Source organism: Nelumbo lutea, chromosome 1, assembly GCF_056320005.1.
Source record: "Nelumbo lutea isolate HS-2025 chromosome 1, American lotus-T2T, whole genome shotgun sequence".
Lineage (NCBI taxonomy): Eukaryota > Viridiplantae > Streptophyta > Magnoliopsida > Proteales > Nelumbonaceae > Nelumbo > Nelumbo lutea.
In genome coordinates, this window is record NC_142684.1 from 90,870,238 (window position 1) to 90,942,326 (window position 72,089).

The 72,089-nt window shown below is 37.4% G+C and overlaps 2 protein-coding genes across 6 annotated transcripts; both read right to left on the reverse strand.

Moving 5' to 3' along the window:
• Positions 1-11,059: 11,059 nt before the first annotated feature.
• Positions 11,060-30,869, reverse strand: LOC148876089 (Ssu72-like family protein). 5 transcript variants are annotated; one of them, XM_088966408.1, is made up of 9 exons: positions 30,412-30,855; positions 27,565-27,661; positions 27,311-27,469; positions 27,092-27,168; positions 26,933-27,006; positions 24,970-25,238; positions 24,183-24,328; positions 11,494-11,612; positions 11,060-11,407 (listed from the first exon to the last, which is right to left on the reverse strand). In XM_088966408.1, exons 6-9 carry the CDS (start codon positions 25,182-25,184, stop codon positions 11,306-11,308), a joined length of 582 nt encoding a protein of 193 aa, XP_088822534.1. In that variant the 5' UTR covers positions 25,185-25,238; positions 26,933-27,006; positions 27,092-27,168; positions 27,311-27,469; positions 27,565-27,661; positions 30,412-30,855; the 3' UTR covers positions 11,060-11,305. The 5 variants fall into 5 exon arrangements, with proteins under 5 accessions (XP_088822534.1, XP_088822535.1, XP_088822536.1 ...); XM_088966409.1 differs by having other exon boundaries at positions 27,556-27,661; XM_088966410.1 differs by lacking the exons at positions 26,933-27,006; positions 27,092-27,168.
• LOC148876090 (uncharacterized) lies at positions 27,466-28,431 on the reverse strand. Its single transcript, XM_088966299.1, has one exon. It carries the CDS (start codon positions 28,429-28,431, stop codon positions 27,466-27,468), a length of 966 nt encoding a protein of 321 aa, XP_088822425.1.
• Positions 30,870-72,089: the final 41,220 nt, after the last annotated feature.

Genomic DNA, 72,089 nt, shown 5'->3' on the forward strand with positions numbered 1-72,089 from the left:
GGATACTACTGGCCAGCGATGAAGGCAGAAGCTGTCGAGCTCGTCAGAAAATGCGACAAGTGTCAGAAGCACGCCAATATTCACCATCAGCCTGCTTCCAACCTCAAATACCTCGCCAGCCTGTGGCCCTTTGCACAATGGGGCATCGACGTCCTGGGGCCATTCCCGCTAGCAACAGGTGGAAGAAAATTCTTAGTTGTTGCAGTAGATTACTTCATGAAGTTGATAGAAGCCGAACCTCTGGCAACTGTTACGGCCCGAAACATACAGAACTTCTTTTGGAAGAACATAATATGTCGTTTCGGGTTACCTCGTATACTAATTTCCGAAAACGGCAAGCAGTTCAAGGATATCAAGTTCCAAGAGTGGTGTCAGAACATGGGGATTCGGCAAAACTTCACATCAGTCGCGCATCCGCAGGCAAATGGTTAGACGGAAGTAATGAACAGAGCCATCCTGCGCGGACTGAAAGCACGTCTGGATCGTGCTAAGGGACTATGGGCTGAAGAGCTACCAAGTGTCTTGTGGGCTCACCGAACTACAGAAAAAACCGCCACGGGAGAAACCCCCTTCAACCTCACCTACGACACTGAAGCAGTTATCCTGGTGGAAATCGAAGTACCAACATTGCGACTAGAAACATACGGCGATCGGACAAATGGAGATAAGTTACGTACCAACCTTGACCTACTGGATGAGGTAAGGGACCTCGCGCACATCCGGACAGTGGCCTACCAGCAGTAGGTAGCTTGCTACTACAATGCTAGAGTAAAGCAACGAAGCTTCCGAGTCGGCGACCTGGTCCTTCGTAAGATTATGGTGCCCGAACCCGGCGTGGGCAAACTTGGACCAAACTGGGAATGGCCCTATAAAGTAAAGAGAGCGCTCGGGGGGGCATACGAGCCCGAAACCTTGGAAGGCAAACTAGTACCTCGAGCGTGGAACATCGTGAACTTAAGGCGATACTACCTATAAACCGCCAAGCGAAGTGGACGAAATCGCTATAAGGTCCTATGGGCCACGATGCGGAGCCAAGAGGAACCTCGGCGTAAACAAGCAAAGAAAAGTCGGGCATATTATCAGCTCAGTAAAAAACCAGTTCGCTACAAAAGCCTTTGCGGCAAAACAGGTCGCAGAAGTACAATAACCCAAACAAATGACATATTATTAGTTCGACAAAGAATCAGTTCGGGAAAAAGGAACATGGGCAAAAAGATTTATCTATTCCATTGCAAGAAACAGGAGTACATTGGCCATCAAAAGGTACTTCAAAAAAAAAAAGATTTATCTTTACATGCCTAGAGCTACTTCTTCGCCATCAGAAGGCACTTCAACAACACCCGAAAGCCCTGCCTCTCCTTCAGAGTCCGGCTCGCCATCGGCAGCATTGGCCATCTCCTGAGTTATACGCGAAGTGGATATGGCACTAACATCGAGGTCGGGGTACGTGTTCCGGATCATCCACCGGCTCAGCGTGAACCCCCTTCTGTAAGAATCTACCATCAGATTGTCAAAACGCGAAGAGGCAATATAGTCTTCAACAGCCTTCTTCTTGGCGTCCTCAATACCTTGGAAAAAAATCTGCGTCTTCTCCCTAATGTTCTCCTGGAGATATTTGACTTGATGCTGCAAGTCCAACTTCAAATCCGCCATGTGTTTGACGACTACCCCCATGGCCTCGACATCACGCTGAGACATCACCTGCCTGGCCATGGCAACGTGAGCAACTTCTTCGGCAGCATAAGCGGCCGCCTCAGCGGCTCAGGTATTCGCCTCGGCGGCACGGAAAGCCTCTTCAGCAGCATGGGCGGCAGCCTCAGCAGCTCGCGCCTGTCGCGAGCTCCTCTCCACTTGGGTCGCTAAGGCGTGAATTGAAGAATTCACCTACCAAAACAAACAAGTGAGCAACAGCAGCAAAAGCGATAAAAAGTGAAGGCAGACGAAATCTGACTTACCACCATAGCGTGTGTTACGGCGCAGCAGGCGACCTGATTCAAAGGAAGATCGGTCCATGCCGCGATCTCCTCTGGGAAAGTAGCCTCCCTACTCTTCTGAAGAGCATAGTTCGGTGTCAACACACTCCTGAACTCCCCTTGAGCTCCCGAGCCCGAGGTCCCAACTCGCGTACGAGCGGACCCAGAGTGAGCAAGAGCACTAGAGCATGCAGGAGCACCCGTATGAGTAATCTCAGCGTAAGGCACCCCGGTAGTTTCATACATTGGCGGAGTCACCTCGGGCTCCCTCGGCAGATCCTCCGGCATGTGGCCTAGAACTTGAGGCTCCTCATCCGGGGGCAGCTCGGTACGAGTTCGCTTGGCGACCCACTTCCTCCTCTTCATGCCCTGGAACAAGCGCCCCCCACGAGTTCTCTCCGCATCCATCACAACTGTAGAAACGAGTTCGACATCAGAAAAAATGAAGGAAAAAAGCAAGCAAGAAATCGCAGAACTAGAAACCTACCCAAACTCAAACCGGCCGCAATAAGCTTGGCCTCCGTCAAGTACTCATGACACTTTAAACCTTGCCGTGCCCATTGTCGGAGGCCCTTCACCGTCTCTTTGTCGAGAGTGACACCAAAATCAGGAGCGGCCTCACCCCACCTAGTCTGAAAGGGCCATCCTTGCACACTTCGCACACCGAAGTAGTCCCGCTTCCATGTCGGGACCTTATTAGGAAGATCGCGCAGAAGTTTAAAGCCCGGGTGAGGAGAAAGGTAATACGCCCGTCTTCCCCCAGGAAGAGAACTCGTTTGTCTCTTAAGCATCAAGATGGAGGAGAATATCTCCAAGTCTAAAGGGAAATTCTACTCGCAGAAAAGGGAGACTGTCCGCACTAGGTTCCGAATAGAGTTCGGGTGAAGCTGGCCAATGGTAACGCCAAAGTGGTTTATGGCTTCGACTAAAAGGGGTGGAAAGGCAGTCGCAGCCCCGCGACAAGCTGCTCTCGAAAAATCATGATCTCGTCAGGACCGTGTTCCCAAGGAAAACTACACGAGGGAATGAAATATGTATACCCCCAGGCATATTGTAAGACATGAGTATAGATTGGAGCCCCTCGGGCGTCATGGTTGAGGGACCAAACCAATCTAGCATCCGACCTCGGCAAGAGGTAGATGCCAAACTACTCGAAGCTGCTCGGCCTACGGGTTCATAGTCATCCTCAAGTTCCACCTCGGGATCACTAAGGCAGTCGGGGGATACGGCTCGGTTTGTAGAACCTACATCAGTCCTACTTGAAGAGTTGTCTGAGCTATCAAAGCTAGACATCGAGGAAAACAGGTGGATTCAGGAAGGTACTCACTGAAAGAAAGTTTTGAAGGCTCTGGAGATGGGAACAAGCCAAAAAACCTTGGAGGCTAAGTAACCAGCCTAGACGTGAGCTGAAAAACTTGGACGCGAGCTGAAAAGTTGGACTCGAACTCAATAGGCAAACCGCAAAAGTGACAAATCAACTGGGGTCCCCCACTATTTATAGCTACAGTAACCAAGAACCAACCGTGTAGATCAAAGGCGATTCGGTGGCCCACATTCGCGCTGACAGCACGTCCCCTGAGGTCGAGACGTGATTGGCGCACGTCTTTCCGAAAAGAGCAAAACGTCAGCACACATCTTTTGAAACCGATGTCGCACCGGTGCACGTCTTTCTGAAACTGACAAAAACCGCCAGCGCACGTCCCTTCAAAATGACAGAGGCGCGCTTTCTTCAAATTTAAATGACCCACTGTCACGTCCCAGCAGCGTGAATTTTTTAAATTTAAAACGCACGCTGTCACGACCATCAACATTTATGAGCACTAGGCATGTCTCCCGCCTTCTTGGACACTCCAAAAAACCAAAGAACCCTGTCAAACGCAACTCGCGCAGTCAAGATTCGAAGAACGGGACAAATCCACCTACTACCTCGCGAAACTCCCCGCACTAGAGCAAGACCCTTGGCGGGAGAAGTGGGGGGCACTTGATGAAGGATGATTTGGCCCGACCTCACAGTTATGTGACACGTGGCAAAAGCAACAACTTGGCACAAAAGCAAGCCTAAGGCGTTTTCACCAAGAGGAGAAACCAACGGACCGAACTCCCTACTAGGGGTCCGAACTCACCCTTGGCCCCAAACCGGAAAGTAATCCACTGGCCTGCCTTGCAACAGTTCGGGACATACCTCGCCAAACTGACCTGCCTTGCAACAGTTTGGGACATACCTCGCCGAACTTACCTGATAACAGCTCGGGATACACCTCGACGAACTGACCTGCCCTATACATACCTCCGAACTCAAGACTTCGCCTCGCTCACCACTCCACACCTTCAGGGCACCAAAACCAAACAAACCGTACTATGCCTGACACTGAGGAAGTCTGTTCCCAAGGGCGCCACACCTGACTGGCTTGGGATCTGACGCTTGACAGCCGTACTCTAAACGACCACCTGCCACCGCCACCTGACACCACCATCTCCAGTTAGAGAGACGGTTAGGTAGTGACGGTTCTGTCCCAGCAGAAAGGACGACGACCGAACTGACAGACATAAGGGTAATCATACCCGACCTGACAAGGGCCTCGGAGTGAGTGCGCGAAGTGATTATAAGAGCCCCCTGCCCCCAACGAACAAGGTATGTGAACTTTGCGCCATCTGGTCTACACTTTGCCTTTGAGAGATTACTGACTTGAGCTTCAGAGTTATCACACCGGGTTCCCTCCGGAGTTCTCTCATTTTTCCCGTTTCAGGCTCCCCGACGCTCAAGCTCAGAGGCGAATTCGTCGACAGCTAAGACCGACCGGATTGCGCTCCATCATCTCCCATGAGCAGATAGAATCGGATCATGAAAAACACCAACATTTCTACCATCCCTTATTTGCCAAATGAAATTAAATTTCAACTTTTTGGTTGTGGCCAATATCTGTTTCCACCATAGGGAATCATTTTGCTTTGCTTGCATGGTGAAAATGGAGCCTTTCTACAAATATTTCTCCTTTATAACCCTTACTCATAATCTCTTAGGTTCTATTAGAAACCTCCAAATTTGTTTAGCAAACAAAGCCTCATTCATCTCACTTAACTTTCTGAATCCAAATTCCCCTTTCTTCTTTGATCTTCACATTTTCTCCCAATTTAGTGTATGTAAAGTTTTGTTATTAAAGTTTCCTTTCCACCAAAAGAATCTTTGAAGTTTTTCCATTTCAGAAGTAATCTTTTTGGGAATGATGATAGAAGACATCAAGTATATGGGGAGAGACTGGGTTACTAACTTGATCTTTGTAATCTTGCCCGCTTGTGAAAGAAGAGATGCTTTCCATAGAGACATTCTTTGCTTAACTTTGTTCAGTAAGTCTTTGTATGCCTCAATTTTGCTTCTTCCTATCCACAATCTTGTGCCCAAATATTTATTGTTCATGCACATTTGTTTAATACCCAACATTTGAGTGATGAATCTTCGTTTCCTTCTATGTATATTGCCACTGAATAAGATTGAACTTTTATGTAAGTTCACTTTCTCTCTTGAGAATTCTTCAAACTTAGTTATAATCTCTTGTAGGTTTTGTAGCATTTTTACTTAAGCCCTACAAAAAATTAGATAGTCATCTGCAAATTGTAGATGATTTATTTGGGGGAACTGTCATGTAAGCTTAATTCCCTTTAAAGTGCCTTGGTTTTCTACTTGAAATAGAAGAGAGGATAGGACTTGCATATCCAAGATAAAGAGATATAGTGACAAAGGGTCACCCTATCTAATGTCTGCCTTGAGTTGGAAAAATTCTGAGATAACTCCATTCGCCTTAACTGAGAAAGAAGGAGAGAAGATATACTATTGTACTAGTTTACACCAGTATTCTGGGAAACCCATGAGTTGAAGAATTTTTATAATGAAATGTCTATTCAACCTATCATAGGCATTTGACATATCCAATTTAATTTCTACCCATCCAACTCCTTTTTTATGCCTTTTCATTTTGGTAATCAACTCACGAGACAAGATAATATTATCCAGGCCTTGTCTACCCTTTATAAAAGCAGCTTGATTTTCTGCTACCAAATTTTGTAATTTGTTCTGTAGTTGATTTACAAGGCATTTTGTAATTATCTTGTAAACCACATTACAATAGCTAATAGGCCCGAATTGATGTATAGTGATTGTAGGGTTGTTTCTTTTTCTTGTTGCCACCTTGTTCTTGCTCTATTTCTAGGTGGGTTTTATTTTTTTGATTGATAACATCTTAATTAAAACACTTTAGTTGATTGTAAAGAGTATATAAATAAAAGTGTAAATGCTAAAAAGTCATTGAGAAGCAAGAACTCTTATCTCTCCCCACACCCAAGTTCCTGATTTGCAACTGTTCCCAGAACGATGTTTCTCTTCCCACACCTTATTTGGCTAAAGCATCAACTACAGAATTAGCACACCGCTTTGTTCAATTGAAAGAGATTTCCATTTCTCTTGTCAAAGACCTAAATTTCTTCTTTTCATTACTATAATTCCACAACTTCATCTCTTTACTTTGTATCCAGCTCACTATCAATTTCGGATCTCCTTCAATAATCAGTTTTTTAATGTCCAATTCTTTCACCCTTTGCACACCCTCCACCAAGGCTAAAACTTCTGCTCTAGGTGGGTTTTTCCCGTATACTCTTTGTATACCATCAAAATAAGTGTAGTGGTTGTTGTATAGGATTTTTTTTTTTAAATGTTAAGACTGATTTCTTTTGGTTTTATTGTCATTGAGTCAATCTATCAAGTGAACTCATTATCTGCAATCTTAATTCTTCGAATAAAGTGAGAAAGTGCCAATGTAATAGCATATCCTTTCACGCTTCATAAATAACAAAGTGGAAAGGATATTTCTCCTAATTGAAGGTCCTCACACGAGGAGACCAACCCAAACTTCCACTATTGAGATGAAAATTGGATACCACAACAACCTCAATGTCATGGACATTGATCATAGAAGAATTAGAAAAAAGATCTCTGCAGCCATTTGACACTAGGAATAAGGCTGTCAACAGGTTGGTTCTGGGTTAGAACTAGGTAGAATCGGTCCCGGAACCGATAAGATAATCCAGGGACCTGAAAACTACCCATACTCTATAGGGTCTGTAATTTTGGACTCAGAAGCCAAAACCGAACCAATTGGTTCTTAGAACAATTAGGTCCAACCCAATGGACCCGATTATGCTATGCATGCTAATGGCATTCAAAATCAAGATTGGATGAGATTCACCACTCACGAGAAAGTTGATCCTTCAAAAGCCAAAAGAATCTAACTTCCCAGTACTCGGTTGGGTATGCACACCAAATATTTGATAAAGTTCTGGGATCAGCTTGGCTCTGAATTTATTAAGTGATAGTAAAACACTATGCAAGTCAACAATTCGCAAAAATTCAAATGACACCCATTTTCAGATTGATCAACAACAGTGTAATTCTATATAAAATAAGCATAGACTAAGAATACCAAAGCCGATTCATCGATCCAACAATCTGAAATTTGAAGAACACAAACTGACCAACAAAAATTTAAGAAGCGCCCAGTTAAGGATTTGGAGAGATTTCAAAAATCGAGAAACATGAAAATGCTAGAACGACCAAATGAATTGAACCCAAATCTGAGATTTTTCACTAGTAATTTGAGCTTTAGAGAAGCTACTAGGTCAGGCTCTGCCAGTGGAGGGTCAAGCACCGGTCCTTCGTAAAGGATCGTACTCTGAATTAGAGTTCCCTTCAAATGGTCTGACTTCTGAAGTGGGGAAGTTGTTAAAGTGTGTGGTTGAGAAGGAAAGAGTCTCAGAGGTTGACTATGTTGTGTGATGCAGCGATGGCTGATGTGCTTACAACCGACGGCCTTGAGCCTCCACTATCCAAAAAGACAAAAACGAACCAATCTTCAGTTCATCCTTCAGAAAAACAGTTCTCAAACGAAAGGGAGAATGATGGTTCAACCAGAGTTAGAATTCTTATGCCCAAAGTACAGTTGGGTAGGTGCTAGCTCGGAATTGAGAAGGGTTAGCCAGTTAGGGGGCAACATTTTGGTAGGGTTTTGAAAGAAACCCCACTAAAATGACATATTTAGCCTCATCTTATTTAAATATGACATATGATTCATATATATACATAGGGTCGGGTCAGGTCCAAATCAATTCGGGACAAGGTGGACCCGGTTCCAACCCGATAGTAATCGGAATTTTCTTAAAGACCTATAACCAATCCATCGGGACAAGTTCTGGACCCAGAACTAATCCAATCGGTCTGGGGCCAACAGGTCTATGAGTCTAACCCAACCCATTGACAGCCCTAACTAGGAAGGGTCTTTTCTTCTTTGGATGCTATAGCAAACAACATAATTCTTATTTTTTATGAGTGCATATATGCATTTCGGTTATCTTGGTATCCCAACCATTTAATTAGAACTATGAACTCAACTCAAGAAAGCCTAACCCCACTCCATCAAGGCCATAAATACTGATGAAACTGAAAAAGAGCTTGAATGCTTCCAGCACAATATGGGAGGACCATGCTTACTATGCTACAACATCCTATATTTTTACCTAGGATTTGAGCAGCTTGTGACCATCATCATCACTCTAGGATAATATTCGAGTCCATATAGATGCATTCTATTCAGTCAATTGAGAACTAAAAAGATAGCTTGGACTCAAAAACGATATGTCATTGGTCATCTTATTACTTTGAGATTTAGTAATTTCAATTTCAACAAGCAGCACAAGGGTGAATTCAAACCCATCCCACCTTATTGCAACATCCCATTTCTTGATTTTCTTCAATTTCTTCTAACGGAAGCTATTTTTATATCTTTTCTGATAGTACAGTGTCATGAATATTGAAGCACCCAGAGATAAGTTAAGTCTTATCTTATCCAGTATATGGACTCCTCCTCCTAGTGGCTTCATCAAATTGAACTTTGATGGCCTTTAGGAATTGGGGGCGGGGTATTAAGTAATGAGCATGGGAATGTAATAGCTCTTTTCTTAGACCCAGTTGGAGAAGGTGATTCTCTTAGGGTTGAGATTCTAGTAGCTGTGAAAGGAGTAAAAAGAGCTAAAGACTAATATCAACAAGCTGATCATAAAAGGAGATTCTAAGATTGTAGTGAGCTAGTTAAAGGAAGACAAAAATGATCTATGGCATTATAGAAATGAAAAGAGAAAGTTTAAATGGCTAAGGATATAGATGTAAAATGGGTGAAGAGATTCAGAAGTATGAGAACTTGGATGTAAAATGTACTTGACTAAGTTAAAACATATGCTTTTGATGTCATAGATTGAAGAACAATACCACAAAATACCGATACTATACTTTTTGTGTTTGCTCATTTTAGATCTATAATTTTGTTTGTTTGTGATGGACTAAATCAATGTTTTAAAACATGGAGGCATGACGCGAGGCATTCCACTATCTAGAGGCATGAGGCATATTTCAAAATGTAAGAGGCATAAGACTCCTTCGGGGGAGGGGGGGAATGGGGAAGAAGAAAATGAAGGAGTATCTCATTTTTCTTTTTCTCTTTTTTTCTTCTCTTTCTTTCTTTTTCTTTTAGTTCCCTTTCTTTTCCTTTCCTTTTTTCCTTTCTTTTCCTTCATTTTTCTGTCTTTTTACATAAGGTGTACATGAGGAGCATGAAGCGTATGCCTCTAGCACACCTTGTGATGCCTTATATATATTTTGAGGATAGAGGACCCATAGACAGGTTTGTAATGTACTTTCTATATATGCCATTTCTATATAGACTTGCCCCACTTATGTATTTTTCTTGTTTTAATGAACAATCTCTTTTTCATAGTGGACGAAAATTTTATGAATAAACAGAATTATAGTATTTCTTTTGTTATGCAAACAGAAATATAGAATCTGACAGAACATAATTATGTAATGTACTTTTGTACTTTTCTGTAGTGTTCAAAATTTTTTTAGTTCATAGTGCCTAACCTAAAATAAAGAATGAACATAATCTACCAAATGTTACCAACATAACATAACAGACAGAACCAATATACCAATAACCAGATATCAAAAACAAAAGCCTAGATGATTTTGAAAAGAATCTAACAGCATAGAAAAGAATCTAACAAAACAGACACCCGTAATCTTCAATGGCAGAAAAACCCTAAATAGATTAAAGGTGGGTGAGGTCAGTTGTACTTCAACTGTGTCTATCTCCCTACACCATTAATGCCCTAAAATGACAAAAAACCATGGTTTTCAAAATTGAACCAGACCAGATGGTCGGATCGAAAAAACTGGGAACCGGTCATGTGACCAATTCCTTTTTACCCCAAAACTGTTATTTTGCCAAAAAAAAATCGTTGATTTGGTCAGCAAACCACAGACCAAACAGTCAAACTGTTCAAAACATCCAACGGTTTTGGCCATTTTAACTTTTTTTTATTTTTTTATTTTTTTATTTTTTTGTCAAAACAGTCCATCCATTCGATGGACCCAACTTTCATGCTGGAATATACATATATTTTTTCTATGGACCCAACTTTCATTCTGAAAAAAGAAAGAATCCCATGGAAAGAAATTGTTATCCAAACACCCTCATGTCATTAAGTTTCAAAATACACCCCGATACACCAAAAGGGGTGTATTGATGCTTTGAACAGATTTTTTTTAGTTGTTTTCAAGTTTTCAGAGAGGGCCTCAGTTTTGTTATTTTATTATAAAACAAAAGTTTTTTCTTAAAAACCCTTAAAATAGGCACATCCTAAAAAAATGGTAAATTCTTTTCCAGGTAAACCCATTTCTTCTTAGCTTTGTTTTCTACCCACCAAAACAGCAAGATAGGCAAGGGGTTGCCCAGTCTGATCCAGTGAAAAGCACCACCACTCACCGGATGAGTAGCAACTAACAACTAATCTGGAGCATTCAAAAGATTGAGCATCTCCTGAAGTAAGTCACTTGAAGCAACTAATTTCAGCTGTCAAGTCATATGAAACAAGTACCCTCCTTCATAAAGAGTTTCCTAGATGAAATCAAATTAAAGGGTGATGTTTGATATCGTTGAGCATTCGTCTAAAGGCTGCTCCAAGACGTGTAGCAACTAACAACAATCTTAGTAGTTAAGCCTGCTAATTTGATTCAAAATAAGCCTACTGCTAAATAATGTATTATGATACATTGAACAAACAAATAGTTCCATGAAACATCAGTGTAAGCACATAGTAAGGCTATAATCCAGGTAAACCATGGGATTTGTTACAGTAAAAAGAACAAATGCAAAGATATAAAGTCAAGCAATATGGGCCTCAAAATTTAGAGGCCATCTTTCTCCCCGTGCACCCATGAATCCATGACACATTTAATAGAAGCAGATGCTGTACAATAGCTTCCTCCTATGCTGCCTTTCAAATGAAGTTACAACGTCATCAATTGCGTCCTCCCATGAATCAACTGCTTCAATCTGTGAACCATGGTTACCGTTAGAAGACACCATAGAAAACACATATATCTGAACTTACATAAATACAATGAAAGACAATCTCACACCTCATAGCATAAATCAAGGGCAAGCCTAGCTCCCACAGCTGCTTCCTCATGGTTATCTTTTACATCCAAATTGATCACCAGTGCAGGCTTCATCAGGACATGCTCCCGATTGTTGAGATCTGCATAATTTTTATAGTTAGTAAGCTATTAAATACAAGTACACAACAAGCTGAACTCTTAGCATCAAAGAATTTTGTGCATAAAATAAAGTTTTGCATATTGTCTTTCTTCTTTCACAGGCTTCCATTGAAAAGGAATCTATGAATTTTAAAATCAAATAGATTCTCTGCTAATGCCTGTCCTTGGCAACACAGCGGTTTGATGCAGATTTGTACTGATGACATTTTACAGAATTTCTTTCATATGACATGCTTCGTATATCTTGATTTATCCAATGCATGGTGATTGGCTTCCCAAACAGTCCATCAGAAACAGTTTAGATAGGCCAAGTATCTTACACCCAGTGGCCGAGGTGGTGGCCTAAAAGGGTTAGCCATATCGCTATGTCACCATTAAAGCACCTTTTAATCTCTTACAAGTTCTACAACCTCAATATTGAGTAGTCTTGAAGCTCATGCCCAAATAGCACCCTTGGAACGATCTAGCTCCGCACCATCAGAAAATCCTAAGCATGCTAGATCTTTACTTATTAAATACAAGAAAAAGAAAAGCTTAAAGACTTCCAAAAATGAGATTACCATTCACTCTAATTGTCCGTTAGGGAAAACCAGTTCTATTCTTGCCCTTATTTCCATACTGCATGCTGAGGCCCTATAAAATATTTGTTATAGAATGAACACCAGATCTGTTTTATACTGTTATTTTTCAAGCTGATCTTGATACCATATAGTCAATAAAAACATCTGAAAACAAATATTTATTTCTCTACTTTTTCTGACCTTATGAAAAAGCAGGCAATATTTACACCATAATTAATGGACAGTGTTTCTGGTAAAGAGTTCTTTCTTTAGATGGAAGAGGAACAAAGTTCAGACCCTTTTTTTCTTAATAAAATGAAGGAAACCTCTGAAATCTGCATCAAAGTTAATTGATCAATGAATGGATTTTATCTGAAAGTAGATAAGTGTGTAGATTTGTATTTCTATGGTTTCTTTCATATTTTGGGGAAAGGATTGCCAAAGCCTAAAGCCATGGAGGAGGAAGTAAATATGACTTGTAACTTAATGGAGTATTTTTCAATTTTGTTGAATGAGGTCCCAAAAGGTTACTTCTATAGTTCATGAGAAGTTTGCCAAGGAGACCCATTCTCACATTTTTTCTGTTCAGCTTTGTAGTAAAGGTCTTCAGTAAGATGGTTCAAAAAACAAAGGAGGTGGGCATAATAAAAGGTTGGTGTCAAAGGCCCAGAGGTTAATCACACTGTTTGTTAACTGAAAAGTGCTTTTGTGATACTCAATTAATCTTTTTAATATTTGACATGAATATTGGTTTATCTTTTAGTCGCCTCAGCTCTCTAGCTTGCTTGTCATTTTTGAGATTTTTAAACTTATTTTATAGTATTGCTGCCTTTAGAATAGGTTTTCTTGTCTTGAAGGATTCTAATAATTTAAAAAATCATATGGAGGTTTTATAATTTTGAAAACTTGGCGAGGTCATTTTTCTATCAGTCTATTTTCCAAGGGTCAAAACTTGTTAATTTCGTATTACTTTGGCATCATTACATAAGTTATTGAGTTGTTTTTTGTTTGCTTACTAGGATCAACAAGTGTTATTAGAGCCATTTTAAGAGTCATCACTAATACAGTGTTCCTATGGATTGCCTATGAGTTTATGTTAGTTTTAACATTGTTAGTCTTGGCAATAAATCGGATTGAAATATGGAGAGAAGAGAAGGGAAGAAGAAAGAAGACAAGAAGAAAGAAAGTAAGAAAAAAAGGTTTGGAGCAATGGAACAGTGCTGGCGGCACCAGCTTCTATTATATTATATAGGGCGACAGAAATAAGAAGCGAAAAGACTTCTGTGACCCTGCTGCAAGTGAAGTACGCCAAACAGACCCTAACAAAAAATAACTAAATTATTTCAACACTCCCCCTCAAGTTGGAGCATAGATGTCAATCATGCCCAACTTGTCACACAAATCATTGTGCCACACTTCTCCATTCACAAGTTTCTCTCTAATAAAATGCTTGTCCACTTCAATGTGTTCCGTCCTATCATGCAAGACTGGATTAGCAGCAATAATGATGGTAGCTTTATTGCCACAGTAGAGTGACATAGGGTTGCTCACTGCAAAACCCAATTCACCTAACAGATTTCTTATCCACATGATTTCAGCAACCCCATGAGATATTGCTCTATATTCTGCTTGAGCACTAGATCTAGCCACCACACTTTGTTTTTTACTTCTCCATGTGACCAGGTTTCCTCCTACAAAGGTACAATACCCACTGGTAGACCTTCGGTCATCAACTGCCCCTGCCCAATCAGCATCAGTATACACTTCCACCTTCAAGTGTCCATGTTTCTGGAACAACAAACCAGCTCCGGGAAACTTCTTGAGGTATCTAAGGATCCTCTCTGCAGCCTCAAAGTGATTTGTCCTAGGATTGTGCATGAATTGACTAAGGACACCCACTACATAAGCAATATCAAGCTTGGTCATAGACAAATACAAGAGTCTCCCTACAAGTCTCTGGAACTTCTTCATTTTTTTTTTTTATCAATAACACTTTCATTAATTCATCAGTAGAAAATTTACATGTGGAAGACAAACACACTTATCTTCCAAGAGTCACAAAGAACTTCAAAAAATGAAAAAAATAAAATACAAAGATACAAAGACACTAACATTACAGCTTAGCCCAAAACAAAGAATCCCTTTCTGCCCCTTGTTTTGCTAAACCGTCAGCTAGGGAATTAGCTGATCTTTTAATCCAACATGTCTTAAATTCCATCTCCCGCACCAGCCATTTGAATTTCCTCTTCTCATTATTATACTTCCATAAATCATTTTGATCTTTAGTCAGCCACCCTATCACCACCTCTAAATCCCCATCAATTATAAGTTTCTTGATGTTCAATTCCTTAGCTTTCCGGGCTCCTTCCATAACTGCACATATCTCAGCTCTAAGGGAGTCACCCACTCCAATTGGGCCTGAGAACATAGCAGAGATGACCCCATTTTCATCTCTAAAAACACCCCCGATCCCCGGTTGTCCCGGGTTTCCCCTACTGCATCCATCAAAGTTTAATTTCAAGAATCCATTGGGTGGGGGTGTCCAAGCCACACTCATTACTGACTTGGTCTGTGTGCAATTTGCAATTTCACCCCACCTCTTCAACATGTCATCCACAGTGTGATCTGTGAATATTTCCAAAGATTTCAGCCACTGTACTGCCCTAAAATGTATGATAGCCCTCAAATCTACTGTTCCTCTCTGAGTTTCTGAGAATATCCTGGAGTTTCTTTCTTCCCACAGTGTCCAACATACTGCAACCCTTAGTCCTCTCTACGTTGTCCTTCCCCTTTTTAACCGCCACCTGAAAAAGGAAGGTGAGAAAAGGCCATGCATGTCTGATGGGGGATTCCAGCTACATCCAAATAAGGAGAAAGCCCAATCCCACAATGACCTCGCGAAGTGGCAAGACACCATTAGGTGAAAACCAATCTCCCCATCTGCTTTACATAGAACACACCACTGAGGTGACAAGCAAGTATTGGGTCTCTTCTTTTGGAGTAGATCACCAGTGTTGATTCTTTCCAGATAGGCTTCCCAACAAAAACTACCAACCCTAGGAGGTATAGCTCTGCACCAAACCTCACCAATAAGGAAAGGGGACAAGGTAGGACTGGTGGACTGACTTAAGACTTTGAAGAACGAAGCACAGGAGAAAATGCCATTGGGGTTAGGTGTCCAAATTCTGGAATCCGCCCTAGTGGGGTCTAAGACAATGCTATCAAGAAGTGCAAAAAGGCTCGAAATACAGTCGAGGTCTGAGTCCCTCAAATCCCTTCTTAGACCCAAGTTCCACCCAATCCCAGAAGTGGAAGAGGACGGGGTGGTGAAAGACGAGATCGGCTCATTTTTCAAATCAGAAAGAGCATACAAAGACGGAAACTGATCCTTTAGAGGGGCGCTCCCCACCCAGGTTTGTTCCCAAAATTTTATGGAGTTACCAGAATTCAAGTCACACCTAATATTAGGAATGAAAACCGGTACCAGGTCATGAATGGCTTTCCAAGGAGAATTGCTTGTGATCCTAGCTCTGGTTCCAGCGTCCCATCCATTGTGCTCCAGCCTATGAATACTTGCCACTATTCTAGCCCATAGCTTCTCCTTCTCCATAGGAAACCTCCACAATCACTTCCCCAACAAAGTCATTCCTTCTCCTAATACTCCCAAGCCCCAAACCACCACACGACTTACTCCTACACACTATCTCCCAGCTAACTCTATGATCCCTCTTCTCTTCTCCCGACTCCCACAAGAAATCTCTCATTATCTTCTCTAATCTGTTAGCAATCTTCATTAGGATTTTAAACACCGACATGAAAAAGATGGGTAAGTTAGCAAGCGTGGCCTTAATTAGTGTAATTCTCCCACCAAGAGAGAGGTAGTTCTTTTTCAAGGATACCAATCTTTTTTCAAATCTTTCCATCACCGGGTTCCAGAAACTCTCTCTCTTGGGATTATCACCTAATGGTAATCCTAAGTAGTTCAGAGGCCACCCCGAAACTTCACACCCCAACACTTCAGCACTCTCCCTGATCTCTCCCTCCTCCAAATTCACCCCCACTACACAGCTTTTCCCAAGGTTAACCTTCAAATTGGACATTTGCTCAAACAGTTGTATCATTGACTTTAAGTTCCTGATAACCTCACATTACCACATTCACAAAACAGAATCGTGTCATCAGCAAATTGTAAGTGAGTGAGGGGGGTTTCCACCCTCCCAACCCACAAGCCTCTAATGAGCCCCCTAGAATCTGCTCTGTGAATCAGTTTCCCCAAAACCTCCGCAATTAAAATGTACAAGAAAGGAGAAAGGGGGTCTCCTTGTCTTATACCCCTACTGGCTGGAAAGAAATCTACCACTGTCCCATTCACTGGCACTGAATAATGACAATTCCGGACACAACCCATGATCCACTTACACCATCTAGCCCCAAACCCGAATTTAGTTAAAACTTTCCTCAAGAACTCCCAGTCCACCAAGTCATAAGCCTTTTCAAAGTCCAGCTTACAGACCACTCCCTTCTTCTTATCCCTCTTAAAGTTCTCCACACTCTCATTAGCAATTAAAATCTAGTCTGTAATTTGTCTTCCACTCACAAAAGCTCATTGATAGTGTGCAATGATATCTAGCAGTACCTTCTTCAGCCTCAAAGACAACACTTTTGCAATGATCTTATACAAGCTATTAACCAAGCTTATTGTCCTAAAATCCTTCGGGTGGGATGCATCTTTCTTTTTTGGAATTAAGGCTATAAATGTAGAGTTCACCCTCGGATTGACGATTCCTCTCTTGGAACTTCTTCATGTCTTTCAAAAAACTCTCCCTAACTGTCTCCCAGCTGATGATTAGATTCAATTGGTGAGTCAATTGGTTTTACCCCCCAACTTGCCTATATCTTCCAGTAGATCTAGTACATATTTCACAATGGAGTTGCACCCCTGAAAACAGCAAGGATAGGACTGACAGCAACGTCCTGGGTTGTAGCCATTCCTTCCTGTAGAGTGAACCATTGAAGGTCAAACATACTTTACCCAATAATGGGCTTCCACAAATATGGTGATGAAAAAAGGCCTACAAAATTTGTGCAATTGCAACAAGTCAAGACTTCTGAAATGAGACTATCTTTTGCTATAACAGAACAGAAAAGGAGAACTAGGGATGTTGTGGCTCTGGTCCTGTTCATCCTTATCCTCTTTAATTCCTTTTCTGCTTTTCTAAGACTTTATAATGTTTCTTATGGAGAACAAACTTTAAAATAAGCTTGTCCTCTTGTTCTTGTTATCTACTCTCCAAATGTTAGGTACTACTACAAGTTGTGAAAGAAAAACAATCTCTCTTTTGTTCTATATTCTTCCTTAAAAAATGGCTTCTCTTCATCGCAAGTCATTACATGGGATTTCTAAACAGTCTTCAGTATCTAGAGTAATACTGGGTAACAAAAGCGAAAAAAGCGAATATCATGAAGAATAAAATGGTACAAACAATGATAATTTTCCTACCATTTATACCATGCCATTAGTTTCGCAGAATAGTTGGATACTTGACCAAAGTTGGGGAATATGATAAATCAATAATCTATCAAAAAAATCTTAAGAAATCAATAGATCGATTTTTTTTGCGAAAAGGTAAAGTAATTTTATTAGAACAGATATAACACAACAGACCCTCCAAGGGAAGCACCTTGGACAGGGATCAGCCACCCCTAAACAACTTAACAACTGCCATAAATTCCTAGACCTCAACTGGGCCCCTAGTTCCTAAGCCTGAAGCCCCTTTGCAGCCAAAACCCCTGAGATCAGCTTTCCAAGTGAAAAAGAAATAAGTTCACTTGAAACTTTGGAAGCATTCTGAAATAACCTTTTGTTTCTTTCAGACCAAATGGTGTTGATCACAGCAGCCAGGATAGAAATCCACACACTACTGGCAAGCTTAGAGAGGCCATGCCGTTCCCAGCTCCACAGCATCTCAATCACTGTTCCAGGCATAGCCCAAGCAAACCCCAAAGTTGATAAACAATGCCACCAAATAACTGATGAAACAGAGCAATGGAGGAACAGATGATTAATGTCCTCCAAAGCTTGACGACACATCACACATCATTGATCCTGGATCTGTGACAAAAACACAGCTTTCTTTCATGCTTATATGCTAGTGCAAGGAGGAAGAGAAATTTCATCTCAAGAATTCAGGTGGAAGGAGATGGTGGAGCCCTGGAATGAAATCCAGGAGAAGGTGGTTGGCTTCTGTAAGGTTTTATATACCTCAAAAAAATGCTGAATGAAAATTCAGCATCCTGGATTGAAAGAGAATTTGGGTTGGAGGAAGCCAAAGAAGCTTTAAAAGACATCAATGGGGACAAAGCCCCAGGCCCAAATGGTTTCAAATTCACTTTCATTAAAGCTTGTTAGAATTGGCTGGAAAGAGATTTTGATCAAATGTTTAAGGAGTCCCATAGAGAGAAGATTTTGGAGAAGATGGTGAGTGCTACTTTTATTTCTCTAATTACAAAGAAGGATGGAGCAGTGGATTCAAAGGACTTTAGGCCAATAAGCGTAATCGGTAGCCCTTGTAAGTTATTGGCTAAAGTATAATCCAAGAGATTCAGGACTGTATTGCAAGAGGATGTAGGGGAATCTTTAGATAGCCTTTGTGGAAGCCTGGAAGGAAGGCAAATTTTGGATGGAGTCCTAGTGGCAAATGAATGCATTGACTCTCGACTAAGGAGTGGCAAACCAGGTTTAGTGTGCAAGATTGACACCGAGAAGGCCTATGATCACGTGGAATGGGGATTCTTAGAAGAAATCCAAAGATTGTCAGGGTTTGGGAAAAGTGGAGGTCTTGGATGCATGCATGTCTGTCTACAGTTTCCTTCTCAATCCTTATAAATGGCATATCCTCAGATTTCTTTCAAGCTTCCAAGGGCCTAAGACAAGGAGACCCAATATCTCCTATGCTATTTGTTATGGTTATGGAGATTTTGAATCTGCCGTTAGTGGAAAGCGGACAAATGAGCTTAATTGAGGACTTTAAGTTCGGAATGGGTGGGCCCTGCATTACTCGTCTGCAGTAAGCAGATGATACTTTGATTTTTCTAGATGCAATGGTGGATCAGATGCTGAATTTAAGAGCAATGTTGGCAAATATTAAAATGTTAAACATGGCTGAAGATTAATCTCTCCAAGAGCATAATAATTGAAATTAGAGAGGTGGGGAGAGATGTTATGTTAGAATGTGCTGATGCTCTTGAATGCAGAATTGGTGAGCTCCCTTTCACCTATTTGGGAATGTCAATAGGAGGAGCTTGAAATGCAGGCATAATATGGAAACCAATCTTGAAGAGGGTTGAAAGGAAGTTGGATGGGTGGAAAGCTAAGGGGGGATAACTTAAGTGTCTTGTCAAGCTTACCAACCTATTATCTATCTCTGCTGAAAATACCAACTAAAGTGGCTGAGAGAATTGAGAAGATTCAGAGGGATTTCCTTTGGGAAGGGTAGGGAGAGAGGGGAAAGAAATTTCACTTGGCGAATTGGGATAAGATTTGTAAATCAAAAGAGAGGAGAGGGCTGGAGCTAAGAAGAGCGAGAATCTTTAATAGGGCCTTATTGGGGAAATGGCTATGGAGATTTGGTTCAGGGAGAGAGGAAAACTCTGTGGAGGAGGGTAGTGGTTGGGAAGCATATGGTGGTGAGGTTCAGCTGGGAATCTAGGGAGGTGAGGGCTTCGTACGGGGCGAGTGTGCGGAAGGGGATTATGAGATTTAACAGGGAAGTTAGAAGTCTAACAAGCTTTGTAGTAGGGGATGGATCAAAAATCAGATTTTGGGAGGACGACTGGTGTGGGATAGGCAAGCTGAAAGAATTATGTCTAAGATTGTATAGGCTAAGGCTGAGGTTTTTATTAGTGAGTACTACAAAAGAAGGGGGGATAAATTGGTTTGGGGCCTGAAATTTAGGGGGCCTGTGTTGGATAGAGAAGTGGAAGAATGTATCTCTCTGCTAGGAAAATTAGATAGTGTGAAATTTTCAGGTCAGCAAAGGGATGAACTTTGGTGAAAGGAATGTAAAAATGGAAAAATTCTCAGTAAAATCATGTTATATGGCTCCTTGCAGGTCCAATACAGACTTAAATCAAATTAAAGGTATTTGGGGAAACCCAGTTCCACCAAGAGTTGAAGCTTTGGCAATGGAAGGTGGCAATGGATAGCATCTTGCCAATACAGACTTAAATCAAATTAAAGGTATTTGGAGAAACCCAGTTCCACCAAGAGTTGAAGCTTTGGCAATGGATAGCATCTTGACAGTGGGTCATCTGAAATCAAGAGAATTCCTTATAGCTAACAGGTGCTGTCTATAAGAAGAGCAGGAGGAAAATGTCAGCCATCTATTTATCTCCTGCAAGTTTGCTGGTTACATGTGGAGAATGTTTACTGCTATGTTTGGGGTTACTGGCCTTCACCCAACTTCAGCTGCAGAAATTTTCTCTATGTGGCCTAAGCTGAGAGGAAGTAAGAAAGCGAAGGATGGAGCTGCATTCCGTTTACCATATGTTAGAACATATGGAAGGAGAGGAACAGAAGAATATTAGAGGACAAAGCTTGCAGTATGGATAGGGTGGTAGCCACTGTTAGCAGATCCATGGCAGACTGGGTTTTGGTTCTCCCAGAATCTAGGCAAATTGTAAGGAGGACCTGGGGAATAAGTTGGGGGAGGTTTTGAGTATTCAAATCTTAATGTGGAAAACTTATTTTGATTTTCAGATTGTCTTGTATCCAGGTGATGACTTGTGATCCATCAGATTGTAATCCTCTTTTTTGTTTTAATGAAATTTTTTACTTTACTTATAAAAAAGAATCTTGGATCTGCATCCCTCTCTAAGATTGACTTTGGTTAAACACCTATCCAAAGCTGCTGCACAAACCAGAGAATTAATTCTCAAGGGGAAAATCGGATTCCAATTCTGATTGTAGGCACATCTACTAGATTCTTGTCTAAAAGAAACTGTCCATCTGCACTCCAATTCCAGCTCCAACCGTCTTCTTTGTTCAGGTCCAGAGACTGAAAAGAGATCAGCTCAAGCAACTCAACAAACTTAACAATTTCCCAATCCTAAAAATTTCTTCAAAAAGGACACCAGAAAACCGAGCTACAAATTAACTCAAAGCAGTTTGCCACAGTTGCATCCTGCTTTTCAGCTAGCTGAAACAACTGTGGAAATAGGTCTGAGAGAGGGCTGCTTCCATACCAAGGGTCTTTCTAAAAAGACACTTGTCACCCCTTCCCAATTTAAGACTTAACCCTCCTCTATCAGTATTATATTTGGTTGCAATTAAACCTCTCCACCATCTACTTCTTTCCACTCCAAATTTCCATATCCACTTTCCTAGTAGAGCATTATTGAAGTTCTTCACTCTCCTGATTCCCCTTTATCCTTCGAAGCACACACTTGATCCCAACTCACCAAATGAATCTTCTTTTTTTCCTCCTCCACAGAAAATCCCTCTAAAGCTTTTCTATCCTTTGGGCCACTTTCACTGGAATTGGAAAGAGGGAAAGATAAAATGAAGGCAAGTTGGATAAGGAGCTTTTCAAGATGGTGATTCTACCTCCCAAGGACAAGTATTTGGCTTTCCAGGAAGCAAGTTTCTTTTCCAATCGTTCCAAAACTGGGTCCCAGATAGAGCTGAGGTGCATTTACCCCCCAGAGGAAGACCCAGGTATTTTGTTGGCTGAAAAGTCACTTGACAGTACAGCACCTCAGCCAAAGCTTTATATATATATATTTGAAGAATCAACAAGAAATTTCATTAAACTAAAAAAATGCAGTACATCTCAAACATAGTGGTTGTCAAGTTGACAGACCAATTACATATCTGAAATTAAATTGAAAAGGAATCACAGTTACAAGGATGCAAATCAAGAGTACTCCAGAAATTCTCCAACAAATCAGACTTATGCACTTGCTCGAACTCTAGAAGTTTAAGAGCCCAGGCTGCAGTCTAATTGCCCACTACTGCTACTAAGTACCACACTTATTGTCTTGTCCTCAAAAACCCTTCTATTTCTCTCTTTCCAGATGGACCAACATACAGCAAATGGAATGCAGCTCCAAAGAAGTTAAGCTTTCTTGCTTCCTCTAATATTTGGCCATTTGGATGAAAGGTATTCCTCCTCTAATTTTTAGCTTTCTATATTTTCCACATTTCCCATTGGAATTAAGCTACTCTTACTCCAATTGACGTTCAATCCCGCCAACACTTCAGCGCAGCTTAGGACACCCAACATTTCTTCTAACTAGTCTCCCTTGGCATCGACAAAGCAAAGGGTATCATCAGCAAACTGCAATAGTTGCACTTTTTCCTTCTGAGAGCCACTTCAAATCCTTTCCACATCCCCACCTCTCCTACATAAAGGACAAAACTAGTTAGGAGTTCCATTACACAGATAAACAGAAGAGGGGGTCCCCTTGTCTTATCCCCCTGGAACTTTTAAAGAACCCCATTGATTGCCCATTTAACAAGATTGAGAGTTTAGAAGTGATACAAGCTCTGGTCCAATTTCTCCATTTCTGCCCAAAGTTCGTTCTGTCCAAAACAAAGTCCAAGCATCTTCAATTGACATGATCGTAAGCCTTCTCCAAGTCCAATTTACACATCAGACCTGGAGTACCCTCCCTTTTCCTTGAGCCAATCAGTTCATTTTCTACCAAGACACTGTCCAACATTTGACGACCTGGCACAAATGCAAACTGATTTTGTGCAATCACATTATTCAAAACCTTTTTGAACCTCTCAGCTAGGACCTTAGCCAAAATCGTGTAAAAGCTATTCAGTAGACTGGTCAGCCTAAAATCCTTAATGTTAGTAGCTCCTACTTTAAGAATTAGGGAGATGAATGTAGCATTTAGACTCCTTTCCAAAGAGGCATTTTGATAGAAATCCTGGAAAGCCTTCAATACATCAACCTTCACCGCTTCCCAGTAGCTCTTATAGAACAAATTAGTAAGACCATCCAGACCTGGAGATTTTTTGTATCTAGGTTCTTCCACCTCTTTGATTACCTCTAAACACCTCTTTTCTGACTTTGATTTATTCCACTTCTTCACCCTCCAAGTCTTCAAGGTGTCCTTAATGGCTCCCAGCTTCTTTGCAAGCACAAAAGAGCTTGCACCATCCACCTGAGTATCAGCCTATTTGTTATTTAGGAATAGGATTAAAACCTCTTCTTCGAACGAGGCATGCTTCAATTTAAAAGCAGTCTTCCTAAGCACCTGTATGCCACAGATTAGCTGGAGGGGAGAGTGATCTGAAACAGGCCATGGAAGAGCCACCTGGTTCAAGTCCTGAAATAGATCTTCCCAACCAGGGGAGAGTAGGAATCTATGAAGTTTTAGCAGCACAAGGATTTCTTGATACTTAGTCCATGTGAATTGTGCCCCTGTCAAAGGAAGGTCTATGAGTTCAAACTGACTTACAAAATCTGCAAATCACCACATGTCTTTGGATCTCCCTCCACCATTTCTATCTTCCAAGAATCTAACCACATTGAAATCCCCCCTATCAAGCAAGGAAGAATGGAGGAGCCTCTAGCTTCAGCTAAATCTGCCCAAAATAGATGAAAATATGAGGTGCAATAGATCTTCCTATCAAAAAAACTTCCCAAATCTATTGCCAGTAGTGAGAAATCCAGTTTTGCAGTACCTAGCTTCAGGTCATTTCAAATAAATTCAAGATCAAAGGTAAACTTGAAAAAAGCAAATACCAAAAAAAAAAGGTAAACAAGAAATTATTTATTTTATCCACAACAGATTAGGTGCAAAAACTATATTCACATAAAAAGTTGCAAAAAAAAAAAGATTAAATTATCATTCAATCACATTTCACAACAACCTTTGCCACATGAGACAAAATATGCAGCAAATCTATCATTAAAACATTGGATATGGAAAAACAAGACATATGGTAACAATGAAATGCAAAATCCAGATGATAACCTTCAATAACCATATCAAAAACCTTCTCTTCAAATGTAAATACCACGTCAAAGGAGCCATCAGCAGCATTCTCCTGCCAACGTTGAGGTGCAAGTTTGACACTTGAGTTCCTCTTAAGCATTGATAAGATGCCATTACGCTTGTATCTGAATATTGTTAAGGATGTACTCTGCTTAATTCTTATATACAATGAAGCTAAAGAAAACCGAAGTGGGCCGTTCCTCTGTCACCTAATATGAGAATTGACACTTTGAGCAACTCTATAGAGGTAAAGTTAGGAGGAAACAAAACTGCTACTGATATTTGTGTCAATTCTATATACTTCAAATCATAGAGTAGGCGCTAGAGATTTGAATGCAATGTGAAATCATTTCCAATGATAAACTGCCCATTACCTGTATGTGGTAGTGTTAGAGAAAAATGATAGATGAGATTATGGTCAAGACACTTCTAAAATGCTTACTTGATACATCTGGAAAGTGAAAACTGGATTTGCATCCTAGAATGGATAATCAATGGCCAAATTGAGTAACCAAATCAAGCATTGTAACATTAACAAGAGAAGAAACTGGGAGTAGGGAAAAAACAAGAACTAAAGGTAAAAAAGAAATACCCTAAATTGTACCATCTGTGATGATTCTCTGAGTTATAATTGAACTACTGAGAGCTAAAGTTAAATATTTCGGAACAAATGACAAATTTAGAATGCGAATTTTAAAACGTTATAGTCTATAGCTCTAGATTCACATATTGTATCTATATGAAATGAAACAAAAATAAAGGATACAATTCAGGGTCTTTCCGTCTGAGATCATCAAACATCTGCTTATATGGTGTGCCAAATTCATAAACATTGGGTTCCCTCAACGAAGGACCTGGAAGTTTAACGTGTGCTCCCGTACCATAGGATGAGACATCGAAACCCTGTCTTTTGAGGAGCGAATGAGCTTCCATGCTTCGGTTCTGATTCGAAGAACAAACCATAGCATGTCGAAGCTTCATGTCTTCTCCTTAATGGACGTTTGGCAATTTGTTCCTCGGGAATGGATTTTTGTTCTACAGAAACAGAAACAACGTTTGGATAACAAAACTATTACTTAACATTAGTTCTGCAAACCCATCCATATGTTTTGCATTGTTGCAAGTCATTAAGCCTAAAATTAAGAAAAAAACAAGTGCCATATTTCAGTTTTAATGAATAACTGAAACATTTCATTAAAACTGAAATACCTACTAAGTCCCAACTTCTCCACATTCAGTTTTCTATATCCAGTAGAAAGGACCAAACCTCTCCATATTCAGCTCCCAATAAAACTTTGATGTGGATTCCCAGTATGATTGTTCAGATGTAGGAATTTTACTTTTCTTTTTCTTAAATCTTGAAATTTTGAAAGTTTCAGACAAATCTATGGCTGCAAAACAAGCAAATGCAGTGAAGAGTTCAAATGAACTAGACTTTTGCTACACCAAATTTCAAATCTGTTAGCTAGAACCTAGAAACATTTCACTCTTTCTGTTAGGTATTGTGTCCCCAAGAAATCATTGTACAGTAGAAGCATCTGGAGCATCCTTTCTTTCATTTTGTAGAAGTCATCATCTGTCATGTTCATGGCATGACCATTTTACATAACAATGGCATGACCATTGTTATCAAAGAACCCAGCTCAATGAAGTTAAACAAAACAAGACCAAAAATCTTATCTCTGTAATGCAGAGAATCAATCTCAGTAGCTCCAGGTCCACTAGCTTAACCCATCCAATATGGACTTGACTTCCTTCAGCCCACAAAGAACAAAAAATACTCAGTTGGTAGACTCCATTTTACAGAACTGTAACTCTATGATTGCAGAACAAAGTATGTTGTAAAGAATTATTGTTTACCCAACTCTAGGACTTAGCAGTAATATGACAACGCTTGATTTGGCTGAACAAAAGACTTATTGCTTCATCATTAAGCAAACAAAAAATAAATAATCAAACATTGGAATGTTCATGGTTAAGTGACAAACCAAGATGAACACGGAAAAGGTTAAAATAAATAGTGATGGATAAATAAATTTTGAAGATGAGAATATCATTTCAAATAAGTAATTAATACTCTTTTGTTTGGAGACGGCTTAAATACCATGATATTAAAACATGTAACTGCAACATAACCTGTCATTTGACTTGGGCGACCTAGGTTAGATCAAAGGCAAAGAGCATATTATTCTTTGTTTTGTAATTTCACCAACAAGATCTTGGATTGAAAGGAATTGAAAATTAAAAATAATAGCACTTTACAATCCAAAAGCTTGAATGAAATTATTGGTTGTGCTGGGAGATCCTAGAGGCTGCTGGAGTGATTAACCATTTGAGACGTTAAGATCTTAGGAAGGGATAACCTCCATTCTATTGAAGGTAATGATGCTTAATGTTATCCATCAAATTTTGTGGGGTGCATCTTCACTGGGAGAAGACTCAGCCATAAATACAGAGGATGGCTTGCTTTATGCACAGATAAAATTCTGAAAATCACTAAATAATAGGGTTCCCAAGAAGAACTATGTGCAATAATCAATGCGGAAAATTCAAGAAAGAAGACAAACAGATGAAATGCAACTGAAGGAAGGGGAACCACAGATTGAAAACTTCAGAACACACTATACGAAGCTAGTCCCAACCTGGTTTCGTTTCTCACAACCAAAGTTGGGAGGATGCACAAAACATAATAGAAAGAAGTGTGGTCGTTCGCCAGAAAGAAGACATGCCTGTGCAAATGATACTGCTTGGAAAAAACGGATGTCGGAGAAGACTTGTTGCAGCGTTCACCATGTAACTGACACTGGTAGGGAGTAAATCGAGTGACTGAGACAAAAGAAGAGATTCGGTATACAGAGAAAAAATGGCAAAAAAATAGCAGTGTTTACCTGGAATGTTGCCAAACGGGACCCAAGGAGAAGAATCCAAAATTTCTAACGGTTTGAGTTTGTCTATACCAATTAACCTTTTTGTGAAGAGAGAAAATTCATTAAAGCAGAGCGACAACACAAAAAAACAATAGCAAACCACCAAACTACAACTAAAGACACAGACCTGCTAAAACTACAAAAAAAAAACAGGAAAAAAGGACCAAGCCTGCGACATACTTCAAGGAGGGCGCAGAATAGCACATTCCACCTCCAAATAGTTAGACAGCCACCCTGGCTCCACACCAAATAGCAGACAATCCAATAAGAGGCCTTGTTTAGCTGCTAAGTGTGCCGCTTGATTACAGTCCCTCCTAACCCAACACTAGCCACAGCTAACTGCAACACAGGAACATGTCACGAGCAACTACTCCAAAAGCAGTAGACATGTGATTAACAAAAGCAGCATCCAAATTTAGCTTAACTGGACTAACCGCAGGTGGCTTCCAAAAACAGTTATGAAGAGCAAGATCCTCAGAATGGACCACTCTTGGCTGCTCTAAAAAGATTTCCTTTTGCTCCTTCACTAATCTGTTCACCAAAGCAAGTGATTCTGTTGGGTTAGGCTTTTCATTATTGAAAATAAAATCATTCCTACACAGCCAAATAGTCCATAAAAGAATAGCAGAGAGCATTAGAGCATCCTTTTTATCAGGGCCTAGTGAGTTACAGGATCGGAACCAGTCCTTCAACCAATCTTTAAATGATATAGCAGGATTAACCACTGACATTCTGGCTCCCAAAACACTACCAAACCAGGAGTATCTGGTGAAATCACACAGGAGGAGGGCATGGACAGTAGATTCCTCAGAGCTCGCACAAAGGCTGCAACTTGCATCAGTCAGCACATTTCTTGACTTCAGATTCAGATTTACAGGGAGAGCTTTAAGACTGCTCCGCCACAAAAAAGCTTTAATTTTGGGCTGCACTGGGAGGGCCCAGATTGCCTTCCACAATGGCCTGTCCTCAGATTCTGAACTAACCCCTACCCCTCTGTTTTCATTTACCTTCAGTTTCTTAGCTAAAAAATAGGCAGAACTTTCTATAAACTTGCCATGTTTATGTGGCATCCAAAACAGTCTGTCCTCCCAATCACCAGAGGCAAGATTGATTACTGAGATTTTTTGCACCACTTCAGGGATAAAAAGCTCCCTGATTAGGTTTGTATTCCAACCTTCATTTCCTGGCACCAAAAGATCAGAGACTTTTGACAGATTTGAATTGAGAGGACTTGGACCTATGATTCTGTTTTCTGGAAGCCCCTGCACCCAAGGAGACCCAGATGTCAATTTTCTCCCCATTCCGTACGCCCCAACAGATGCCCTCTAACAAAACTTCTCTACCAGCCAAAAGACTTTTCCACCCCCAAGAGCCTTGTGAAGGGAGGCTAAAAGAGATAAAGTATTTATTTTTTAAATATTTAGCTTTTATAATTCTGGCCCACAAGCTATCATCATCATTCGCCAACCTCCAGGCCAGCCTTGCAAGCAGAGCTCTATTGAAGTCAGCTGGATCCCTAAAACCCAACCCACCATTAAGCTTATTCTTGCTGATTTGATTCCAGCTGACTCACTGAACTTTCTTCTTCTCACTTGAGGAGCCCCACCAGAAATCTCTTTGAGCTCTCTTTAAGTCCTCACACACCTTCTTTGGCAGAAGAAAGCACGACATACAATAAGTAGGAATAGCTGCTGCAACAGCTTTGAGCATTACTTCCTTTCCGGCTTGGGAGAGCATCTGCTCCTTCCAACCACCTGCTTTTTTCTTAACCCTCTCCACCAAATAATAAAAGGGTTTGCATTTTTGAATTTCCAATTATTGGGGGTAAAATCCCAAGTATCTAGAAGGACTGTCTACCTTTTTAAAGTGTAGACTTTTAGCGATTAATTTCTGAAAATTTGGATGCAATTTGGAGTTAAAACAAACCTCTGATTTAGAAGGGTTGACTTTCTGCCCCAAGGCTCTCTCATAGATGTGAATGGCCTCCAAGATCTGATTGCCTTCCTTGAGAGTGGCCTTGCCAAATATCAAACTATCATCGGCAAAAAGTAAGTGGGAAACTGGAGGACAGTCTCTACTCAGTTTTATCCCAAAAATTTGGTGATTCTCCACCTTTTTATCCAAAATGGAAGAGAATACCTTATAACGGAGTAGGAATAGGTAAGGGGATATTGGATCTCCTTGTCTCAGTCCTCTTGAAGTGTAAAACTTTTTATTTGGCACCCCATTTACCAACACTTGGTAGGAGACTGAAGTGACGCAATTCATAAGCCAATTCACCCACTTTTCTCCAAAACCCATTTTAATCATGACTTGCCTATGGAACCACCACTCAATTCTGTCATAAGCCTTAGTCATATCCAACTTTTATGGCCATCACAACCCTTTTACTCTCAGTTTTTTTCATGAAATGGAAGATTTCATGATCTATCAAAATGTTGTCACCTATGTATCTACCCTCTTGGGAAGGCACTCTGGTTTTGGGAAACAAGTTGGGGCAACTTAGTCTTCAATCTATTGGCCAAGATCTTTGAAATCAACTTGTAGATTGTGTTGCACAGACAAGTTCAATTGTTTTATTACTAGGAGGACGAGGACGAGGAAGAGGCCCAGAATTAACAGTGGGGATTATTGAGGGAGTTGATCCAGGCATTTCTTGAACAAGGTAATTCACTTAAAAGTAAAGCAATACATATAATATATATTATGAAAAGTTCAAAAGAAAATAATGCACCTAAGGCCATGTAAGAACTAAGCAGGAAAGCCAAATTAATTCACAAGTGAAAGACTGAAAATCAAATCAATTTATCATAGTCCACAGAGCAGGTCAAAAGCACTGCTCTAGTCTTAATCCAAGTAAAGGCCGAATTAAATCGTAGTAGATGAGGTTTTGAGGAGTAGTGTATGACCTAAAATGCAAAAATAAATAAATAAATAAATTTAATCATCTACAAACAATAATAGAAAAAAATAAACTCCAATATGTGCATTCTATTGAACTCAGTACAAGAAAAAAAAATTAATATGTGCACACTGCACACAACGATAATAAAAGCCTAGTTACAGCAGGAAATTAATTTGTGCAACTAACGAAATAAGTAAAAAAATATCAAACAAAATAATCAAAATAAAAAGAAAAATGGATTAATTTGTAAGAAGAACAAGAACAAAAGCCTAGTTAGTAGTTACAGCTCAAGGAAGAAACCAAATAACAAATGAAGTAAAAATTATCAAAAAAAATAATCAAAATAGAAAGAAAAAATAAGGATCAAGGAACTTGCCGTTTTCGTTTGGTTGAGAAAATGAGAAGATTCAATGGTGGTAAGTTGCTACAATCTGATGGTTTGCCGTTTGTTTAGGAGAACTGGAGTGGAGAAGCCTCCTCCCTTTAGTCTTCCATTGCATCTCTCATCTTGTCTCGCCGTCGTAGCTCAAACCAGATCAAGACAATGCGAAATTGGAAAAAGGACAGGAGCTACTGATGCAACTTGTAGAGAAGGGAATGGGAAAAGAAAAATGAAAAATTAATGGCATCATACCATTGTCTGTCGTCTCCTTTGTGGCTTTGTCGCAACTCACACTGACGTAGAGTTGTAGACTTGCAGAGAGTGAGAGAGGAGAGAATGATATGTTTGAGAGTTGAGTCAGGGAGGAGAATGAAAAAAACCCCTAGGTGGGAAATGGGAATTTCAGTCTTGCATTGGGAAAATTTTCGATCATTACCCTGTAATTTGGCTCCAGTGACAATTTGATCCCAAACTTTAAAAATATGATAATTCAGTACCCGAATTTTCGTAATTAAATTATATGAATATCATATATATATGTATGTAGCCATATATATTTAATAGTATTAAATTCGTAATTAAATTATATGAATATCATAATAAATAATGTTAAATAATATAATTTTGAAAATTTTGTCAATAAATATTATTATTGATTACTGTTATTGGTAATTAATGTTAATTATTAGAACATTTTTCAAATACTGGAAATAAAAATTACCAACACGTGTCCTTATATACTGTTAGGTAACTAAATTTTGCTACTTACAATTTTTTAATAATAATCAGTATAATTAATATATTAATAGTATTTTAATAATTATAAATTCAGAAATAATTATATGATTACGTCATAAAAGTAATAATAATAATAATAATAATAATTATTATTATTATTATTATTATTATTATTATTATTATTATTATTATTATTATTATTATTATTATTACTAAGTAAATTAATTTTTGTAATTAATTTGTATTTAATTAATGAAATAATAATAGTATCATTAATTTGTATTTAGTTTAACGGTATTGAATGATTGAAAGTTTTAATAATTATCATTATTAATTTCTTTATTAATTATCTTTAATTAATTATAAGTTTGAATTAATAAGTTTCATTATTTTTAGTAATTAATTATTAGTAATATATTCATTATATATTATTAATTATAAAATCAGTAATCATAATCATATTACAATCATAATAATAATAATGATACTATTATTATTATTATTATTATTATTATTATTATTATTATTATTATTATTATTATTATTATTATTATTATTGTTGTTGTTGTTGTTCTCATCATCATCGTCGCCGTCATCATCGTCATCATCATCATCATCATCATTATTATTATTATTATTATTATTATTATTATTATTTATGAAATAATATATTCTTATTACGTAAGTACTTAATTTGTGCATATTAAGTAATAAGTTTGTTATAATTATTATTTTTTGTTAAATAATTAATTAATAATTGCTTTTATAATTAATTAAGTTAACAATGTTGAATAATTGAAAGCTTTATAAATTAACTTTCACTAAACGGTTCAAATTGAATATAATGACATGTATAATTTTACAGGTTTGACATATAAGGGTCAATTTATGTGGACCTGTAGAGTATATAAGTGTCTGAAAAAAGCAGTTTATAATGCATTTCATTATATTATTATTATTATTATTATTATTATTATTATTATTATTATTATTATTATTATTATTATGAGATAGTATTAATTAACAACAATTAACAGTAATTAAATTGTAACTAAATTATTTTTAAATTGTAATTAGCAGTAATTATAATTATAGTATTTTAAAATGTAATTAACAGTATTACGAAAATTACAGTTATTATTTATGATAATTACAGAATTTTAATAAATTATTATAAATACATTAAAATTAATGTATTTATTAATTAACAGTAATTATTTTTAAACTGTAATAAATTACATTTAACAGCATATATTAACAACAATGTATTTATTAATTAACAGTATTTTTAAATAATAAACAATATTTATTAAAAAACAATTAATACCATTGCATCACCAAGGATTAGGGCTTATTCTCAAATAAAGAATAATGGAGCTGACACGTTGGATTATTTTATCCGAATTTATCTTGGGGCTTGAGCAGAATGATCAAAATTGCCAGATGATGACGTGGCACAGCATTGCTTTCCAATTGCATTAATAATTATCTTTAATTTATTAAGAGTTTAGTAGTTAATACCATTTTCAATGCGTCGTGATTTTCTTTAATAAATACATTATTAATTATTAATTAATGATAAATAATTAATTATCATTAAGTAATAAACTGGTTTTATTTTAAAACCATCAATCCGGCTCTGACCTCATGAACCGAACCAATTCATTATGTGAAAGAGTCCGAATAGGGATCAAAAATTGACCCGATTCTAGCATATTCTTTACCCGAATATGGATCAAAATACGCTCGTTAGAGCAGAAAAACCGGTGGCCTTCGACAGGCCAAAATTGGGTGCTTTACCACCCATCTCAACAAAATAAGATGTAAAAAATGAAAAATAACCTCAGAAAATTTAAATAGAAAAATAAAAAATAGAAGAAAACTAATTTTAATAGATATTGAAAGTTTTCGTTCACTCGTTAGAGTGACGGACACAGTCCACCCCGAAACAAAGAAACATCTAACCGGAAACTAAACAAAGAATGAACACGAAAGTTAAACTTAAATCTGCAAACACTTTCCTTCGTATTTAACAGAGATTAAAAAACGAAACTACTCTCCTTACTTATGCAATTCGTGTCTCGATGAGGGCTGAGAGAACGGATGCTTTCTATGTCAATGTCTTTTGAAATTCCTTTACTTTTTTCCTTCATCCTTTCCATCATTCGTAAAGGCATTTCTTCCGGTTCTAGGGGGTCTAAGTCTGGCAAACTTGTTTCGAAGTTTATCCATATACGATTTGAAAATGGACTGAAAGATATCGTCTTCTTTAGTGGTAGGCTTGAGGATATTGGTGAGGTCAAATTTGTCCCACCATTTTATTTCAATTTTTCGTTCAACAGCCAGGGACATCCAAGAGATATCTAGATGATAATTCCACTTCAAAATCCAGGGGAGACAAAAAGTTTTGAAAAACTCAAACTGCTTTACATGCTCATATTCTAGATAGGATCTTCCTTTTTCAAAAGCTTTGTATTTATCCATGAGCTCTTGTTGAAGAAAGATGTCGTCAGAATCTCCCCAAGAGGTCCACCAGACATATGCCCAATCAGGGTATGGTCCTTGAAAATCTTTGGAGAATCGGATGAACCATGAATGTCTAAAGACCGAATTATGAATAAGGAAAACTCTATACCAGGCATCTTGGTAATCCCAGTAATTGAATATTTTGGACCTCTTATCAATAGGCTTGGTGATAAATTTTGGCTTGCTGGCATTGCCCCATGATGCTAGAGACATAAACTTGACAATTACTAGCTTTGCATAAGCAATTTCAGTCTTGTTTGGATCCCTAAAATAATGCTGAATCCGAGCAAACCCAGTGTGGAGAAGGATTTCTTCATAATATTTTTTATCTTTGTTTTGTTCGCATACTGTGAAATGATGCCCATCTAGGATGGATAGGGCAAGGTGTTGAAGGGCTTCTTTTGGGTTGACATGGGTGGAGACGACGACGGCTTCTTCCCTTGAGATTGTTGTCACAAAATTTGATGAATTGGGTAGATATTGGCTAGAATTAGCCTCTTCCATAATAGGATATAGTTCCCTAATTAAGGGAGACATTATTGAGGAATGATTAGTCCTTGAGCTTGCTCCGGTCTCATAATTAGACCTTGGAATGGACTCATTAGTCTTTTTTGGGCGCTTGGAATTAGGAGTTAAAGGAAGACGAAGTCTTCTGTTGGCCATTTTTAATTAGATAACCTTGTAAGAATTCCCTGGTTAAGAAATCTGGCAAAGCATTACCATAACCTTTAATATATTTAATATCAAAATCAAATACCGATAAAATAGCTTGTCATCTAGCAAAAATCTGTTTCGAAACCAAGTTTTTAACATCTTTTTCCAAAATTTCTTTAGCGGATTTGCAATCAATTTGAAGAATAAAATGTCGGTTTATCAAATCACTTTGAAATTTAGTGATGCAAGAGGACTATACTGAGCATTTCCTTTTCGACTGTAGAGTAATTTTTCTGGGTATCATTCCAGGTTCCTGAGGTAAAACGGATTATTTCTTCTTTTCCATCTCTCCTTTGTTTTAGGATTCCTCCATAACCTAATTCACTCGCATCAATCTCTACTATTTTTGGACATCCTGGATGAGGGATGTTAAGGCAAGGAAGGGTCTTTACCCTTTGTTTTATCTTTCGCATCGTTTGGGTGAATTGCTCACTCCATTCTAGAGGGTTCTTTTTCAATTGTTTTTCTAGTAATCTTTTGTCATGGGCTATTTCTTTATAGTAATCTGCCACATAATTTACGCTACCTAAAAATCTTTGGAGCTGAGTTTTATCTTTGATTTCATCGGAGAATTTATCAGCAAATTCTATTATTCTCTAGATAGGAGCTATTGTTCCTTTAGATATTTGGAATCATAGAAATTTGATTTCTGTTTGAAAGAATTTCATTTTTTTAGCAGATATTACTAACCCGTTTTCTTTCATTACTCCAAGAAATATGTTCACGTGTTTCCAATGGGATTTTAGTGAAGAAGAGTAGATTAATACATCATCAATATATACTATTATAAATTGAGTATAGGGTGTAAATATTTCATTCATGATCCTTTGGAATTCAGAAGGGGCGTTCTTTAGCCCAAAAGGCATTACATTCCACTTGTAATGCCCAAAGGGTACGGTGAATGCAGTCTTATATCTATCCTTTTCTTCTATTATAATCTATCAATATCTTGACTTTAACTCAATTTTTGAAAATATTTCTGTGTTTATTAGATCCTGTTTATTAGGAATGGGGTATCTAATCCATCTCAGTGCTTTATTAAGAGGTTTGTAGTTTATAACAAGCCTCAGTACTCCTCTCTTTCTATTTCAACTACATTTTCCACGTAAAACACATGACAACTCCAAGGGGATTTGCTTGGTCTAATTAGACCTTTTTCCATGAAATCTTGGATTTCTTTTTTACATGGATTCGTCATTTGAATCCTCTCCTAAGAGATTTATTGATTTATAATCTGATAAATCATCTTTCTTGGTTTTACTTGATCTAGAAGTTTCTCCTTTTTCCCAGATTGAGGGAGTAATTAATTTGGATGTTAATTCTTGGTAACTTACCTTCGATAAATCTAGTGGACTTGTTTTGATCTTCATTTCCTAGGAAGACTTGGCATGATTGCCATTGGTCTTTCTTTGATTATTGATTTAGATTTAGAAATCTCCAATGAGCTTAATAAAGACTCTATTCTATTGGTTTGTCTTCTTGATACATTTAAGCAAATATTTGTATAATTATTCTGTTCTATTATTTGAGAACAATGTTCTGGTTCTATTTTTTCAGATTCTTTTGTTATTGTTGAATTTTTTATAGGGATGGCTATGAGCTCATCTTTCCCTATTTTTACCGCTTCTAAGGGTAAATGTATTAACTCCACAATTTTCCCTATCACCGTTGTCTTCCAAGCTTTAGACAGTTTTTCCGTAACACATAATTCTAATTCCTTAGTGGGAGGTTATATGAATTGGTTTGGTTTCTCAAACCAATCCTAGAAGGGAATATTTTCCCTTACTTGCATCATGTCATTGTACCATGTTTCTCTGGTGCAATCCCTTTCTTCCTTGGTGAATTTCTTGAAAAACCATTTTCTCTTTAATGGTTGTGAATTGAAGTCTAACCTAATAAGGTATTTGTCTATTTGGAATTCTTCTTCAATTTCTAAGACATTGATTTCAAAGTCTACCTCTATAGGCTCATAAGACTTTGCCGATGGGTTTTTCCTTCGGGCTAAAAGATAGTTTGATGGTGAATTATTGGTTGTAGGTGTCTCATAGGTTGCGTAAATAATTCCTAGAGGAGGTCGAGTCAAATCTACCAATCTCCTGGAACTGGCCTCCATTAAATCGACGTCTCATCTAGACCTTGTTTCCATTGATTCAACATACAATGATTGCGAGGATATCGAAGCCCTTCTAAACCTAAGTTCTATAGTTCCATTTTGTTCACTGATTATTGACACTAATTTAGTGGATTCTATAGGACTCGGGGGTTCTACTTTAGCAAGTGACCAACTTTTCGGCATCTTCACTTCACTTCAAGTGATCTGCCTAGGAATCATGACATTATTCCTAGTGTTGGTCAGGAAGAGGGTAGTCATTCCCCTACTTCCAATAATCCTTGTATTATGACATATTGTATTCATGGTCTTAAAGTATACCCTGTATACAAGTGCTATATTCTAGGATCCTGGTTTCATATCGAAACCTTGGGTCTGAATCCTAAAGGTTAATGCTTCATGGATACCCAGATCTGTTAGTGACATTGAGAAATTTGGACAAGCATTAAAATAAATTGGCCCTTGGTGTAGGCTACCTTCTATTACTCCTAATAAGGAGTCATTGAATTTATTATGTCTAGAATCGGTTAAACAGGCTAAGGCTATTGTCTGTAACCCTATTCTAGTTAATGGTTTAATGGCAACTTGAATTAAGCCAAAATGTATAAAATTGCAGTCACTTTTTCTTCTATAGGTTTCTATTACCTTTTTGGCTACTAGGGAGAAGCTCTCTGCCTCGTTTCCTAGTGCAATGGTTCTTTCTACAGTTCTAACATTTAGATATGTTTTTAAACTAAATATTCATTTTTTATATATTTCGGAGGGTGCAATCTTTGGGATGGTCCAGTTATGTAGGGATGTTTCTATATTATCATAGTTTATGGCTTTCACATTTTTTATAGACATGGACTTGGTTAGGGACATGTTGCTATTGCTACTAGGCTCACTAGAGTCTTTTGAGGTACTAGAGGAGGACCTAAATAACTTCTTCATCTTATCTTTTTACTTTACCAAATACGGTCAGTCAACTTTCACGACATTCACTCTCTTCGGCCTTCAATGCGACTTCGACCTTGGCTCAAGGGTTCTAGCCTTGGTAAAACCAGCAGGTGTCTAGGCTGTCCGACTAGGGTTCTAGCCCAGTGATATCTCTGAAGAAACTACAGTCTTTGGGTTCTAGCCAAAGGTTCTAGGTTGCCTACTATTGCTAGAGAACTAGGTGAGGTAGAACCAAGGTAGTGGGGTGATGGAAGTTGAGAAGATGAACACTGTGAAGTTTGAAGTTGGTGATCAACGGCTCTGATACCAAATGGAGGATAGAAAATGGGTGCTTTACCACCCATTTCAATAAAATAAGATTTAAAAAATGTAAAATAACCTAAAAAAATTTAAATAGAAAAATAAAAAATAAAAGAAAACTAATTTTAATAGATATTGAAAATTTTCGTTCACTCATTAGAGTGACGGACACAGTGGCCTTAAATAGGCCAAAAGTGTGTGCTTTACCACCCCAAAACAAAGAAGCATCTAACAGGAAACTAAACAAAGAATGAACATGAAACTTAAACTTAAATATGCAAACACTTTCCTTCGAATTTAATAGAGATTTAAAAATGAAACTACTCTCCTTACTTATGCAATTGGTTTCTCTGAAACTAACTGGAAACCATTCTAAAAAAAATACAGAAATTGAAGTTTATGAACATTAACCACACTGAACCACTTTCTCTGAAATGCAGTTTGAAGAAGCTCCTTGAACTCTCCTCCCGTTTAAAAACAGAGGCGTGAAGTTTGAAAACACTGGGTGGTGGATCCAGTCGGAAACTCTGATGGGGTTTTGCATTCTTGAAATTCAGATACGTGAATTTCTGCAAGTGTTTGACTTAGGGGGCTTTGGCTTGCTCTAATTTTGTATGGCCATGTCTCTAAATGAGAAGGCATTTGAAAATGCCAATTGTCTAGCAAAGAAGGGCTTTCGCCTGAAAGCCTTCCTTTAATATACGTACATCCATCCATCCATCCATCCATCCATACACACACACACACACACACACACACACACACACACACACATATATATATATATTGTAAACTATTTAATAATGACAATTATATGAATTCGTAGTTTTGATAGAAATAATAACTTTATAAATAATAACGAACATTTTATAAATGAAATAGTCTAATAAAAGTTGTATGAACAATAATAAAATCACAGTAGGTAAGAAAGAAGAATAATTGTCATATAATAGAAAATAAATAAATATATTTTGCAAATTTCAATTTCTACTAACAATTACAATTATATATTAGATATCATTAATTTATTTTTCGATCTTTTGGAAAACTAAATAAGAAAAAAATGGTTAGTATTGAAAATGAAAAATTATTTGGACTTTTATAAATAATAATAATAATAATAATTATTATTATTATTATTATTATAATAATTATAATACTAATGAGAAATAATTAGTATTATTAAATTACTATTAATATTATACTAATTGTGAAATCAGAAATAATTATAAGATTACAATAATAGTAGTAATAGTAATTTAATATTTTATAATTAATACTAAGTAATTAATTTTTTGTAATTAAATATTTTATATAATTAATCAAGTAATAATTAAACAATTTAATTAATGCCAAGTTGAAAATTGAACAATTTAATTTATAATTGTATTATTATGTTATTATATTGTTAACTATAATGATAATAATATATACAATCATAATGATTAACAATATGTAATTATCAGTAATTAATAATAACATTACCGAATTAATTATGAGTAATTAATAATATTATTACTTTAAAACAACTATTTTTATTTTTGTTCTTAATTATCAGTAATTAAATTGTAAATAGATATTTTTTAAATTGTAATTAGCAGTAATTATAATCACAGTATTTTAAAATGTAATTAATAGTATTTTGAAAATTATAGTAATTATTTTTTATAATTACAATATTTTAATAAATTACTATAAATGCATTAAAAATCATGTATTTATTAATTAATAGTGTTTTTAAATAATTAACAATATTTATTAAAAAATACTATTATTTAACATTGCATCATACAATATAAAATATTTATTAATTAAATAACCATAATTAATACTACATCATAGAACAATTAATAATAATTATTTATAATATATATATACATGTATGTATAATGTGACAATCCTATACTTATCGTTAACCAGTCCATTAATCAACCGTTAAGTAATATTTGAAAAGTCAAAATTTCCCTTCGAATGCCATCTAATTCTCTTTATCAACCATCTAAATGTTGACAAAAAACTAAACAGTCCCAAATCCTAGCTTCTTCTATTCAAAAAGTTGGTGACTGTTGAGAAGAACCTAAAACTTGGGATTATTCATTTTATTGTCAATGTTTGGATGGTTGATAAAGTGAATTAGATGGCATTCTTAGGGTATTTTCGACTTTTCAAATGTCACTTAACGGTTGATTAACAAATTGGTTAACGGTAGGTATTGTCACATTTTGAAAGTTCGAGTATTGGATTGTCACATTTTGAAAGTTCGGATATTGAATTGTTGCATTTAAGTCTGGGGACCAAATTTTCACTCGAGCCAAAGTATAGGGTACTTACAAGGAATTCTCCCTATTGTATTAGGTTAGGGTTGGCTGCTTGGGGGTTTAAGGAATATATTTCCTAATTTACCCTTAAGAGACATCATTTATTACAATAATGTATAATATATTATTAATATTATATATATCAGATTCAGATTTTTATTGGATCAAATGAAGTGCACCTAAGTTTGATCTGATTTTTAATTGGATTCTAGTTGCACCATCCGAATCTGATCCAATATAACATCTGTCCCATTTGAATCCGAGATTATCGAATCAAGCCATGGGTTTTCGGGTATCGTTGACATGCCTATAATATCTATACTACTTTAAAAAGTATGAATAGCCTCAAGAATATTTCTGAAATTTTGTGATGACAATTTAAGATATTAAATGAGATCTTATTGGTAAATAATAACCCACTTTATTTGGTATTTACTATTTGTCTAATAAATCTCTTTTGAGTTATTTATTTTTTAAAAGTTAAATTAGGTTGCTTCCTAAAAGCTCAATCAAGCTTGTAATTAATAACGTATTTTCTTTAAAAAAAATCATTTAAAAACAAATGTGGCTTTATGGTGATCTTTTAATGGGTTCCAATATTTGATTTAAGGGAGAATGACAGTTCAACACAGGGTCAGAATTTTTTGGCCCAAAGTACAATTAGGGTAGGTGCCAGCTCGGAATTGATGCCAATTCACAAGCGGGCATTGGTGTATAGAGTGGGAGTTTTTGACATTTTGAATGTTTATAGCTATGCAGTGGAACTTAGAAATCTATATTGGGCATGTCCGTACTTTTTTGTTGATTTAATAAAATATGGATAAACATGTGTTAAGTTAATAAATAACTATCTATTGAGAATGTTTAGGAGTGAAACTACCCACTTTTTGAACCCTATTTCTTAAATTAGTAGGATGCCACGTGTCTGAATGGTGGTAGTGAGTTGCGGGCTTTAGCAACAATTTCTCAACAAATGCCACGTGTCTAGCTTTCCATGAAAATGAGAACACATGTTTGAATGGTGGGGAGGTTGTAACATGATAGTAGGTTGTGGGCTTTAGCAAGAATTTCTCAAAAAATTGCCATGTGTCTAGCTTTCTAGAAAGTGAGAAGGCCACTTGTCTAAATGGTGGCAGTGGGTTGTGTTCTTTAACAACTTCTTAGAAAAATGCCACGTGTCTACATTTTCAGAAAAATGAGAAGGCCACATGTCTGAATGGGGGGGTTGTACCCCGAATGGTGGGGGTTGATAAAAATGAGGGCAAATAAGGTAATTAGTTATTGATATTAAATAACTTGAAAAGAGTTAATTTTAAGATATTCAATGCATTCAATTATCTCTCATTAAATCCAACATTTAAGGTATTAATTTGTATTCACCTTCATTGAATCATATATTTAAGTCTTATTTGTTTCTTTTCATCATTGAATTCTATAATTAAATACATACATAATAATTTAACAATTTCAATAACATAAAAACTTATACTTTTAAAATCTACCTAGAAAAAATAGTGTTTTCATCTATGTTGTGGTAAGAAATTAAACCATTTGGGTCAAATGGGCCAATCCATGTTGCTACAATTAAATAATAAAATGAAAAAACATAGAAATTAAAAAATGGAAAACATTTTTAACATCATATATTTGACATATTAAGCAATAATAAGTATGATAAAAATGTTTTAAAAACCAACTCGGAGGCGAACTCGCTTTTGCCTTCGAGTCACAAGTCACCAGTTCGACTGTCGATGTCAAACGAGTCAAACTGCTGTGCGTCAACACTTTGTGTGTGTCTATGTAAAAATATATATTTTATCAATAAATATTATATTTATGTTTTAAATATATTATAGTTATGTTTTATATATATTTTATAATTATGTTTTACATATATTACATATAATATAAGTATTATGTTACATTTATTTATGTTTTTTTAATTCCGTTTTAAAACTTTTATTATAAAAATATTAAAAATTGCAATTTGGGGCCAAAAAGGTTTTTTTTGCAAAAATAGCAACGCAACACACATGACGTATAGATCTTGAAAAGTTGCTCAAAAAAAAAAAGGATAACCCAATTAGATATCGGAGTGCAAAGTTATGGCTTCCAAAAGTTTGCACATAATTAATAATTAAATGCACAACTTTGTGACTTGGTTACTAGGTCGAACAGGTCAATGGTTGAACCACCCAAAGACAGTTTTTAACCAAAATGGGAGGGGGGTTCAATAGAAGCAAACTAGAATCAAGGCCGAGTGACGGTTTGAACAATCAATCGAGCAGGTTAACATGTTGAGAACATTGATTAGAAATAAGAAATGTTTTTATTAATGATGAAAATGAAATATAAAATTTAAAACCAATTGGAAGTAAAACTATTTTCCTATTATCTCTCGTTAAATCTCATATCTAAGGTATATTTTCTTATTAAATCCCATATTTAAGATATATTTTTCTCATCATTAAATTTTACTAATTAAATCCATCACATTAATTTTAATAATATAAAAATAAATATTTTGAAAAATGATTTAAAAAAAATAGTTTTCTTCCTCTCAGTGGTGGTGGGTAAGCAATTCAACCATTTGGGGTCAAATCCGTTAATAAATAATGCCATAATTAAATACTAAAAATTTAAAATAAATAAAATATATGATATAAAAAATTGGACATGTCATTAATATTGTATATTCATTATATTGAATAAAAAAGTATGAAATGTAAGAAGTATTTTTGTAAATGATGAAAATAGAATGCCAAAATTAAAATCAACCTAAAAGTGAAATGAAGTCATAGTCAAATAATAAAATTTTTAAAAATAAAAAATACAAATAATCCTAAAAATAAATTATTGTACATAAGATATAATTTTATCAATATTGCAAATGTAAAACATAATTTAATGTCAACCTAGAAATTAAACTAATTTTCTTTTTGGGTCATGGGTTAGTAGTTTGGGTCAAATGGATTAATCGTGATATAATAATTTTATAATAAATATTTAAAAAATAATAAAAAAATACAAGTAATCAAAATAATATATAAAAAAGTTAAATATTAATTGTGTCAAACAAAAATTAAGTGTGACAAGTAAAAATTGTGTATTTTATGTAGATGAAATATATAATTTAAAACTCATCCAAAATGAAGGCTATTTTCTTATTAAAATGGTGGGGACGTGAAGTCAATGATCCAACTTTTCAAAGAAATTCATGATGTCATAATTGAATAATAAATATTTAAAAAATAGAACACAAAAGATAAAAAAAAAGTGCAGAGTTTTGTCAAAGACACTTCGGAACATATCTAATGTTATATAATCATCATATTAAATAAAAATAATTGTTAAAATACAAAATATTTTTATTTAATACAGAAATAGAATACAAAGTTTAGCAATAGTAGTAGTAGAAGTAGTAGTAGTAGTAGTAGAAATAGCAGCAGTAGTAGTAGTAGTTGTAATAATAATAATAATAATAATTTAAAATTTTTGTAGGTGCACATTTAATACAAGTATTAAGTTTTTTTTAACCATATTGTTACTTTTATTAATGTTCAATTTCTTTCATAACTATTGTTCGGGTAATAATAATGATAATAATAATAATAATAATAATAATAATTTAAAATTTTTGTAAGTGCACATTTAATACAAGTATTTAAGTTTATTTTTAACCATATTGTTACTTTTATTAATGTTCAATTTCTTTCATAACTAATGTTTGGGTTATGGTTGAGGACCCAGGTGCCACGTTTTACCTTTGCGGCTACCTTATCACCTCGGTCACATCGGCACCATGTCAGATGAATAAGCGTGACCAAGATAGGAGAGCGTTGTACAAATAAGGAAGATAGCTCCACTGGGGATTAGGTCTTATCCCAAAGACCTCGACGGATGACCTCATCCCAATAGCCCTAGAAGCTTCATCTGAATCGAACAAAGATCTTTGGCTATAAGTAGGTAACCTCCACCCAAGTTAAGTGAGTTTTGACTCTTCAGCCTCCATACTATCATTCTACTTGGACCAACATTGCTCTCAACTACTCAGTCTGACCACCCATCATTCTTGACTAACTTGAGCGTTGGAGTACCTACTAGGGGAACAACTCCTCGGGCCTCTAACTGTTTTCTTGTTTCAGTTCTTGTTGTGCAGCTTCGTCCTTCCACCTCGGCCTCGTCTAGTTGGCATGATCATCTGACTGCGACCTCGGTTTGGGACACCTCGAATCGAACAACATCAGATTGGTGCCATCTATGGGAATCACACAAAAAGCCATTCCAAACTCTCTATCTGCGCAATCAAGAAAGATGCCAAGAAACACATCCGATCGCTCTATAGGTCGATCCCCATCTCGGGGATCCCGTTCTCACCGCAGCCTTCCACATTGCGAGTCTTAGCAACAACCTTAGTCGTAGACCATGGTCGATCCTGCCCAATTCCAAAAGATGCAATAGAAAGTCAACCAGATCCTCGCGATGATGCAGACACTAGGATTTACAACACAACCTCCTCAGACCATCCCCCTCCTGCCCCGATGCTTAATGCGGTCGATCCTAGCCCTGAGGACCCCAAAAAGTGCCAGTCGGACAAGATAGGGTGCAACCAGACCAAGAAAGGAAACAATCATCAAGAAGATCATGCTCCTCTTTCTTGGTCCTGTGAATGCGTCGACCACAACAAGACACACCGTTCTACTCGAGTTCCGGCAACAGAAAGGCTTGGAAAAAGGATGCAACAACAACCAGTCTCCATTACAGAGTCTAGCTCGGTAAAAGATCGCCTAATAATACCCAAGAAAGAAAGGGTAATGCATGTGGCCCCAAACAATAGGGACGTGGAGATAAGGGAACTCAGACAATGCCTGACCGAGCTAGAACGCAACCAAACTGAGAGAAGTGCAGCTCCTCCCATGGTCCGACCCATGGAACCCAACAACCAGCCCACCAAAGAGCCAGTCTTCGCCCAGGACATCATGGATGAGCTCCCCCCAGCCAGTTGGCGAGCTCTGCAGTTCAAAAAGTATGATGGATTTGTAGACCCCAACGACCATGTCGAAGGATTTAAGGCCCTGATGATGTTGCACAGTTCGTCTAAAGGTTTAATGTGCAAGGCCTTCATCGCCACCCTCAAAGGAGTTGCCCGGACATGGTACTCTTCTCTTCCCCCGCACTGCATCTACTCTTGGGAACAGTTGTAGAGCCAGTTCCTAGCATAGTTCATGGCAAACCAATGACACTAGAAGACTTTGGCCAGTCTCATGCAAGTGCGACAGAGGAAGGGAGAGACCCTAAGAGAGTACTTGGTGAGGTTTAACACCAAGGCCCTCCAAGTCTGTGCCCTTAACCAGTCTGTAGCAGTCACTGTTGTCATGCATGGCCTGCGCCCCTCCGCTTTCAATTTCTCGCTATCAAAGAATCCTCCTTGGACCGTAGTCGCACTGATGATGCATGCCTAGAAGCACATCAACACCGATTAGACCAAAGATCGAGGACTCTATAGCCGACCTATAAAAACTTCACGCCCCCGAATGCTCCTCGGTCAGGGATTTTGATGCAGATCCGTGGCTACAACTATGTTAGATGGCCCGAGAAGATGAAGTCATAGAACGACAAGAGGAACAGAAACAAGTACTGTGACTTCCATCGAGACCACGACCACGAGACAGACAACTGCCAGGATTTGCGCCATCATATCGAGGACCTGATCAGGCATGGATGCTTGGGATTCTTCATTGACATCAAGGAGCATAAACCAAAGGAAGAGCTGTGTCAGGCAGATAGACCTCCAGTTGGGGTCATTGCGGTGATCTCAGGAGGCATGGCCATCGGAGGGGAAAGCAGCTCGGGCCGCATGGCATATGCGTGACTGCTCGAGATTGATAACAGGGAGCAGAAGAAAAGGTGGGAGGATCCGGTCACCTTCACTAATGATGATCTCAGGGGGTCCAACTCTACACGATGATGCCCTTGTGATAATATTTGAGATAGCAAACTTCGAAGTTCGACTCATCCTGATAGACACGAGAAGTTCAACCGACATTCTCTTCAAGGAAAACTTCAAATAGCTCGGCATCAGTAATGATCGCCTCACCCCGGTAAACACTCCCTTGATGGGCTTCTCCAAAGAGTCTCTCATGCCAAAAGGGAAGATCACGTTGCCCCTTTTTGATCGGAGATGGTGACATCAACACCACGGCGATGGTTGACTTTATCGCCGTTCGATGCCTTTCATCCTACAATGCCATCCTTGGCTGGCCGATCCTAAATGCTCTACGGGCCTCTGTTTCCATGTTCCACCTAACAATGAAGTTCCCAACCCCATACGGAGTGGGAGTAGCACACAGAGACCAGAGAGCAGCACAAAAATGCTACCTGATGGCCTATCAAGGAAAGTGCCAAGCCGTGGAGGTGCTGACAACCGAGAGCCTAGACCTGTGAGAAGAGCTGAAGACCCAGTGCGGCTAGCCCGTCGAAGACCTCATACAGGTGCCTCTCTTTGATGAAGACCCCAAGAGGACGGTCCAACTAGGGTCCCTCCTAGAAGATCGTCTCCAAGAAGACCTAGTACAAATGTTGAAGGACAACATGAACGTGTTCGCTTGGTCGGCGGCAGATATGCCTGGGATTGACCCTGGGATTCGCCTCGGAATGGTGGCAAGTGATCAACGAAGAAGTCCAAAACCTGCTTGATGCTAGCTTCATCCGAGAAGTAAAGTACTCGAATTGGATAGCAAATGTTGTGATGGTGAAGAAGGCCAATGGGAAGTAGAGAATCCAGATTGACTTCATCGACGTAAACAAAGCCTGTCCCAAAGACAACTTCCCCCTATCGAGGATCAACAAACTCGTCGATGCAACGGTGGGGCACGAACTCATGAGCTTCATGGATACGTTCTTAGGCTACAACCAGATCCAAAAGCATATAGACAACCAGGAGAAGACCGCCTTCATCACTGGTTGATGACTTTACTACTACAAAGTGATGCCCTTCAATCTCAAAAATGCTGGCGCTACCTATTAATGGCTGGTGAAAAATGTCTTTAGAGATAAGCTCGACTGCAATGTAGAAGCCTATGTGGATGACATGCTAGTGAAGAGCAAGAAGGTCGAGCACCATCTAGCCGATATCAAGGAAGTCTTCAGCATCCTTAGGAAATATTGAATGCAGCTAAGCCCGACGAAGTGTGCTTTCGGGGGTGACTTCGAAAAATTCCTGGGGTTCTTGGTCACGTAGAGAGGAATTTGAGCCAATCCAGAGAAGATCAAGGCCATCCTCGATATGAAGTCACCCCAAACCTACAAGGAAGTGCAACGCCTCACTAGATGAGTAGCCACCCTTAGCAAGTTCATGTCAAAGTCCACGGACCAATGCCCACCCATCTTCAAGGCCCTAAAAAAGATGAAGGACTTCTAGTGGACCAATGAGTGCGAATGGTCCTTCCAAGAATTGAAGAGGTACCTGAGTTCACCACCTTTATTCATAAAGCCGAGCCCTAGGGATGAGCTACTACTTTATCCCTCAGCTAGAGACGAGGTGGTCGGCTCGGTACTGGTAAAGGAGGAAGACCGGGTACAAAGGTTGATCTACTACACCAGCAAAGTCCCCAACGGTATGGAAACCCAAACAAGTTTTGGCCATACTTTCAAGCCCATAGCGTCCGGGTGCTCACTGATCAACCACCCAAACAAGTTTTGTAGAGGCCAGAAGCATCTGGTCGCCTAGTCAAAGGGAGCATGGAACTGAATGAGTTCAACATTGACTATGTACCTCGGCCCGCCATCAAAGCCCAGCCTTGGTTGATTTCCTCATCAAATGCACCTTCACAACATAGGATCCAGTTGCAACACCGCTGATGTGGACCCTTCACATAGATGGTTCTTCCAACCAGAAAGGTAGCGAGGCCGACCTCATACTCCTCAGCCCAGACAACATGATACTAGAGCACGCCCTTAGATTTGAGTTCAAAGCATCTAATAATGAAGTTGAGTATGAAGCCCTAGTCATCGAACTTTGGCTCGCCCTAGATCTGGGTGCTCAGCGAGTCAAAGCCTTAAGTGACTCACAGTTGGTGGTCAACCAGATCCTCGGCCACTTCCAGACAAAGACGCCAACCATGGCGAGTTACCTGAAAGGGTGCAAGAGCTCATCCAACGGCTCGAACACTTCACCATCCAGCAAATCCCTCGAGCCAAGAATATATGAGTGGACACACTCTCAGAGCTCGCTAGCTCGCCATAGACTAACCTCAACCAAACAAATTGAATCAATACTTTGGCTAGCCTAGCATCGCGTCAACCGCCTTCCTCATCCTCCCAATTCAGCACGACCCATCCTGGATGGACCTCATAACATAGTACCTTCAGGATGACACATTGCTAGAAGATTGAGCTGAAGCCAAAAGACTCGTGCATAGGTCGGCCCAATATTGCCTCATCTAAGGACAACTCTACCGTCGGTCACACACTCTCCCCTACCTGAGGTGTCTCATCCCTTCCAAGACTGACTACGTCCTCAGGGAGATACATGAAGATATATGCGGAGATCACCCTGACACTCAAACCCTGGCTCACAAGGCACCCTAACAAGGCTTCTTCTAGCTGACCATGAAGGAAGATGCAACCCAACTCATCAGAAAGTGCGACTGTTGTCAGACGCACTCCAACCTTCATCATCAGCCAGTGGTCCCCATGAAGCCGATCACAAGCCCGTGGTCCTTCGCTTAGTAGGGAATGGACATCCTCGGACCTTTCCCTATCGCAGTCGGGAAAAATAAGTTCCTCCTTGTCATAGTTGACTACTTCATCAAGTGGGTGGAGGCCAAAGCCCTAGCACACATTACCGTGCAAAATTCCTGGAACTTCTTTTGACAGGGTATTGTTTGTCACTTCAGCATCCCTCTGGTTCTCATCAACGACAATGGCACCCAGTTCATAGATCACAAGTTTGAAGCTTTTTACGCCGACCTGAAGATCGATCACGGGACTATAGCCATCCATTGACCTCAGAGCACTGGGCAGACCAAAGTGACCAACTGAACCCTATTACAAGACTTGAAAACCAGACTTGACAGGGCCAAGGGAAGGTGGGTTGAGGAGCTGCTGAGCATTCTCTGGGCATATAGGACCACAATGCAGGCAGCTACCGGAAAGACACCCTTTAGCCTAGCATACGGGGTTGAAGCCATGATCCCCGTAGAGATAGTCTCGCCAACTCTTTGGACCGAGTTTTGTGACGACGAGCAGAACAATGAGGACCTTCACGTAAAGCTCGACTTGGTGGAGGAAGCACGTGACCGAGCATACCTCAGGATGGCAATGCAACAGCACCGGATGGCCAAGTACTATAACTCCAAAGTCTGAAGAAAAGAGTTCAAGGTCGGCGACCTCATCCTTCGCAAAGTCATAATACCCCGCGCAAGGAGAAGGAAAGCTCAAACCAAACTGGGAAGGACCATATAGAATAACTAGACTCATCGGACCTGGTACCTACGGGCTGGAAGACCTCGACGAAAACTTCATACCGAGGAGTTGGAATACCGAGAATTTGAGGATGTACTATCAGTAATCTATAGCAATAAAGACATCATTTTTCTACATTTAACTATTTAGCACACATCGCTGTCAGCACCCGATTTTTGCTCAATCCGCCGCCTGAATTCCCAACTCACCCACATACACTGATCAAACCATTTCGACCCTACCGAAACCCAAAGGATCCAAAAGAGCCCAAATCTCCACCTCAAAATCCTTAAAACCCATCGATGAACCCAAAATACCCCCTGACCAAATTCCCAAATTTTACCTCGCACCAAATTCTCAAAATACCCCCTAACCAATTTCCCAAGATCCCCCCTGATCAAATTCCCAAGTTACCCCTTGCACCAAATTCCCAAATTACCTTGTGCACAAAATTCCCAAAATATCCCTTAAGCTAATTACCAAAATACCTCCTAAAATTCCCCTAAATTCCCAAAATACCCCTTGCCTAAAAATGATCAAAATACCCTTCATTTCAAATACCCAAAACTACCCCTCATACCCTAAATTCCCAATTCCCAAGATGCCCTAGGCCAAATTACCAAACTACCCTAACCCAATCCCTAGATTACCCTCTTTCCAAATTATAATACCCTTGACCTGATCACCCAAGTTACCCATGGGATCAATTCCCTAAATTCCCCCTTCTCCCAAAAGCTAGAAAAATCCCCTTACCCAAAATTACCAAAATACCCCTTTTACAAATTCCTAACATACCCCTCATACAAAATTCCCAAATTACCCCAAGTTCCCAAAAAATACCAAAATGCTTCATTCCTCAAATTACCTAAATACCCCTCTAAGCCTACCCCTTTGGGCCCCAAGTTACCATTTTGCCCTTCCTTCCGCAAATTACACCTTTTGACCCTTGAAACCCTAACCTGGGAGGATGCCCCTTCGAATCCTAACTTACTTACTAGACCCCCTCATTCATTATGAAGAATTTTGAAAAACCCCTCCACACTATAAAACGGGCAAAGAGAAGGGTGGTTAAGAGAGGGATCTCGAGAGTGAAAAGAGGGTCCCATCGAAGAAAGAGGGGTTAATAGAGGAACCTCCGAGAGATTTAGAGGATAGAGAGAGCATTCAAAAGAGAAAATGTGGGAGAGTTGAGAGTTTTTGATAGAGAGAAAAGAGGGAGGGCTGTGAATTTTGAAAGAGAGAAAGAATGAGAGCTAAGAGCTTCGAAAGAGAGAGGAGAAAAGATTGTGAGAGAAAACTTTGAGAGAGAAGAAAACAACCGAAGATTCTGTCTCAATCCTTGTCACATTCGAAGAGAATAACTGCTTCCATCACAACCCAAGTAGAGGTTCCACCGCTAAAGAAGATTCATGGCTCGACTACCTTATATTTGAATTTAGTTTCTTGCCTATAATTTTAATCATGTGTTCTCTGGTTATTTGATAGTTTATCTCTCTGTTTTTATTTGCATTGTTGTTCTTGATTCTTGCATTCATTTTTCTCAGTTCAAGACTTGCGGATCCTCTGAAGTTCAAGAGGTTCACACTCCATCTCTTCTTAGACCATTCTGAGTCCGAACATGGGGGCTCTAATAGAAAAGGGGTGAGGAAGCTATTTCTCATCCTTTTGCTCAGGCCCCTACATCCAAAAGGGAATTGATTTGGGAATATAGAAGGGAGCACTCTTCCGAACTACTAAAGGATCCGACCGAGTCTCTTATCCATTTTTTGTGCAAAGAAGGGATTTCAGCATTCACATTGACCGGAGAGAGGGGTGCCTAACCCCTTCCCTCTCTCCCTCTCAACTTACCCAAATTAGCCTTACCCCAGTTGAGTGGTATGGAGTCACTATTTATTCTAAGTTTTTCTACTAAAAGCAAATCCGGAAGCCCCATCACTCCCTGTTAGTTATTTCTGATGGGTGGCGATTCCATCTATTTGGCTGTAAGGTGAACAACTTGCGAAGGTATTTTCCTAACATTCACAACCGCATAGCACACTGCACATTGTACACCGCACCACACAACACACACCGTCCAACCTAACTCTAACGGCTGAGGCATACGCGCATTGCTGACTTGGCTGATCCACAAACGACTAGAGCCCACAATGCAAAACCGTGCACCGATTCGGTGACACACAGCCAACCAAGTCAACTAGGTGACTCAGCCTACCAAGGCTAGAGCCCAAAGCGAGAATGATGCCCCTGCCTCCTAAGGCTAGAGGGGATGCATCGAACTCCGCACACACAACTGAGAGCCAGATGAGAAATAGTTAGCCCAAAAAGAGCGTAAGGCTCCCCGATGACTAGGTGCCACTAAGCATCCCCCAAGCAAAGAGAGCTCAGAAGCACCTCGGCCAGCAAAAGCCGGAGACTGGGATACTAAGATCCCAGATACCCTAGACCTCGGCTAGAATAAGACCGAGGCTTACGACAATTCAGAAAAACTAAAAGGAAGAGAATGAAACACACAACTCAGAACAAAAGATACTTTTTCATTAATCACAAAAAATAATTACATCTGAAAAGGCTCGACATACCGAATCGTGTACATTAGAACAAAAAAAAGGAAGGAAAAAGCAAAGACAACGACAATAGTAATAGGTAGACCCTTCATTCCTCATCTGGATGCTCCTCGACCTCCTCGAGCACCTCGATGGCAACGACACCATCCTTAATCGGTGTAGGGGGGCCGAATGGGTGCAAACCCTGCGCGACCTTGGCCACGTTGGGGAACCAATGTACAATCTTATTGCGGCAAAGGTAGAACCCCTTAGCCCAGGAGTGCGAGGCAAAGTCGTTCAATGCATTCTGATAATCCTCCGACTCCGAGGTCTTGAACTTCGCAATTGCCTCCTCCTCCGCCCGGGCCATCCTCTTGTTCGTCTCCTTCTTCAGTGCCTCCCGCTCTCCCTTCAGCTTAGAGATGCGACTCTTCAACTTACGAACGGTGTCGCTCCATATGTCAATGCTACGCTTCAGCTCAGCAACCTCGCTCTTGAGCTCGGCCAATCGAGCCTTCAAGAATTGTACCTCGGCCTACCCCACCTCATAAAGGCACCGCACTACCCGAAGGCGGTCAACTACGATGACCACCGAGTAAGCATTCTGCAAAAAGATCAACTATCAGCACAACAAAAATATTCAACCAAGGTAAAAGTAATTGAAGAAGCAAGAAGACTTACCGCCGCAGCCTAGCGCAAGAGTGCACTCTCCAAAGAATTGCTCGAAGATCCGACAAACTTGTGCCTGATGGCCGACATCACCAAGCCCTAGACCAGCTGCTCGAGAAATCCTTGTGTCTCAAGCCCATCCTCGGCCGAACATCCCACCGCAATCTATACACAGTGGGGTTGCCTCCCTCTAGTGCGTTCTCTCGCGGGGGAGGAGAGTGGATGGCCTAAGGTTGACCACCACCACCTCCTCGACAACTCTTGGCCTCTTTTGTTGTTGGGGTGTGCGTTCCACAAACCTCGGCTGCACTTCATCAGCCGAGGGCTGAGTTCCCTGGGTCCTTCCAGACAGTGCCCTCTCTATCATGGCCCTCATGCGACTAGCCATCACAACACCTGCGCAAGACAAACAACAAGTCAGTACAAAGTGAAAAATCTCAGAAGAAGAAAAGATTGAAAAACTAGCATGACATACAGTCCAGCTGTCTCGCCCATTAGTCCAGCATGAATCAACATCAAGAAGGATGTGCACTCCATCATGTTGACCCTCTCGATTTGACTAAGCGACACCTTCTCCTCCTCGATGTGTTGGGTCAAGCTCGGCGCCTTCACTTTGGTCCTCGGCTTTTGGAGCTTGATCGGAAGAGGCCAGCCTCTAGGATAATACACAAAGAAGAATTTCCCCTTCTAGCACTTCACCAAAGACGGGGCCCCAACCAACACCTTATTGCGCTGCCAAGTCGAGAAATAGTAATACGCCTACTAGTGATGCTTCAATTGAAGGAGGAAAGTGAACATCAACAAGGTGATGTCAAGGTCGTGGACCAAATAGAAACAGAACAAACCGATTATGAACCTAAAGGAGTTTGGCATTAACTGGACAAGCTAACCCGGTACCACCTGAACACCTCGACAATTCCCTCGCACAAGGGAAACCTTAGCCCGACCATCAGGCTGTGCTCGTATAACAAAGCTCACCTGGCCAAGCCAAAGTGGGTTTCTCACCAGCACTCTAGCACTTAAGTTCATATTCTTTAGGTATAAAATACAAGGCTTTTATCTGGACCAAGTTTCTAGGCATTAGACAACATGGAATTGTCCCGAACTGGTTACTAGCCCGCGGAGGAAGGGCGACCTCCTCCTCAGTTGATAGTTCGGCCTCAGCCTCCCACTCAATGATCCGCTAAGGATCGAAAGCCTCTAACTCCTCAGCCTCGACCCCCAAGCCATCAGCCTCATGAGTAGAAAGCGTGGTAGCCTCGATGAGAGACCTCGGCTTAGACTCACTACGGGAAGAAAATGAAGAGGAAGTAGAAGAAAAGGAAGAGGAACGAGAGGAGTTAGAGGATGAAGAAGACATCTTACCAAATTCTACGGAAGTCTAGACTGAGGAACTAAAGTAACAACGAGCTTTAGATTACCTCTTGCTGAGCTCCACAAGTACTTCCTTCGCAAATGACAAAGTGGGAATGCTCTTCACCCCCTTTTTATAGGGCTCCTAGCGATCCAGATCAATGACATAGATTAAGCGCCGCCCTCTAACAGCTCAGGAAGATGAAAGCGACACCACTGCCTTTCGCATGCGTGTAGCCTTGGGGAAACGAAATGACGCTCTCGCCAACCCGTCTCGGAAATGGTACGAGTGTCGAGCCTGCCGGTTTGCCTAAAAAACCGGTTCAACCTCGAGTCCTTCAGCCCAGAAAGTGCACTCAACCAAACTTTCATGTTCAAGTTCCTCAACTAGGAACCTAAGAGCACTTCCACGTCATATCGCGGTCAAGCACTGCACTCCTTGACTTTGGAACTGGGGGAGTGGTGTTTGGGTTATGGTTGAACTGGCCTTGGGTGCCATGTGTCACCTTCGCAGCCTCCGTATCACCTTGGCCACATCGGCACCATGTTAGATGGATAAGCGCGACCAAGATAGGAGAGCGTCGTATGGATAAGGAAGACAGCTCCACCGGGAATTAGGTCTTATCCCAAAGACCTCAACAGACGACCTCATCCCGACAGCCCTAGAAGCATCACCCAAATTGGACACTATCATTCTGCTCAGACCAGCATTGCTCTCAACTGCTCGGCACAATAACCCACTGTTCTTGACTAACTTGAGTGTTGGAGTACCTACCTAGGGAACAATTCCTTGAGCCTCTGATTGTTTTCTTGTTTCAGTTCTTGTTGCGCGGCTTCATCCTTCCACCTCGGCCTCGTCCAATTGGTAGGATCATGTTATTGTGACCTCGGTTCGGGATACCTCAGATCGAACAACATCAACTATGATATATCTAAAATTAAGTTAATTAATATGAAAAAGAAATCCATACATGTAATGCACGTGCTTAATTACTAGGACATTAAAAGCCAAGAATAGTAGCCAACATTTTTTACCTTTATTTATTCATTTATTCAGCCTTTTACTCTCTCCCTCTCAAATCAGTCTCTGTCCTTTTTATAACAACGACATCACCTTTATTAAGTTAACCTTTTAGTCTCTCACTCTCAAATGAGTTTCTCTCCTCATTATTACAGCAACACCAATGACATTAATTGATTAAACATTGTAAATTAATTAATTAAATTATAAATTTGCATTTTTTACCTTTATTAAATCAGCTTTTTATTTCATCTCCCTCTCAAATCAGTCTCTCTCCTCTTTATTACAACAACAACACTTATTAATTGATTAAAAATGGTAAATTAATTAAATTACTAATTCAATTACATACTTAAATTATATTAATTACTCAAAAATATACATTAAGCATATTAATTTAGTATAATTTAATTAGGTAAGTTTGTTTAATTTAATATAACTCATAAAACATGGTAAATTAGTTAAATTAATAATTTAGTTACATACTTAAATTACATTGATTACTCAAAAAATTTAAATAGTATTTTTACAATTATAACTATTAACTTTAAGGTTACATTTGGATGTGATGTAAATCAAGAACCGATAATCAATGTATGCGTTTGGAAAGAGGGTGTAATTATTATAACTTCTAACTTTAATTACATACTTTAAGGCTAAATCGGTTCGGTTTTGTTTGCATTTGGAAAGAGGGTATAATTATTATCGACGTAAAATTACACTTTGGTTTAGTTTTGCATGCGTTTGGATGGAGTGTAGTTTTACATCGATAATCAATGTAAAACATCATCAACTCTAAAGTTTTACATCGACAATCGACGTAAAAGCTACATCAATTTTGTTGATGTAAAATTTCACACTCTTCCACCCATCACTATTTTCAAAAAAGCAATGGTCACTTTCTGGTTCAGTGTAACGTCATCAGTGTATTTTACATTGATGATGTTTTACACTGATTCCAAACGCAGCTTAGCCTCTTTATTAATAGAAAATATCCAAGCCTAAGCCTGAGCCCCAACCCTTATATTAACTCCAAAGTCCAATCTAAACATAAAAAATCTTACCTATGTTGTAATTTAATAAATTAATGTTATATTAATTTAATGATAATATAATAAACAAGTAAACTAATTCCTATTTCATAAACTATAAATCAGTATTTAATAGTAATTTAATAAATATATTATACATTTTTATTATATATGTAATATTATTGAGTTGAGCTCAATTGGGCTTTTTGAGAAAGCCCAAGGCCATGGGCCTGAAATTTTGTTTAAGCTTGATCAAGAGTGGGCCTGGTGTTGGGCCATCTCATTGGGCTACTCGACTCGTGATTATGTCTACATTAAAGTAATTAACAAAGTCTTTTAAAAAATTACATTAGGGCTCAGTTTGGGAAGACTGCAAATACAAATAGGTACAATATAGATACAAGTAGGGGTGGCAACAAGCCGAGCTTTTCACGAGTTGCTCGAGCTTGGCTCATGAACCGAGCAGAGCTAGAACCCAATTCAATGGCTTGATTATGAAACGAGCCAAGCTCGAGCCTAGTAGAGCTCGACTCATGAGGCTCCTGAGCTAACTCGAATATATATATATATATTAATACATATAATAAAATTATAGAAAATAATATATAAAATAAAAATATTATAATTATTAATTATTATAATTCTTAATTTTTAAATATCAAATAAAAATATTTTATATATAATTTTTTATTTTTATAAAACATTTTTTCTCAAAATCGAGCTCAAGCTTATGAATTTTTTACTCGAACCAAGATCGAGCTCAAGGTTCTAGCTCGAATCGAGCTCATGCCTTGTAGAACAGTCTCGAACCGAGCTCAAGCCTTGTACTATTCGGCTCGACTCGACGAGCTCAGCTCGAATCCACCCCTAGATACAAGGTTTAAAAATATCATATATAGGGCTTTGCACTATGCATATTTGTATTTATACTCTACCCAAATGGGGAGCCTAAGTGAAATCAAGTAACTATATATGATGTGCACTATAAAACTTTTTTGCAAGTGTATATTGTTGGATGGAGGGGAGACAGAGAGGGTGTTGGGAGGGATGGGAGAAGGAAAAAGGGGGGAAGTAGGAATTTAATGGGATTTAATAGTTTTTTAAGGAAAATGTTCCCAAGCCATATAAAAGGTTATAGTAGGGATATTGACATTTTATTTTGTTATTTTTTTTATTTTGGATAATCTGTTTCTAATCGATTTATTTGTAAGATACATCTAGATCCATAAAATAATTAGGTAATATGTTTTTCAAAATGATTCTCTCCAATAATATTAGATAATATAGATATCATTTTTGGCATTAATTTAATTTTTAATTTTCATTATAATTTTTATATGATGTGAACTTCAAAATTTACAATTAAAATAAAACAAAATTTTTCTTTCGTTTGTTGTTTTGTTATGAAGATTAGTCAAATGCATGTTTTGAAGAACCGGTATCTGGTACCTGGCTTTGTCATAGAATTTGTTTTATTGATGGGGTTAATCGAGGTGTAATCACAGTCAGGTCACATTCAGATTCGAAGCAGCAGTTACCCGCATCCCGCCCAAATGGGCTCTTCCTCCAATCAGGGGTCAAAACTAATTTTACGTGACCCAGCCCATCTCTCTCTCTCTCTCTATTCCTTTTTGGGTTTCGGCAACGCTATTGGCACATAGATCTTATAAATATTCATATTTTATCAGTTTAAAATAAGAACAACTTAAAAAATAATTCTGTCTTGTCTCATAAAAGCATGGTCTAGTTCAATTGCCTATCACTTGAAACTTTGAAATACCCAAAGAATTTGGAAATTCTTGAAATAAGAATTTCAATGTTAGAATCTGAATTCTAGAATCCTGATTATTCTACAACCCAACCAGATTCTCGTATTGCTACCCAAAATCCACATAGGTTGTAACCATTTATTGTTCATTAATTTTAAATAATAATTCAAATAACAAGCATAGTTATCAATAAGCATTTGATGCTGTATGACCTTGTTTGGTTGCCAAGAGAACAAAAGAAAGTGAAAGAAAATAAAACAAAAAGAAAAGAAAATAGTATGTTTTTCCTTATAACATTGTGTTGAAAAGAATATATAAAAGTTTTAATGGGCCCCATTCAACTATTTTGCACTCTTCAATTCATTTTCTTGCTTTTTCAAATGGTTGGGCCAAGGGCCAAGGGCCCAAGGGCTTTGTTGTGTTGAGTTGAACCTAAATTATTTGTATTCTCTTTCTCTCACTCTCTGAACCTACAAGTGAAGAAGAGGGATAGGGAGTTAGTGACTTGCTTTAGGATCTCTCAACAGGGAATCCATTTGCAGTAGTAGACTAGTTAGTGGTGAATCTTCCACTAGCTAGAACATGATGCCTTGGTTTCTAGAAATTCTACCTCCTACTGACCCAGAACCGACTAAAATGCAACCTTCATCATTGTCCAAGAGCTAGAGAGAATTCAGTTGCCGCACTCAAATGCTGCTGCTTCCAGAAATGTTTTCCGAAGACAGATCAATCTACAATGTTATTTATAGAACATATCCTACTACAGGGCATCCAGATCCAGTCGATGAAAATTAGTAAATGGGTGGGTACTAGATAGAGCACTCATATGTGCAAAAGATCTAAATTCTGCACCACTACAATGAACTAAGTTCTCTTCGTACACTGTGAAAGCATGTAAATTAGGCAGATTTTATTACTGGATGGAATGGAATTCCAGCTTGAGATTGTTGCTTAATGCAATAACCCAAGGTAATAAATTTGGGTTTAGTTTGGAGTCAAAGTCTGTTTCACCAAGTGATCTAATGTTCAATCCTTGTCATTGTCGCCCTTATTATGATTATATTAATTTTAACACAATGCATAAATGGGTCTATGCTTGTCCATTCTTGAAGCCTGATAAGTTACCATGTGAGAGGTGTATTAGAGAATAAATGCTTATTAATAAATCTCACCTAACAGCTTAAGCTTTTAGGTTAAATGATTTCTTAAGATATCTTAAAACAAATTGGTTTAAGGGTTTCAACAGTAGCCCCATCTAGCAGGGTGTCTAGGATGAACCAGAGCTAAGTTTCACCAGTAGCTACAATCAAGCTGGGAGTCAGTGGCCATAACAAAAGAGGCAGTAAACTTCGGACCATTTTATTAGGGAGTGAGAAGGTGCTAACAGAAGCCTGTGTTCCATGTTTACTGCCCTACTGGTGCGGATTTTGGGTGGTTGCAGCATCCACTCCCAAAGTAGGGAGTGGTGTCTCAGCATGTCATATGTGAAAGTCCCCTAAATATTGGGTGGTGTCTCATATTCAGACTTCCGGCACTTTGGTGCTAGCCTGGTAGGGAGTAGGGACACCCCAGTCCGGTTGACCCAACTTGGTTCAGATGCTATAGTGTAGTCTAGCTCATTTGGTCTGATTCAGACTTTTTTTTTTTGAAATCTTCTTAAGGGCTATACAACCGGGGGACATCCCATAACCCCCTAATTCAAGTGAAAGCGAGATTTGATCCCAAGTCTCCACTACGATCAGCAAGAGACCTTACTGACTAGCTGGTTGATACGTTGCAAATTTGGGCATTTGTTTAAAAATAATAATAATAACTTGTTAGTTTTGAGTAGCTTTTGAAAAATTTAAAAGATTGATTTTAGGGCTGCAAAATGGATCAAATTGAATTAGATATTAAATTAGAATTCAAATTGGTTATTATCCATCGAATTTATATTGTTGGATTGGAATAGAATTCCAATTGTAATCGAATCATGGTTCAAAGTATCAATACGATACGATACGCCCTGTATCGGGTGTATCGTATCATATCTTTTGAAAAGGATATGGTCCGAAATGTCTATTTTCAGGTGTTTCGGACCCTAATTTTTTTTAATAATAAAAAACATCTTATATTCCTAAAAAAACCAAACTTTGAAAAAAAAACTAAAAATAAAGTATGTATCGGCTGTTTCTAAGTATAGATACGATACACGAAAATGCTTATCGTATCGATACTTGAATCAAATAAATTAAAAATGATCAAAATATTATATATTATTAAAAAATAACTAAAAACGACATTGATATTAACTTCCATAATTAAAAACTACGTGTATGAAGAAAATTTAGTAAAAACAAAAACATTTAAATTTTATATATATATATATGTTTTTATCGGTTTTTTTTTTCATTAAAAACACAAGCCCAGTCGCGTTGGGGGTTGGGCCATGATGCATTGGGTTGTCCAGGTCCACCAACACCGTTAATGATACCTGTTAAAGATTAACTAGGACCGAGAGAGGGCCTATGAATTGATAAAAGAGAGATAACCAAGAAAAGAGAGAAGATTATTACTTAATTATTTGAGGTAATTAAGAGGGGGAAAAGATAACGTGTCAAAGGCAAAATTTTCAAAATCTTCATCTCCTTTTCCAGCTTAATCAATAAGAAAGCCCACCACAAACCTTAATCTGAAATAAAAACTAGAGGTGTCCATAAAAACCGAATAAGTGAATCGGAAAATGTAGTTAATTGAATCGACTGGTATATATTATATATATTTATAATATATGTTATATACTATCAATATTATATATATAAATATATACATATATTATATTTATAATTAGTTATTTATAAATAATATATAATATTTATTTATTTATTTGTAATATATGTTATAAATATAAAAAACTAAAAAATCGAAACCGGTCAACCTGTGGTACCGGTTCTGTTTCAGTTCGGGGAAAGGTAAAACCGGTACTTGATAGGATCAGTTCAGTTTCAGAAAAATGCTCATATTAATTCAGTTAACCAAATCATGAGCACCCCTAATAAAAACCAATTAAACCAAATAAAACAAAAAAAGCAAGATATATGAATTTAGCGATAATGACATATACAAGTTCCGTTTATTTTGCAGGAGTAAGGGTTTAGAATTAGCCCATTCCGATTCCATTTGTTTAGTTGAATAGAATCTAAATCTCATTTCTATTCCCGCTGAAATGACATTTTTCCATTTAGGAAGGTTCATTCATCCCCTCCCTTGAAAATGAAAACCCATTCCAATTAATTCCACTTCCGAATCCGATTCCTATTATTCCCATTCTGAGAGATTTCAATTCCGGTTTCGACTGCTAACCAAATTGATCGTGTGGCCGGGACGAGCAGAGCACAGATAGACCCTAAATCATTGTTCTTCAATTCCAAAATTAAAATTGTTTTCACGTCACCATGAATGTGGGCTCATGTGAATTGCATCATACACCGTCATCATGAGAAAGTTTGTTTACTTTCTTAAGCCTGTCATTCTTTATGTCTGCAATCTTTGTTGTGGAGTTCCGTTCCATTCCAGAGCTAATGTGTGTATCTGCATGTATGTGGTGTGTTGGTGAGGCACTCACATCTTTTGTCCTACTCTATCCTTGCGAATCCAACTCCATCACAATAATAACAAAAGGAGTATTTTATTGCACAATTGTAAAAAAGTTCACTAGTTGGGTCGAGAAGCAAGGTTCCTTACACAACAAACCCTAGCCTTTGCTAGATCTTATGGTCAATTCAGACCGTCCATCAGATAGATGACCTTATGTCAATCATATACCCCACTCTGTATTGACCTTTTTTTTTTTTTCTGTCACTATCATGCATCCAAAGCCTAGACTAATTTGCCACGTGTAAAATGGTGGGTATTGAGAAGAACTTGAAGATATGCATCTTTTAGAGCACCAAACTAATTTGCCACGTGTCGAGTTTTGTGGGGAACAAATGATGAGAGAAATGTTTAACAATCATAACCAAAGTGGGCGCTCTGTTGTGCCTAAACAGAGGTGGGACTCAAAGAGAGGACGAGACTTGAGAGAACAGGAGAAGCCCATAGGCCCCATACTGTGCCTTCCTTCTCAAGTGATTCCTTCCTACTTTTTCACCTACGTCACCCCTTGCCAATACTATTCTAGCCTAGAGGAGCCAACGAATTATAACTGGGAAGAACAATATTAATGTTGACGCATTTGTTGGGGTGTGTGACATAAGCATGACCATGATACAAACTAGATCTTGTAAGAGAATTATACTTAGCACTCACTCTTAAGATGAACCTATCACCATTTGATCATCATAGAAAGTGATCAAAATGTGTTGACACATGTAATCGAGTTCAGTTGATTCAAGTGGATCAATTCAACCAGTTTAACCCAATTAACCATGTTGGTATTTTAGTAGAGCTTCAAATAGTATCCACTTATTCGAATTATTAAAATTAATTTGAGTATTGTGCTTTTACTAAAGAGTCATCAGTTCAAGTTTTACAAATTGTATTTTCAATATTTTTTTTTCATGATGTACAATATCAAAGTGATTTTTAGTTACTAATATTTAATATTTTGATCTTTTTTATTTAATTTATTAATGCTATTTGATATCCAACTATAATCCAAATTCAATTCAAACGGAATATAAATCTGATGAATAAGATTAGATTCGATTCGATTCCAAATATAAATGGACTAAATTTGGATATATCTAGCTTAAATATGTTTGCAACCCTATATTTTAGGTTATGTGTAAGCAGGGCAAAGCCAAGTATATTGGTGGGGGGTCATTATTTAGTTTCCTTAAAAAAAAAAATCTACAATAGACCTTACTTTTCAGGCCATTTTCCCCAAACCCTACTTCTATCCCTATCTCATGGACCACTGTGTGTAAGCATGGACCACTAAGTCACCTATCATCTCCATAGGTAGTGGCAGGGTCTGCTCATGCTCATTAACATAATAGAACAGTGATTAGCTGTTTTATAGGAAAATCTATGCTAATAGAAAGACATGATATCGGAAGAGATTTGATCAATCAAAACCCCACATTAATTTTGATAAATACCACCTGATTGGTCATTTTCTGGTATCATGTATTTCCGGTATCATAGTCCACTAAGGTTCTATTGAAATCTATTCTAAGCATGTTAATGGAGAGGCAGACTAAGAAGCGTGCAGCACTCATGTAAGTAGTTTCAAATGTAGATCATCTTGGGTTTCCTAATATAAACAATAAATAAATAAATAAAAGAAAAGGCACCAGAGTCAATTGGGATGTTACAGAAACGGCCCATTTAATCATGTCAATCTTTTTTCCCCTTTTTTTCATGTTAGTCAGGGTTTAAGCAAATTTGTTCCTGATGAAACTAGCCTAATGATTCAAAATCCCAGGTTCTGAATTTTCCAAATTTTTTTTTTCTGTTTTTCTTCTATTTAATGCACTCAATATAGGTCATGAATGCAATTTAAGGGACAAACTCTAACAAGCAGGTACAAATGAAATGTGAAATCAAGCAATCATGAGCATGGCACTAAGGCTCCATCTAGGTACATTTTTATATAGTTTTGGTGCATTCAGATGAAGCCTACAAAACAAAGTCTAAGCTATGTTCCAATTTAGGCATAGCAAATTTCGGACACGTGTTACCACAGTACTTTTGAAATAGCACGCCTAATTATATTGCTTTTTTTTTTGAAAGAAAGCATTTTTGCTGTTTGGTTTGGCTCACATAAAACAAAATTGGCCGAAGTGCCATATATTTTAGGGGAAAGATTGATCATCATAATGATGCAATACACAATGTGTAATTGATATATTAAGCATATTAGCCCATTTATGGGTCCGGGACTCCACAATTCATCATGCTATATATCTAGCATGTTCAGAGAGGATTGGGATTTTCTAGTAAATACTTCTCAGCTAAGAGATTGTCAATATAAAACATCAACATTTTCAAATGATTGTATTTGCACATAAGGCTGTTTTTGGTTGCAACGCAATTTTATTTGCATTAGTATAAATTTATAGGAATGCAAATGAAAAAAATTCAAATTCTGGTTTAACTTTCTCTGGGTTTTATTTTATTCTGCTTAATGTCTTAATTTATTTCATTTGTACTGCAATCAAATCAATTAGTTTAAAATTTGAAACAAAAACATGTTAGAATTTACACTCAAATCATTTGTATTGTTATTGCAACCAAATACAGCATAAAGTCTTAGTTTGGAAAGAGTACAAATATGAATATGTATAGTATAAATGTATACAAAATAAAAGGTTTTACACTTTACATATCTGTATTTGTACTCTTTCCAAAGTGAGTCTAAGGCTGTGTTTGGTTGCAGTGCAATTTTATTTGTATTAGTATAAATGCATGGGAGTGCAAATGAAAAAAATGCAAATTCTTGTTTGATTTTGTTCTGGGTTTTACATTATTCTGCTTTATGTCTTAATTTACTTTATTTGTACCACAATCAAACAAGATAAACTAAAATTTGAAACAAAAATAGGTCAGAATTTACACTCAAATCATTTGTACTGCCATGGTTTTACATCAGTGCAAATTTATTTGCATTGCAACCAAACACAGCCTAAGGAGTGCATGTTTCACCTAAAAGCTTTGTGATCAGTCTCAAATATTTCAGTTATGGCAAGCAGTGCAAATTTCATTTGCATTGGTGTATACGTATGGGAATGCAAGTAGGTTGAATGCGTAAATTCTAGTTTACTTTTGTTTTATAGTTGATTTTGTCATATTTGATGGTGAGAAGAAAAATAATTACGCCTTTTTTCTTTTTCTTTTTTTTCCCGGTAGAATAGAAGTAAAATGATCCCATGCATCCCCATCTTAAACACATAAAATGGGATATGAGCATTATTAATTTGGGAGTAAGGTAGGAAGCAATATGATGGGAGATCACTACAGAGAAGTGAGTTAGAAGGAAGGTGGTGCAAATTTTGCATGCATCATTTTTTGAGATGCAAAATTTGAACTGTTAATGAATGCAAATCACAACTACAAACAAACAGATCTAAGTGCAAATCATAACTATAAACAAACGGATGCAAGATTGAACTGAGTGCAAATTTTATATTGACCATTTCAATTTTGCACTCCAAACAAACTGCATTTTTACTTTAGCACTTTTCCATCATACGGCCCAAAGTTGTATGCATATGTCTATAAGTGTTAACCAAATGACTTTTTTTTTTAAGATTAATTTATCAACTAAACCAACTTAAGTCATATGACTCATATCCACTAATGAGAGAAGAAAAAGAAAGTGTACCTAATTAAATATAAAGGGGGGAGAGAGAAAATGTTATATATATGTCAAAGTTGTACTACAAAGTTAATGAGGAGAATCAATTAAAATGTCATTAAAAATAATGATAGCAGATTTAATGTAGTATTTATTTAGAGAAAAACCTAAGTGAAAAAAATTAGGTCATGATCAGCTATAATACTTCTTATATAATTCACAAAGCTGCATTCAATACTGGAAGCACCTTCATTAAAGAAAATTTTGGTTTACCTAACAGGCTAACATGCAGTTTTCTGGTTCGCTAGTCTAAACCCATCCTTGTATTATAACAGAAGTTTTAAATTTGTGTTTATAAAACCATTCCTTATCTTTTACTCCAAATAATGTTAACACGAGTTCAAATTCCTAAATAGAAAGAATTTGAAATTTTTATTGAAATAATCTTATAATGAACCTAAGAATAGAAGGCTTTCTTTTGTCCATCTAGCAAACTTATTTGAATAAACAAAAATATTCTGAACTTCAATTCAATGAAAATACAAAGTAGCACATGGCTGGAGAGATAAACATATAAAAACTTTTAAGATTAACTAAAATTCTTAAAATGGAAATTTATTGCAGAAAATCCATCCTTATTTTGCAAAACAAAATTAAAAATTAAAATGTTTCTTAAATTATAAATGGATTTAGAGTTATCATTAGTCTTTTATAAATACATAAATTTTGCTCAAGTATGTGAGTCTTTTATTGGCATAAATAATAAACCAATCTATATATACCATTATTAAAAGTGGGAATGAGGTCTAGATTTTGATGTTTTCTTGACTAAAATATCCCTATTTTGAATTTGGTCACTCTTTATCATGAAGGTAAAATTGTAATTTAAACTACTACTTTTATTAAATTCATTCTATTCCCTCTCATTATGTCCTATGTTTAAGATGTTAATTTTCATTCTCTCTCATTAAATGTCCTATATTTAAGGTACATTAAATAGATGAGGCATCTTTGTTTCTCACCCCTGTTTTAAAGGACTATTACTTTTCACTTCATTCAATTCCCTTTTTCCATTCTTCTCCTTAAATCCTTTGTTTGAGGCATCTTTGTTTCTCACCAAAATATTCTACTAATTAAATCAATATTCAATAATTTTAATAATATAAAACCTATGTATAAACGAACATGAAAACTAAACCACCCTTTCTTCTAGGTAGAAGATAAATAGTTCAATCATCCACCTCTAATGGGTCAACTAAAGGTCTCATAGTTGAATAATAAAAACTTATTAATATAACAATTATAAAAAATTGTAGAAAAATTACTCATATCTATAATATTATATGTTTATCACATGAAACAAAAGTAAGCATGATAAATAATAAGTAAAATGATGGAAATGAAATGCAAAATTTAAAACTGACCAAAAAATGAAACCATTTTCCTATTCAAGTGATGGGTCAATGATTCAACCTTTTAGGCCAAATGGGTCAACCCATGCTATTATAATTAAATAATTAAATTTTTTAAAATTAAAGATACAAATACAAAAAATTATTAAAAATCTAGAAATTGTGTAGAAAACATTTGGATACATCATTAATATTATTTATTCATCATATTAAACAAAATAAGTGTGATAAAAAAGAATTATTTTTATTAATAATGGAATTAAAATAAAAATTAACTGACTTGAAAACAAAATTGTTTTTCCATCTAATTGATCATAGTCAATGATCCATAGGGGTGCAACTTGGGTAGGCTTAACTCAAGCTCGGACTGACCCATTTCACAATTTTAGACAAGTTGAGTTGGATTTTTGTCCTTGAGTTGGGCCTAGGCCTATGCCTAAAGTTTGGTATTTTCTATTTTTTATGTTGGCCCAAGCCTAGCCCTTAGGTAACTTGAGCTAGACTTAGGGGCCGTTTGGCAAGGCTCTTTGAGAAGATCTTCTCGTAGCTCTGACAGTCAATAGACGCATTGAGCTTTTGACATAAGATCTGAGCAGCCCGAAGTTCAATTAGCAGACGTGCATCTTTTTGTGCATCGTTTCGTGTCTTTCCACACAAAATTAAAACCCAGAAGATGCAGGAAGCTTCATTTGGAGCTTCCCAAAATCAGCCCAAAATGGGCTTCCCACGTCTTTTTGGTGCCCCGTCTTTTGGTAGCGAGATCTTCCATGTGCCAAATGGGAATAGACCGGTTTCCGATCTTCCTAGCTTGTAAGAAGCCGAAAGACCGTGCGGAAAGATGCACCAAACGAGGCCTTAATTATATATATACATGCATATATATGGACATAGATTTGCATACATGGATGCATATACACATTATGCCAAACTTTGTTGTAGGGTTAATTGATAAACCCAAGTCTAAACCTAATTTGAGTGCATCAAATTTTAGTGTTGGTTGGGCCTAGGGTAGGCATATTAGGCTTGACTTTGGGCTCTAGCTTTAGGCCCAGTGCATAGGGTTGGGGCTAGGTTGAGCTTAAACTTGACCCAGCTTACCTAATTTGCATAATACAATCCACTCATTTAAGTAAAATGAATCAACCAATATATCATAATTAAATAATAAAAATAAAAAAATTTATAGAATACAAAAATTACATACATAAAAGTTATACAAATTTTTGACATATCTAAAATATTGTAATTTTATTGTATTAAACAAAGATAAATGTTATAAACAATAATTATTTTTAAAATTAATTTGGGAATAGAATATAAAATTTAAAATTTCCCAAAAATGAGATTATTTTTTTTTCTTTCAAGTCAAATAGTTCAATACACGATTTCTTAATTATATAATAAAACACAAAATATAAAGAGAAATAAAAATTACAGAAAAGGCAACTTTGTTAAAAAATATGCATACCTTTAATATTATCTTTTTATCATTATTAAACAAAAATAAATAAAAAATAAGAAGTATTTTTATTAACAATGAAAATATGCAAAATTAATTTAAATCCACCCGAACACCATGCTTTGATTACTTATCTTTTTAGTGGGTTTTGATAAGAATACCGAAATTATTATTGTTATTTGAAATTGTCACAATACATATGTATATTTACTAGTTTTTTAAAAAGAAAATGCTTTACTAGTTCACTAGCTTATTTTCCAAAATTCTCTATGATTAAGCACAACTAATATTAATCATTGTTACAATGTGCATTTATGTATTTATGAAAGGATATATAACTATTACTTAATCAAGTGAAACCAAGTTGGTAAGGGATAATTTGAACACAGCCTTATGAGAAAACATGAGAGTATTTTGATCAAATATTAAGACCTCCCCTCAACTTTACCTATTAACTTGTTATCCCTTATTTATTTATTTATTTGCTCCAAGTTCTACACAATGGGGGTAGCCCATCTTTTATTATGGTGCTGAAGGGGAAAGCTTTCTACCATAATATCATAGTGGGAATGAAAAGTTGAAGATAAATTAAAATGTTAAAACTATATTTGATGCCTACAGATGAGGCTATTTTTATTAGTTTCCAAATAATATACCTTAGAACCTATAATCTACAAAATAACCTTAGGGGGGTGTTCTTTTTTTTGGATTTTGAGAGGGGGGAAAGTTGGTTAATGGGATTTTGGTTCCCATTGACCAAGAATCCCATGTTCATTTTTCAGATTTATGTGGGGATTAGGGAAAGTTTATTTTCCTTGGTATCAACTATTTGTATAAGTGATTCCCATCTCCTAGGTGGGTAAATAACTTTCCCACCTAGAGGGAAAGTTGCTAATACTTGAATGGAACAAAAATGCCCCTTTTAATAAAGGATTTTTATGGCTAAAATGGTCATTATCTTATTTACCTAGGAAATAAAAGAACATGGATAAATGCACTTACTTGGGTAAGTGTTTCTCAAGAAAAACTTGCCCAGGTAATTGCATCTAATTGGATAAATAACTTACCAAAAAGTAAACGGGACCTTAGAGGAAAAACTGATATTTTATCACTAAAGGCTTCTTCATAAAATATTTATTTCTGTCTTAATTCTATCCCTTCCATTAACAAACCTCTGGTATAAGTTAATATCTGAACCTGAGGGAGGTCTTATATATTATTTTGACCAAAACCCCAAGGGAAGGGAAGTAGAAGCAATTTATCCTAACAGTAAAGAAAAATATTAACATGGTGAGATGCTTTTCTAACAAATTAAAATATAAATGAAAAGGAAGACATTCATATATAATATAGAAAATTCTTGCTTACATTCAAGAAAGCTAGCACAGTCAAAACAAATAAAACAAGAGATGTCAAATCCATACGGAGTACCAGAGAGATTGTCATCAGTGTGAGCTTGTAAAACCAAGTTGCATTATTCCACTAGGTGATAAAAGAAAGGTAAAGTTTTGGTTTTAGACCACATAAACAATGTGATAAAAGCAGTATTCCACTAGGTCGAATCTATTGGATTCTCTGGATTTTCAAAGTCTGGAATTAAACCAATCCAGAATTCCAGATTCATTGAACAAAATCGTGTTATTTGGGGAATCTGAAAGATTTGAAAGGTGTTGCATGATGTGATTCAACGCACAATGGGAAAATATATGATAAGGAAAAGATATGATGCGGGAAAGCCTTTGATCAGTCACAGTCCCCCGTGAATTTGATAAAAACTCACCTGATTAGTTAATACTTTTATGATGCCAGTTGATTGATTATAAGTTTTTTCAATATCATATCTTTCTGGTATTATAGTCGAATTTGAAGAATAAGAATGCACATGTGATCTCAAACTTTTTGGAGGAAAATCACATGTGCATAGGCTATACTTGGGAATTGGCTAATGGTGATATCCTTAAATGATTTTAGGTTGGCGTGCATTTTAACAAGAATTTACAATATCCATAAGAAGAAGTGATCTGTTACAAATTGAAGGGCTGATAAAAAAGAATATAGTATTGTAGTAAAAATTGATTTTTGAGTAGAGTACATCATTGCTCAACATGCTATTTCTATTTATACATGGTCTGTTGCACCCTCTTTTATTGTTGATGCTCTACATCAGGATTGCATTTTGAACAATTAATGAAGGTTTTACATGATTGTATTTTAAACAGAAAGGATTAGCCAAAACATGATTCATGTGAATGACTCCACATTTTTTAGGACTTTCGTTTGCTCCTACCATGTTCAGACGAAAGCGTCCAAATCCTAAATATTTAAATGCTAATTCTAAACCTTAAACCCTAAAACTCCTAAACTCTAAAATATGTGTAAAATGCATTTGATCGAATGCATGTCCTCCAACCAAGTAATAACCAATACTTTCTCTAATTTTTGATAGCCAATTGAATCTATATTGTTGGGACAATGCTTGGATGAGGATGATGAAACACAGGCTTGACCATCCAAAGTTATGCAGATTGCAAAGAGTAAAATCTTAGGCTATGTTTGATTTGAAGGAAAAGGTAGGAAAACCTATACAAGGTCTGTAATGGTTTCTCTACCTTTCCCTTCCTTTCCCTATTTTTTCCTTTAAACCAAATACAGCCTAGGGTTACCAGTTTGAAAAGATGCATTTCTTAAGGCAAACTTTTTTCTCAACCTTGTATTAATTTCTCTCTTATTTTCTAAGAAACCAACATAGGCTAAAGATGCCCAATGCGGATGAGGAGGACACCTGGACCAAACTGGAAAATAAAAATGTGGATTCCATTATCAACGGGGGGTCCAAAAATATCCACTGATTTGTCACACCCAAACAAACCCTGTGAATGTACCTTTTCAACTTTTATAATTCCCCTTATTTCTCTCTCTCTTTCTCATTGAGAAGCACTGACATAGCGTGTTAACTGCTTAGTTTATTTAATTTCATAATGAAACCATAAGCTGTGTGGAGCCTTCGATTGCCACTCATTGATGGAAACAGTATGACTTGTCACAGCACTTAAAAAATAAAAAAATCTACCAACTCTCTATCAGCTCCCAATTATAAGATGGGACATTCCTCCACCTTCCTTGCAGTCTTTTCACCTAATTTTCATTCTTTCTTTTCTGGTCAATTAATCCAAGAGATTAATTTCTTAATCAATCTTTCTGTATGGATAATGACACTCTAAACTTCAGCTTTGGAACTTCATTAAAATACATTGATTTGTGGAGGAAAGGAATTCAAAGTTGGTGGGTATAAAGTGCACTTCCAACTCATTCTACAGGGAAGAGAAAGACAAGAAGAGTTCTCATGTCAAAACTACTCTCAGTCTAAGACACCTTAGGATAAGTTTGAACTGAACTGTTTTGTTCACGATGATGTAATAACACATGGCAGGAGTGGTAGGACTCAGTTGTTATTAAACAATAATACAAAAGTGATTTTTTAATGCTAAAAAGGTATATTTTTATAATTTTTAGATTTTCTTTATTTTAATATATTTTTCTATTTTTTATATAATTTTTTGATATTTCATTTGGTTTGGGTTGGTTTCGATCCAGTCCATTTACATTTTAATGAATTGAATTGAATTTAGTTTGTATTAGATTGGGTCCAGTGCATTTGTAACTGAGTTCACATTAGAATAAATCGGGTTGGACCTAAATCCAGTTCAATTGACACCTCTAAAGATGATGACCCACTAGGCCACTAAGTAGAGGAAACACTAATTGATATCCGTTGTTGGCATATTTGCGTTTATGGTATCAATCTCCGCTCAATAATGTATTGCTGTTTGATCTGGAAATGAAATATTGTCCGATCAATCCAAATGGATTTGATCTTATATATGCAACAAAATTGTTAGTTTCAAGTGGTTGAATGCATGATGAGGTAGTTTGATTTTGGACAATATATTAGTTATATTAAACAAAAATATGTGATAAACACTAATTATTTTTATTAACGATGTAAATGAAATAGAAAATTTAAAA

Coding starts and splice junctions, on each gene's coding strand:
- LOC148876090 (XM_088966299.1), bottom strand. CDS start 28,431: ATGGGGAGAAAATTGACATCTGGGTCTCCTTGGGTGCAGGGGCTTCCA.
- LOC148876089 (XM_088966407.1), bottom strand. CDS start 25,184: ATGAAGCTTCGACATGCTATGGTTTGTTCTTCGAATCAGAACCGAAGC. Junction 24,329..24,969: donor AGACGGAAAGACCCTGAATT/GTATCCTTTATT, acceptor AACAATATTCAG/ATACAAGCGTAATGGCATCT. Junction 11,613..24,182: donor TTTTGATATGGTTATTGAAG/GTTATCATCTGG, acceptor AAAATTATGCAG/ATCTCAACAATCGGGAGCAT.